At 35.0% G+C, this 72,089-nt stretch overlaps 1 protein-coding gene across 1 annotated transcript; it reads right to left on the reverse strand.

Annotated features, from left to right (window-relative positions):
• Positions 1 to 18,719: 18,719 nt before the first annotated feature.
• On the reverse strand, positions 18,720 to 38,257 carry LOC148951672 (uncharacterized). The gene is made up of 5 exons (XM_089090420.1): positions 38,166 to 38,257; positions 30,427 to 30,492; positions 26,332 to 26,643; positions 22,593 to 22,661; positions 18,720 to 19,030 (listed from the first exon to the last, which is right to left on the reverse strand). The coding sequence occupies exons 1-5, from the start codon at positions 38,203 to 38,205 to the stop codon at positions 18,807 to 18,809; spliced, it is 711 nt and encodes a 236-aa protein (XP_088946546.1). The 5' UTR covers positions 38,206 to 38,257; the 3' UTR covers positions 18,720 to 18,806.
• Between the last annotated feature and the right edge of the window lie 33,832 nt (positions 38,258 to 72,089).

The raw sequence follows: 72,089 nt of genomic DNA on the forward strand, positions 1-72,089 counted from the left end.
TCGTGGTTTATCATACCAGTGCTAACTCTGTTGTTGTTTCAAAGTGCATTCTGAAAGTTTTTCATTTGAAACTTATAACTTCAAATAGTTTTGTAGAGTTGTGTGGTGGATTATCTTGTCTGTGCTACCTCTTTTGATGTTTCAAAATGCATTCTCAAAGTTTTTCGTTTGAAACGTATGACTGAGGATATTTTTGTAGTTTTGTGTTGTGGTTTATCATATCTGTGCTACCTCTGTTGATATTTCAAAGGACATTCTGAAAGTTTTTCATTGAAATATATTACTTAAAATATTTTTGTAGTATTGCGTCGTGGTTTATCTTGTCTCTGCTACCTCTGTTAATGTTTCAAAGTGTATTTTCGAACTTTTTCGTTGGAAACGTATGACTGAGGATACTTTTTAGTGTTGTGTCATGTTTTATCTTGCCAGTGCTACGGTCTCATGTTTGATTCATACACTAGACATAAATGACATAAAATCAATGAAAAACAGCTTAGAAGCTAAAAATGTTGTTGGCTCATTTGTTATCTCAAAGAACTAGATGTAAGGGTTGCCAAAGAAAGTATTATATTGTTTAACTGACAACATGAATGATTACGCTACAAAAGATAACACATCATTTTTTAAAGTCGCAGAAACATGCCAATGAGTTTTCGGAAATTAAAATATAGACCCTCTTGTATTCTTTGTATTGTTTCACCGAGAACATGAATAATTACGCAATACCAGATAACATATTATTCTTGAAATTATCGGAGATATGCTACGAAATTCTCGGAAATCATGATATAGGCCCGCTTGTGTTCCTTGTATTGTTTGTAAACATGAACGATTACATAGTACCGGATAACATATCATTCTTGAAATTCTCGAAATTCTCGGAAACCGGTTTGCTTATTGTTGGTATGATTCCAAAAATATGTGCCCGGAGACAAATCATTGGTATCATTTACCAATAATACAACTCCAATTGAGAAAATCGATTGTACAATTATATTTGACGGTATTGTGAAGCTTAAAATCAGTTGGCCAACGTCCCTGAAACAATACATTGATTGCCTTAGAATGCGTTTCTAATATATTTAATGTGATTTTAAGATATAGAAAAAAATTAAATTAAACGTTTCAAAAAACAGTTTGGGGGGGGGGGGGGTCAAATATTTGGAAGGGGTCATTGGGGCCCTGTTCGGGAATGTGGGTAAACTCCTGCGCAACACCGGTAATGAAAAACTGATGTGCTCTGAATCATAACATTAAAAAAAGGATACCTCAGAGGTTGTACTCATTACAATTTTTGGAGATCGAAACAAGTTCTATTGGTCATCAAAAGAATATGTCTGTCCAGCGAGCATCTCAAATCACGCTGGCGTGCATATTCTCCGAGTGATACCTAAAAAGGTGGCTGGAAAAAAAATTAATGATATTATTTACTGTATATCAAATTGCGAAATTGACTGCACAAACAAACTCTTACGATGTCCTGACGCTTACCAAAAGTTGGACCACATCCAGGAAATAATAAATTGATTACCTTAGAATAAATTTCTAAGAACATAAAATCATCAATGACTTACTGGCTCAGTCGAGTAACGTGTCATTCTTTCACCAAAGATTTTCATGGGTCTCACGTTTTATTTGCACATCAGACATACATTTCATAAAATCAATGGAAAACTGCTTAGAAGTTAAAAAATGTATCGTTGGAAAAGAAAAATTGTCGCCATCTATATCTATAGTTAATAATAACAACATCTATGACTTTGGTTAGGTAAACGGTAGCATTGGTGGAATCACCATTAAACCTTTTTCGTGATCTTAAGCCACTATAGAAGAAAAGAGTAGGGGGTAGGGCTCTGCTTAAACTCACAGAGGGGATACTACTGTTAAGTACTATTACAAACGGTGATTGAACCCAAGAAGCTTGTTTTGTTGTGGGCCACCAATCACAATTGTAAAATGCCAAAAAACCATAAACAACAGGCTAAAGCAGGCTTACACACAAAAAAAGAAAAGGGAGAACACATACTAGAATACAGTAAAAACATTTAAAAGAAAATAGTAATAATATTGTTATCATTATTTCCTAATAGACCATAAGGATAGTATATCAATTTCACATACATCTACAAGAGATAAATGTAAGTAATTTGCCTTTTTAAAAGTATTAGAAATATGGAATTTAAAACTGGGCTAGTCAAATATTCAAAATTATAAGTCTGTTTGTGGATGTGATTGTGTTTATAAATATTCGAAAAACGCTAACGTTGATACGATATGTGTATAACACTAGAAGAATTGTTCTGACATATAAAACACTGCTTAAAACACAATATTATTCATTGAAGCACAAATGACGCTCCGGTCTTTAAAGGATTCCAGCCCCTCTCTTTTTTTGTTAAAATCTATTTGCTTTAAGTTGGTGTAGTTTCTCAGAGTATTTGTATTTGTTTTTGTATTTGTATTTGTTGATATATCTATTGGTTTCTGGCTTATTATGAATTGACTTATTATGCTGAATTTGGCAAAAAATGCAAAATTCCACATTTTTGAATATAGGAGCTTCAAAGCACTACAATAGGGTTTTCTGATGCGTTGAATTTGATGGTGTGATTTTCATTAATATTCTAATAGTTTCAGGAGGTGTTTGCCTCTTTTTTCAAAAATCAGGCAAATTTTCTCAGGCTCGTAGCCTTTTACTCGACTGAACCAATAAGTCATTGATGAAATTATGTTCTTAGAAATATATTTTGAGGCAATCAATGTATTGTTTCCGGGATGTTGTCCAACTGGTATTAGCTGTCACTACATCGTAAGAAGTTGTTTATGCAGTAAATTTCTCAATTGGATATATGGTAAATGCAATCAGTGATTTGTTTCCGGGCACCTTTTTTGGCAGCATTCCGAGAATATACAGGTCACGGTGATTTGAGATACTCGCTGGACAGACATATTCTTTTGATGATCAATGGAACGTTTCGATCTCCAAAAATTGCATTGGGTACAACCTGTGAGGTATCATTTTTTTAATGTTATGGTTCTGAGTGCATCCGTTTTCAATTACTGGTGTTGTGCATGAGTTTGGATCCACACATTCCCGACCAGGGCCCCAATGACCCCCCTCCAACTTTTTGACACCCCAAACTTTTGACCCCCATAACTGTTTTTTGAAACTTTTTATTCAAATTTATTTACATGTCTTAAAATCACATTAAAGATCTTAGAAATGCATTCTAAGGAAATCAATGTATTGTTTCAGGAACGTTGGTCAACTAATGTTAAGCGGCACAATACCATAGAAAGTGAATTGTGCAATCGATTTTTACTCAATTGGAGTTGTATTTTTGGTAAATACTACCAGTGACTTGTTTCCGGGCACCTATTTTTGGCATCATACCAATAATACGCTATCTGGTTTCCAAGAATTTCGAGAATTTCAAAAATGATGTGTTGCCTAGTACTATATAATCATTCATGTTTACAAACAATACAACGAATACAAGCGGGCCCATATCCTGATATCCGAGAATTTCTTCGCACGTTTCCGAGAATTTCAAGAATGATACGTTATCTGGTATTGCGTAATCATTCATGTTTTCGGTGAAACAATACAAAGAATACAAGCGGGTTTATATCCTGACTTCCGAAAATTCCTTGGCATGTCTCTGAGACTTTCAAAAATGATGTGTTATCTGCTATAGCGTAATCATTCATGTTGTCGGTTAAACAATAAAATACTTTCTTTGACAACCCTTACATCTGGTTCTTTGAGATAACAAATGAGCCAAAAACAATTTTAGCTTCTAAGCTGTTTTCCATTGATTTTATGAAATTTAAGTCTAGTCTATGAATGGAACATAAGATCCATTATTTCCTATGGTAAAAGAATGAAACGTTACTTGACTGAACTAACAAGTCATTGATTAAATTATGGTCTTAGACATACATTCTAGGCAATCAAAGTATTCTTTCCGGGACGCTGGCCAACTGGTGTAAAACGTCGCTACATCCTAAAAAGTCGTTTGTACAATCGATTTCTCTTTGGATATATGGTAAATGCAATCAGTGATTTGTTTCCGGGCACCTTTTTTGGCAGCATTCCGAGAATATGCATAAAAAGGTGATTTGAGATGCTTTCGGAACACACATATTCTTTTGATAGTTAGTGAACCTTGTTTCGATATCCAAAAAATGTAATGACTACAAATGGGCAGGTATCATTTTTGTAATGTAATGCTCGTGAGCAATCATTATTCATTATTGATTATTGACTATTGATTATCGATTATTGATTATAATAATCGATTAATCAATAATTAATCATTATTATCGATTATTAATTTTTTTTATATTTTTTGGAACCTAGAATTTTCAGGGACTTAAAATGTCATGTCTTGGAATTACTTTGGGACTTAGAATTTTCTTAAATTTGGATTTTTTTTAGCCTTTTTTTGTGAATTTTTTTGAGAATTATTTTTGGTCTTAGAATATTTTGAACTTAGATGATGTTACATGATAGAAAGAAGCTTGAATCAAGGAATTTACCCTCAGTATAAAAAATGAATAAAAAAGCACTTTTTCAAAGAACAAACTCAGCTACTTGGTCAATTTCAATTCCTTTAATTGGTGACTGAGTATCAAGAATTATTAAAAAACCCTTTTGCATAAAATAAACTCAGCTACTTGGTAAACCAAATCTTTAGTTGGTGACAAACTATCAAAAATCAATAAAAAAGTCATTTTTGCATTGAATAAACTCAGCTAGTTTGTGAATTTCAAGTCTTTTAATTGGTGACTGAGTATCGAAAATTAATAAAGAAGCAATTTTACATATAACAAACTCAGCTACCTAGCATATTCGAAGTCTTTTAACTGGTGACTGAGTATAAAAAATTACAAGAAACGCTTTTGCATAAAACAAACTCAGCTACTTGGTAAATATAACTATTTCAATTAGTGAATGAATATAAAAAACAAATAAAAATTTTTTTGCATAGAACAAAGTCAGACACTTGGAAATTCCAAATATTTTAATTGGTGACTGAGCATAAAGAATAATTAAAAAAGTACTTTTCACGAATAAACTCAGCTACTTGGTATTTTCCAAGTCTTTTAATTGGCTACTGAGTGTAAAAAAAAACTAACCAAAGCACTTTTGAATAGAACAAACTAAGCTACTTGGTAAATTCCAAGTCTTTTATTTGGTGACTGGGCCTAAAAAATTCATAAAAATCAACTTCTGCATTGAATAACCTCAGCTACTTGGTAAATTCCAAGTCTTTTAATTGGCTACTGAGTATCAAAATTAATAAAAAAGAACTTTTGCATAGAACAAACTCAGATACTTGGTAAATTCCAAGTCTTTTAATTGGTGACTAAGCATCAAAAACTAATAAAAAAGCACTTTTTCATTGAATAAACTCAGCTACTTGGTCAATTCCAAGTCCTTTAATTGGTGACTGAGTATCAAGAATTATTAAAAAAGCACTTTTGCATAAAATAACTCAGCTACTGTTAAACTCCAAATCTTTAGTTGGTGACTGACTATCAAAAATTAATAAAAAAAAGTATTTTGGATTGAACAGACTCAGCTAGTTTGTGTATTCCAAGTCTTTCAATAGGTGACTGAGTATGAAAAATTAATAAAGAAGCTATTTTACATAGAAAAAACCTCAGCTACCTGGCAAATTCCAAGTCTTTTAATAGTGACTGAGTATCAAAAATTACAAAAAAACGCTTTTGCATAGAACAAATTCAGCTACTTGGTAAATCCAAGTATTTCAATTGGTGACTGAGTATAAAAAATAATAAAAACGAATTTACGTACAACAAACTCAGCTAGTTGGAAATTCCAAATCTTTTAGTTGGTGATTGAGCATCAAGAATAATTAAAAAAGTACTTTTGCACAGAAAAAATCCAAGGTATTTTCCAAGTCTTTTAATTGGTGATTGAGTGTAAAAAAAATAAACAAAGCACTTTCGGATAGTACAAACTAAACTACTTGGTGAATTCCAAGTCTTTTAATTGGTGACTGAGCCTCAAAAATTAATAATAAAGAACTTTTGCTTTAAATAACCTCAGCTACTTGGTAAATTTTAAGTCTTTTAATTGGCTACTGAGTATAAAAATTAATAAAAAAGCACTTTTGCATAGAACAAACTCAGATACTTGGTAAATTCCAAGTCTTTTAATTGGTGACTAAGCATCAAAAGCACTTTTTCATAGAACAAACTCAGCTAATTGATCAATTCCAAATCTTTTAATTAATCTTTTAATTTAACTGAGTATCAGAAATTAAAAAAAAAGCACTTTTTATAGAATAAACTAGATTTTCTGAAGCTAGATGATATTACATGCTAGAAAGAAGCTTGAATCAAGCAACGTACCCTGACTATCAAAAACTAACCAATGAGCACTTTTTCAAGGAACAAACTAAGCTACTTGGTAAATTCCAAGTCTTTTAAATAGTGAGAGTATAAAAAATTAATGAAATCGCACTTTTCCAAAAAACAAATATCTTTTGTATAGATTAACCTCAGCTACTCAGCTAATTGGTGACTTAGCATTAAAAATAAATAAAAAAACCCTTTTGCATAGAACAAACTAAACTACTATGTAAATTCCATGTTATTTTAATCAGTGACTGATTATCAAAAATTAATGAAAAAACACTTTTGCATATAACTAACTCAGCAACCTGGTTACTTCCAAATCAATTAATTGGTCACAGAGTATCAAAAATTAATGAAAAAACACTTTTGCATAGAAAAAATCAGCTACTTGGTAAAATCTAAATATTTTAATTGATCACTGAATGTCAAGAATTAATTTACAAGTACTTTTGGATAGAAAAAACTCAGCTACTTGGTAAATTCCAAATCTTTAAGTTGCCGACTGAGTATCAAAAATAAATAAAAACAGTTTTGCACAGAACAAACTCATTTACATGGAAAAATCCAAATCTTTTAATTGATTACTGAGTATCCAGAATTGATTAACAAGTAATTTTGCATAGAAAAAACTAAGCTACTTGGTAACTTACAAGTCTTTCAATTGGTGACTGAGTATCAAAAATCAATAAAAAGATCTGCTTTATAGAAAAAACTCAGCTACATGGTAAGTTCTAAGTCGTTTCATTGGTAATTGAGTATCAAAAATCTATAAAAGCACTTTGTTATAGAACAAACTCAGCTACTTGGTAAATTTCATGTCTTTTAATTGGTTACAGAGTGTCAAAAATTAATGAAAAATCCATTTTGCACAGAACAAACTCAGCTACTTTGTAAATTCCATGTCTTTTAATTGGCCGATGTGTATAAAAAATTAATAAAAAAAGAACTTTTGTGTAGAAAAAACTCAGCTACTACAAACTAAGCTACTATGCAAATTCCATTTCAGTTTAATCAATGACTGAGTATCAAAATCAATAAAAACTACTTTTGCATATAACTAACGCAGATACCTCATAACTTCCATGTAAATTAATTGGTGACTGAGTATAAAAAATAAATAAGTAAGTACTTCTTCATAGAACTCACTTAGCTACTTTGTAAATTCCAAGTCTTTCATTTGGTGACTGAGTATCAAAAATTAATAAATGAGATCTTTTTGTAAGAAAAACTCAGCTACATGGTAAGTTCCAAGTCTTTTCATTGGTGATTGAGTATGAAAAATCTATAAAAAAAAGCACTGTCGCATAGAACAACCTCAACTACTTGGTAAATTCCATGTCTTTTAGTTTGTGACAGAGTATAAAAAATTAATGAAAGAGCCATTTTTCATGGAACAAACTCAGCTACTTTTTAAATTCCATGTTATTTTAATTGGTGACTGAGTATAAGAAATTAATAAAAAAGAACTTTTACATAGAACAAATTCAGCTACTTTGTAAATTCCAAGTGTTTTAAGTGGTGACTGAGTATCGAAAATTGATAAAAAGCACTTTAACATAGGAAAAACTCAACCGCCTGGTAAATTCCAAGTAATTTTAATTTGTAACTGAGTATCAAATACTAATAAGCAATTACATTTTTATAGAACACACTCAGCTACTTGGTAGATTCCAAGTTTTTTAATTGGTGATTTATCATCAAAGACTAAAATCTATAAAAAAGAAATTTTGCCTAAAAAAACTCATCTACTTGGTAAATTCTAAGTCATTTAATTGGTGACTGAGTATAAAAATTAACAAAAAAGCACTTTTGCATAGAACAAACTCAGCTACTTAGTAAATTCTGAATCTTTTAATTGGTAACTGAGTATCAAGAACTAATAAAAAAAAGCCCTTTTACATAGAAAATTCTCAGCTACTTGGTAAATTCTAAGCTTTTAATTGATGACTGAGCAGCAAACACTAATATAAGCATCACCTTTGCATAGAACAAACTCAGCTACTTAGTAAATTCCAAGTCCTTTAATTGGTGACTGACATTACTAAAAAAGCTTTTGATTAGAACAAACTGAGCTACATGGTACATTCCAAATATTTTAATTGGTGACTGAGTATCAAAAACTGATAAAAAAAGAGCCCTTTTGTATAGTACAAACCATATTTTTTATAACGTAGATGATGTTATATGCTAGAGAGAAATTTGAATCAAGGAATGTATCCTGAGTAATAAAAACTGATAAAACAGCACTTTTCCACAGAAGAAAATGTTCTACTTGGTAAATTTCAAGTCTTTTAATTGGTGAGAGTATCAAAAATTAATAAAAATGCAATTTTGCATAGAACAAACTACTTTTGCTTAAAACAAACTCAGGTACTTGGTAAATTGCAAGTTTTTTAATAGTTGACTGAGTATCAAAAATTAATAAAAAAACATTTTGATAGAACAAACTCAGCCACTTGGTAAATTCCAAGTCCTTTAATTTGTGACAGAGTATCAAGAATTAAGAAAAAACACTTTTGAATAAAATAAACTCCGCTGCTTGGTAAGTTCCTAGTCTTTTAATTGGTCACTGAGTATCAAAAATTAATTAAAAAAGCACTTTTGCATAGAATAAACTAGATTTTTTTGAAATTAGATGATATTACATGCTAGAAAGAAGCTTGAATCAAAGAATGTACCGTGACTACCAAAAACTAATAAGAGAGCACTTTTTCACAGGACAAACTTAGCTACTTGGTAAATTCCATGTCTTTTAATTAGTGAGAGTATAAAAAATTAATAAGAACGCACTTTTCCAGAAAACAAATTACTTTTGTGTAGATTAAACTCAGGTACTTAGTAAATTACTAGTCTCTTAATTGGTGACTGATTATCAAATATTAACAAAAAAGCACTTTTGCATAGAACAAACTCATCTACTTAGTAAAACCCAAATATTTTAATTGATTACTGAGTATCAAGAATTAATTAACAAGTAATTTTCCATAGAACAAACTCAGCTACTTGGTAACTTACAAGTCTTTTAATTGACGACTGAGTATTAAATATTAATAAGAAATCCTTTTTCATAGAATAAACTAAACTAATATGTAAATTCAATGTCATCTTAATCAGTGACTGATTATCAAAAATTAATGAAAAAAAAGATTTTTGCATATAACTAATTTAGCTACCTTGTAACTTCCATGTCAATTAATTGGTCCCAGAGTATCAAAAATTAACAAAAACACTTTTGCACAGAACAAACTCAGCTACTTGGTAAAATCCAAATCTTTTAATTGATCACTGAGTATCAAGAATTAATAAACAAGTAATTTTGCATAGAACAAACTCAGTTACTTGGTAAATTCCAAGTCTTTCAATTGATGACTGAGTATCAAAAATAAATAAACAAGATCTTTTTTATAGAAAAAACTCAGCTACAAGGTAAGTTCCAAGTCTTTTCATTGGTAATTGAGCATCAAAAATCAATAAAAAGCACTTTTGTATAGAACAAACTCAGCTACTTAGTAAATTCCAATATTTAAGTTGGTTACCGATTATCAAAGATTAATGAAAAATACTTTTTGCAGAGAACAAATTCAGCTACTTTTTTAAATTCCATGTCTTTTAATTGGCGACTGAGCATAAAAAATTAATCAAAAAGAACTTTTGCGTAGGACCAACTCTGCTAGTTGGTACATTCCAAGCCTTTTGAGTGGTGACTGAGTATCGACAATTGATAAAAAGCACTTTAGCATAGAACAAACTCAACTGCGTGGTAAATTCCAAGTCATTTAAATTGGTAACTCAAAAATTAACGAAAAAGCTCTTATAGAACAGCCCCAGCTACTTGGTATATTCCAAGTTTTTGAATTGGTGATTGAGCATCAAAGTATAAAATCTATTGGTACATTCCTGAGTATCAAAAATTAATAAAAAAAAGCACTTTTGCATAGAATAAACTAGATGTTTTTGAACTTAGATGATATTACATTTTAGAAAGAAGCTTGAATCAAGGAATTTACCGTGACTATCAAAAACTAATAAGAAAACCCTTTTTCATAGAAAAAAATCAGCTACTTGGTAAACCCCATGTCTTTTAATTAGTGAGACTATCAAAAATTAATAAAAACGCACTTTTCCGCAAAACAAATTACTTTTGTATAGATTAAACTCAGCTACTTAGTAAATTACAAGTCTCTTAATTGGTGACTGATTGTCAAAAATTAATAAAAATGCACTTTTGCATAGAACAATCTCATCTACTTGGTAAAATCCAAATCTTTTAGTTGATTACTGAGTATCAAGAATGAATTAACAAATAATTTTGCATAGAACAAACTCAGCTACTTGGTAACTTACAGGTCTCTTAAGTGGTGACTAAGTATCGAAAATTGATAAAAAAAACACTTTTGCACTGAACAAACTCAATTGCTTGGTAAATTCAAAGTCATTTTAAATGGTGACTGAGCATATAAAATTAATAAAAAAAAATATTTCATAGAACAAATTGAGCTACTTGGTAAATTTCAAATATTTCAATTGGTGATTGAACATCAAAAATTAACAATTAATAAAAATACACTTTTGCACAGAACAAACTCAGCTACTTGGTACATTCCAAATCTTTTAATTGGTGACTGAGTATCAAAAATTGATAAAAAGGTACTTTTGTATAGAACAAACAAGATTTTTTTTACTCAGATGATATTACGAGCTTGAAATAAGTTTGAATCAAGGAATGTATCCTGAGGATCAAAAACTAATAAAAAGTTTTTTTGCAAAGAAAAAAAAAGTGACTTGGTATATTTGCAAGTATTTTAATAGGTGACTGAGTGTCAAAAATTAATAAAAAAGCACTTTGTATAGAACAAACTCAACTACATGGTAAATTCCAAGTCATTTTAATTGATGACTGAGTATAAAAAATTAATGAAAAAGCACTTTTGCATAGAACAGTCTCAGCTACTTGGAAATTTCAAATCTTTTATTGGTGAGGGAGCATCAACAATTAAAAAGAATACTTTTGCATAGAACAAACTGAGCTACTTGGTAAATTCCAAGTCTTTTAATTGGTGACTGAGTATCAAAAATTAACAAAAAAGCACTTTTGCATAGAAAAAACTCAGCAACCTGGAAAAATACCGAATTTTTTAGTTGGTAACTGAGTATCAAGAACGAATAAAAAGGCACTTTTGAATAGAATAAACTAGATGTTTTTGAACTTAGATAATATTACATTTTAGAAAGAAGCTTGAATCAAGGAATTTATGACTATCAAAAACTAATAAGAAAACACTTTTTCATAGAAAAAAATCAGCCACTTGGTAAACCCCGTGTTTTTTAATTAGTGAGACTATCAAAAATTAATAAAAACGCACTTTTCCGCAAAACAAATTACTTTTGTATAGATTAAACTCAGCTACTTAGTAAATTACAAGTCTCTTAATTGGTGACTGATTGTCAAAAATTAATAAAAATGCACTTTTGCATAGAACAATCTCATCTACTTGGTAAAATCCAAATCTTTTAGTTGATTACTGAGTATCAAGAATGAATTAACAAATAATTTTGCATAGAACAAACTCAGCTACTTGGTAACTTACAGGTCTCTTAAGTAGTGACTAAGTATCGAAAATTGATAAAAAACGCATTTTTGTATTGAACAAACTCAATTGCTTGATAAATTCAAAGTCATTTTAAATGGTGACTGAGTATATAAAATTAATAAAAAAAATATTTCATAGAACAAACTGAGCTACTTGGTAAATTTCAAATATTTTAATTGGTGATTGAACATCAAAAATTAACAATTAATAAAAATACACTTTTGCATAGAACAAACTACTTTTGCATTGAACAAACTCAGATACTTGGTAAATTCCAAGTCCTTTACTTGGTGACTGAGTATCAAAAATCAATAAAAAAGCGCTTTTGCACAGAACAAGCTTAGCTACTTGGTACATTCCTAATCTTCCTAACTCAACTACTTGGTAAAATCCAACATCATAGGCAGCGCCCTAGCGCTGCCTAAGTAAAGAACGATGTGGGTACAATGTGTTGTTTTTTGTTTGTTTGTTCCTCCATACCCGGGCACTGTGTATCGAAGGAGTTGTCGTAGAAACTTCCAAAAGGGCTCATTCGATTGCAAATTGGAGTGGCTAGTACCCTTTCTAACAGTCGAAAGTGACTGGAGGGCAACTAGCCCCCCACACCCGTCATTCCCCCAAACATATCCAATCAAAATTTTTAGATAGCCATTTTGTTCTGCGCAGTTGATTTCCACACAGAAAATATCTTTTTGAGTAGGACACTCCCCCACAACCCTCGGGGCAAGGGTTTTAAGTTCTGCCCCGGGGGCATATAAGGTTTTATGGAAGGTGTTGTCGTAGAAACTTCAAAAAAGGCTCATTCGCTTAGAAATTCAAAGGACCAGTTCCCTTTTTAATTGTCAAAAGTGATTGGAAGGAAACTAACCCCCCCCACGTCCATGATTTCCCCAAACACATATAATCAAAATTTTGAGATAGCCATTTTGTTCAGCGTAGTTGATTTCCACACACAAAATATTTTTTTGAGGAGGACACTCCCCCCCCCCACCCTCGGGTCAAGGGTTTTAAGTTATGCCCTGGGGGCATATAAATTTTTTATAGAAGGCGTTGTCGTAGAAACTTCAAAAAAGGCTCATTCGATTGGAAATTCAAAGAGCTAGTGCCCTCTTTAATAGTCGAAAGTGATTGGAGGGCAACTAGCCCCCCCCCCCCCACTCATCATTCCCCCAAATACATCCAATCAAAATTTTTAGATAGCCCTTTTGTTCAGCGTAGTTAATTTCCAGATAGAAAATATGTTTTTGAGGAGGACACTCCCCACAACCCTCAGGGAAATGTTTTTAAGTTATGTTTGCTTACTTGCTTACTTGCTTGCTTAAAGCTCTTGCTCGGCAGCGTCGCCAGCGTAGAGGGAACCAGTCGTCAGCGCCGTCAGTCTTCTCAAGAGTGGTTGGTTCAGGGCGAGGGTTGTCACTTCAGCCGGGTTGATGTTTCTGGAGGCGAGCCGATCACGGATGAAGTCCGCCCATCTGGTGCGTGGTCTTCCCCTAGGACGCCTCCAGCCGTTTGCAGCTGGGTCGAAATCGAAGATGAGCCGGGCGGGTGTTTGGGCAGGCAGACGGAGCAGATGACCACACCAACGCAGCGAGCGAGACTCAAGCTACTCGGACAGGGGTGGGAGTTTGAAGGACCTGAGGATTTCCGAATTTCGTACCCTGTCGGGCCATCGGGAGCGTTCGATTTTTCGGAGATGTTTCGTCTGAATTGCATCTACCTTCAGCGTCTGTGTCTGAGTCAGCGACCAAGTCCCAGCAGAATAGAGCATAACGCTGGCAACCGAATCAGAATATATTCGTGCTTTTGTGAGACGGCTGATCTGGGGTTTATGGAAGACTGTTTTTAGAAGGCGACCGAAGACAGAGTTTGCTTTTGCCGCTCTTGCTGATATTTCGGCATCTAGGCTTCCGTTTGAGCAGACAATTGAACCAAGGTAGGTAAACTTTTTGACTACCTCTACAGTCTGGCCACAAATTTCCACAGATGACAGGGGGTTGGACGGCGTTTTCTCAACGGGCATTATCTTGGTCTTCGACCAATTTATTTTCAGACCGAATTTCTCAGCGGCAGAGGCCAGTGTTTCAAGTGTAGTTTTGAGGTCACTAATGTTTTCGCATATTAGCGCCACGTCATCGGCAAAGTCGACGTCTGAAAGAACTCTTCCAGCAAAGCCTATGCCAAACGGCTGCACCTGCTGTGTTTTATTCAGGATGTGGTCTATTACACAGTTAAGGAGCTCAGGTGCAGCGGCACATCCTTGCCGGACACCATTTTTAATTTTGAAATATCCAGAAGGCCGTCCATTTACGATCTCCACACTTTCAGTGTTATTATACAGCTCTTTGAGAAGACGGACGATTTTCGTGGGTACGCCAGCAGACTGGAGGATTAGCCATAGTGACTGCCTATCAACATTGTCGAAGGCAGATCGAAAATTGACAAAGGCAATGTACGCCTTCCTCTTATATTCATGAGTTTTCTCTACTAGCTGTCTAGTCGTATGGATTTGCTCGGTGGTGGACCTGCCTGGCATGAAGCCAGCTTGCTGGGGGCGACGCAGGGCATGAAGGTATCTTTTTGCCCGTTTGAGAAGCAGCATAGCGAAGAGCTTTCCAGGAACTGAGAGTAAAGTTATGCCACGATAATTGCTACATTCTTCTTTGCTCCCTTTCCTCTTGTAGATTGGCACAAGTAGGCCCTTCTTCCAGTCTGAGGGGATTTTTTCAGAGTGCCACACAAGGTTAAACAGCATTTGTAGCCAGAGGATCATGGCTGGAACCCCATTTTTAAGTAATTCCGATGTTAGGCCACATATTCCTGGCGCTTTGTTATTCTTTAGCTTGCGGGTGGCAGCTTTTATCTCCTCCGCTGTAAATTCAGGACCATCAGGAGCAGGTATGGTATTAGCCGCAGCAGCTGCTAGCTCATGGTCCGTCTGGTCTGGTGGATCTGAGTTGAGCAGATTCTCAAAGTGGTCCTCCCACTGGCGGAGGCATTTTGATTGGTCGTAGATATTCTCACCGCTAACGCTTCGAAGGTAACTTCAAAACAAGCTCATTCGATTGGAAAATCAAAGGGCTAGTTCCAGTCGAAAGTGATTAGCAATATTTGTTGTTGATGTTTTTGTTTAGACCAGGGCACTTCGTACCGAAGGAGTTGTCGTGGGAACTTTGAAAGGGGCTCATTCGATTGAAAATAGAAAGGGCTTGATACCCTTTTTAATAGTCGAAAGTGATTGGAGGGCAACTAATCCTCCTTCCACTCCCACCCTCCCATTTAAAGTGATTGAAGGGCAAGTAACTCCCCTTTCACGCCCACAATTTCCCCAAACACATCCAACCAGAATTTTGAGATATCCTTTTTGTTCAACGTAGCCGAAAGTTCTGGAAATTAGTTCTTTAAGGATGATAACCCCCTCAGAGCCCTCAGTGTAAGGGTTGTAAGTTATGCCCTGGGGGCATACAAGGTTTATATAGAAAGTTGTTGTAGAAATTTCAAAAAGGACTGATTTGATTGGAAATTGAAATTGCCCTTTTTAATAGCCGAAAGTTAATGAAAAGTAATTAACCCCCCTCTCACGCCCACCATTTCTCCAAACAAATTCAATCAAAGTTTAGAGATATCCATTTTGTTCAACGTAGTTGAAAGTTCTGGAAATTATGTATTTATGGATGTATTTATGGCCAAACTATAAAGTCTTAAAAAAGAAAAGATTTAAAGTATTATTGTATTTTTCCTTGAAAAGACTATATCAATATAAAACGAACAGAAATTAATTAAAAGAACTTTCTCCACAAAATAAGTTTTTCAAAGAAAATCCACAAACCACAAATCAGCATCGATAAATAAATGAAACCCAAAACGAACATAAATCACAATAAAGAACCGAGTCAAACTCAAAACGAGCAGAAATTAACATAAGTTGGGCTCAAAACTCCTATGCCTTCCCAAGGCCAGAATATAATTTGCACTTTACTGAAAAAAATACAAATGAATGTGTAAAGTCAGTTTAATTTACATTTACTGATTTTGGTAATCAAAATGTTAATATTATTTGATTTATCGAAGTTATAAAAGTAAAAACATTTATATTTAATTCTGGTTTTTGAAGTGTCTGTTACTATTGAGCCAAATCACTCCATGCTTACATTTCGTTACCACAAACTGATTGATTTCCACAGAAAAAGGAATATTTCGACATCAAAAGGGGGAGAGTAACTTTCTTTTTCTCTCTTCCCCCTCGATTTGAGTGCTGTGAGTATCATAGGATATATTTTCAAAGGATACACGCCCTGATCTTGTATAGAGACTACCATCTTCAATTATTTTGCATATTTTACGAAATTCTATTGTTTTTGTTTTTTTATAGGTTTGGGTCGATCGGTTGCAACAAGTTCAACTTCCTTGACGCACACGTCTGTTTCAAAACCTGGTAAGTTTGAATCAGCAAAGCAGTCATTTATTTGCCAATCAAAACGTGCTTAAGAGCTACTACAAATAAGAACGGGTATCACCCCCTCAAATCTCCTGAAAAACTAGAGTCTGAACTGAAATTTACGGAAAATGACATGCATTACAAAAAGGTTGTTTTTATTTGTCCAAAAATCATCAACAAGAATGAAAGTAAACCTATATACTAGCCAAGATTATAGGAAAGAAAAAAGTACTTCTTAGTCTATATATGTTGGTGACTTTCAATAGAATTCTGTTATGTTAAAATGATTCTTTTCTCCTCAAAACTTTTGAATTTCCAATACAATCATTGTAGAAAAAAAAACTGTTTGCAATGTATTTCTGTTAAATGCGAATGATGTTCATTTAGGAGGTCTAAGGGGGTGGTAACTATAACGTTTTTGCAGTAGCTTGTATTTGTTTTAAGCTCAACTGATCATTCATCTTAATTTTTATTTCTTTATTCTTTATTCAGAGTATATTTTGTTCGTCTTAATTTTGCTTATGACATAATTCTATTCCTGCTTCCTTTCAGCTTTAACGTCGTTATTTCATCTGCGCGGTGTTAAGAAGGGGACATCCCCTTTAATTTATTTACGAACGTTTTTATTAGTAATAAATACATGTAACTTACGAATTAACTTACGTAACGAACTTCTATATTCATATGTTTTTAATATGTATATTAGGGAGTTTGCCCCATAGTCAATACCTCGCTCTTTATGCTAAAGTTCGAATTTTGTTCCATTTCTTTAAAAATGACCCCTTAATCACAAAGGCCGTTAATTAGAATAAATAGCTCCTATGATAGTACTAAAAAACTTTGGCGTAAAGAGCGAGGTATTGACTTGGAGGTGAACCCAATCAAATACATAATAATTTCTGTTATTTTTAAGTTTTGATGTTGCTCCTTACTTTCAGTTAAACACTTGTTTTCTTTATTTAATTTCTGATCATTCTTTTAAATAATGCTGGGAAATCCGACGCCGCCTTCATAGCAGTGTCCCTTCCCCCATGAAAACTTCCTCCATGGAAAGATGCTCCCATATAACCCCGACCCCCCCCCACCCCCCACTAACAGAAAAAATCCCCCCCGAAAACGTCTGTATAATTCCCAATAACCATAAACATTGGGTGAAGTTCATAAGTTTCAGCCCTCCCCCCGGGGACTTAGGGGGATTAATCATCCTAAGAGAAAAAATTATTAAAATTTCGACCACGCTGAACAAAATGGCGATCTCAAAATTTTAATCGGGTGACTTTGGGAAAAAATGAGCGTGGGAGGCGGCCTAGTTGCCCTCCATTTTTTTGGTTACTTAAAAAGGGCACTATAACTTTAAATTTACTTTTGAATGAGCCCTCCCGCGATATTCTAGGACCACTGAGTCGATACGATCACCCCTGGGAAAAAAAAAACAAAAAAACAAACAAATAAAGACGCATCCATGATCGTTCTTCTGGCAAAAAAACAAAATTCCACATTTCTCCTTATAGGAGCTTGAAACCACTACTGTAGGGTTATCTGATACGTTCAATCTGACGGTGTGATAGTCATTAAAGTTCTACAACTTTTAGGGTTTGTTTCCCCTTTTTTCGAAAATCAGGCAAATTTTCTCGCACGTAACTTTTGATGGATAGGACAAAACTTCATGAAACTTATATATTTGAAATCAGCATGCAAATCTGATTCTTTGGATGTATCTATTGGTATCAATAATCCGTTTTTTAGAGTTTTGGTTAGTATTGAGCCAGGTATTAAAATAATTAGCGACCCGGCTAAATAGTAACCGAAACTCTAAAAATGGATTTTTGTTGTCAGTCTCTTTCACATACGGAATAATACCTGTTCGTTTTAAGTTTTAATGTCGCTCCTTACTTTCATTAAAAAAAAACTTGTTTTTTTTTATTTGATCTATATCTAGAAGCCTGCCGCGTGCCGAGCACTGGGACTCGGTGGCGAAGCACATATATATCATATATATATAAATATTAGGTGGGGAGGCTATATATTTTTTATGTAGGGGGTGTATTTATTATTTTTTGAATAATCACCATAAAAGATATTTTTCAAAATTTTGGCGTATACATACCCTCCCCCCTACTTTTTTCCATTTTACACCACTAATCTGTGTATTTTAAGATATACTCCCCAGAATTGCGCTGTAATGGCTGCCAGAGAAAAATTAAAAAGATAAGGACGCCAGAACAGCAGAATATATTTAGAAATGAATGGTGACTTGCTGGATTCACTAGGTGCCTTTTGATTGCCTAGGAAGAACTAAAGTAAAAGGTATGCAATATATGTTATTCAAAATAAGATTTATAAAATATTAGAATATTTGTAAGGAATTGACTGGTCATGTAGTATCTGATTTATCCTTGTTTTTGTTTCTTTCGAATATCTACACTGAGTCCTGGTGCTTGATAGTTTAGAGCAGGGCGGCCATTAGGGCCAACGTTTGTGAAAGCAACATTAGCTCCATTGTAGCCAGATCCTGGTTGGTAGCCTAGATGCTGATTAAACCCATTGTTAAAGCCAGGACGATTGTAGCCATAGCCATTGAGGCCCGAATTGAAACCACCGCCAAGACCATACCCTGAAAAATTGATAATTTTATTATAGTGAAACATAACATAATATTCTTAACCCTTTTTGTCTTTCTAACTATGCAAACACATTGTCACTAACTGTCACTAACAATGCAAACAGATAAAAACAACAAACAATTTTTTTAAAACTGAAATATGACTTTATAATTGGAAGTACTCTACGTAAGTTTGTAGGGATTATGCACTTGTTCTTAGACTCTCAAAATGAGAATTATGTTTCGATGTCTATATCTGACATATAATACAAAAAAAAGTATTACCTGGCTTTGTAGCCTTTCGTTTCATTTCATCTTAATTTGTGCACCGCTTAAGTAAAGATTGCCGAGTTTCATTTCCCTTATCCTTCACATCTTCCTTTCATAAAGACATTTTCAATGAGGCTTCTTTCAACAACATAAAGTTCAATCAGAAGAACATATCTTCATAAGAAACAGTATCCAATTGGAATACAAAGGAGGATCTAAGACACTTAGAAAGGTTCTGACTAAGAGAGGTTAATAAAATGGCTCTGAAATTGAAGACAGATTTTATCATTGAAGATTGTACATTTTTAGAGGAAACAAAATTGTATCCTTGAATAATAAGTTTTGGTGTGATGAAGGGCCTAAAGTACTTTCAAACGCTGTAGAACATTAGATATTCAGCATATTCAGATATTCAGTAGTAATTTGAAGACATTATTGAGGAAACAGAAATAAGAAATATAATAAAAAAAACGAACTTGGTAAACCGGCAAAACCCAGCCAAAAGTAAATCGGTAACTTTATTGGTGGCATAAGTCTTGTCCACACAAATAGACTTTTTTAAGACCATTATTTTCTTGTGTTTGAGAACACTTGCATAATTGCATAACAGGAGCAGTTCCAGGGGTAGCAGGAATTAGGTATGATAGAAGTTACTTGGCTTGTTGTGAAATATTTCGCGAAAGTGGTGACTCTACGCCAGATTAGGATCTAAAAAGACTTGCAAAGCACCAGACCTACATCGCGAACAGAAGGAAAAATATTTGGCCTGGAAAATATTTTTTCTTCAATCTGCTTCAACAAATTACGTGGGAAAAGAAGAGAACTAGTGGAAGAGGATAGAAACTTTGGCCTAAATGAAAGAATCCCTGACCTGGATTCTGAAGCATTTTAAGCTACTAAAACAGACTTTTTGCACCTTTACAGAAAACAGAAGTCTATCGAAGAGGCTGCAAAGCTACAGGGCAATAGCAATAATAATATCTGAATGGAGCATCGCAAAAATTGAATTACCTTATTAGTAGCTAGTGCAATCTGTAACCGGAGCGAAAAGAGCTTTGCTCCTATTTTTGGCAGCTACTTTATTCAAAATGTCACCAGGCAAAGACAACAAATTATACACAGATGCTCAAGCCCGTGGTTAATGCAGCTTTTGAGCGGGATATGGGTTGCAAAGTAAACTCTTCTGGATCCCTTATCCAAAGAGAGTACTCATTTCTTGGAGCCAGTCCAGGCGGAGCATTCATAGTCAGGTGAGAAGGGAATCATGGAGGTAAAATGGCCTTTGCCAACAAAAGCACTAACTATGACAAAATAGATTGAACTTCAAAAACCTATCTGTCTCGAATAGAAAAGTAGCAGTGAAAGTATCCTCACAAGACCGCAATACCACTATTCTCAAGTTCAAATCCAATTACTGCATAGTGTTTTGACATGAAACCTACTTATTTTTTAGACTTTTTGGGGAGAAGGGGAAATACATATTTAACAGATTGTCTAGGACTGACACGTGTGTGAAATGTAAATGCTGGCAAAGTTGCCAAAAATTTTCAAATTTATTTCAAAGTTTTGCTGCTGGAAATAGTTGACGAAGGGTACTAAGAAGTTTTGAAATACGTGAACCTTTTTAGTTATTTTAAATTAGTTTTTGTATTTATGCATATATAAATATAACCTTATTTTATGAGGGCAAATGCATAAGGATATCTAAAAAAAATATCTTCTTTGACCTCAGGCTTATTATCTTTTGATTTTCTTTGAAGAGTGTCTGCTCACGAATATTTCAGGGGGGGGGGTTGTATTTTCCAAATCTAGGTGGTGTCAATTCTGTTGGTTTTTTATTTTATTCAATAAAAATATCAGAGCTTTTTCGATGAAAATACCAAAATCAAGGTAGTTGCAAATTCGAGGAGAGGGAGGGGAGAGACACTTAGAGCGGAGTAAATTTCCCCATTCCCTCCTCCCTCCCTTTCCCCTCCCTCCAACTGACAAGCCTGTTTCTATGTTAATTTTGCTTTTCTGTAATGTTTACTTTACTATACTAACTACAAGTGCACATTTAGAAAGATTGAAAAAATTCTGACGCATTAATTTAGGGACGAGGAACCTTTTTGTCATAAAAGTTAATTTTTAGATTTAAATATAGTGAAGAGACTGCGCACTGCGCACGCTGTGCTCTTGAAATTCCAAAGAATAGCCTAATATAAAACAAAAATTTGATTTTGTTACTGTAGCCCATAATATGTATTAATGATTCCCCTGTTTTGCTCTTGGAGTACTAATCAAATTACTTTTATGATTTAAGCGTATTGAACCTCTGAAAATAACATGCACCAAGTTTATCAGATAAGCCGTTCGAAATCTTCCATCCTTTGGGGTCAAAAATGATGCTTAGGAGTTCGAGTTTTCTATCTAGCCTTCGTGCAACAAAAGAGCACAAGATCTTAATTTCCTATGCGGCATATTTGGCCTGAAATGTGGAGTGACTTTTCAACATGGATTTAAGTCAAATAGTCAATAGAGAAAATAAGGGTGTTTTGTGCCTCGTTGACTTGGGGATCTTCAGATAATTACTGAGGGTGAGACAATAAGGGAATGGGTGTTTCTGAGGTGTTTTAATTTTGAATGATTTTTTGACTGAAGAAATTTTAAAGTTTTTTTGGTTATAGCAGTGATCTCTTGATACCATTAGCCTTTTTATTCGTTGAAAGGCTGGGGTTGGTTTAAAAAAATTAAAAGAGCAGTAATTTAATTTTTTGGTTTTTATTGTATTTGTATTTGATAAAAAACAAAATTTGTGTGGTACACATTTCTGTATGTCGTATACACATTTCGAATAGAAAAATAAAATAAAAATCAATTTACAATAAAATTAACCAAAATTGCCTATATATCATGTTGGGGTCTAAATATTCCTATCCTAACAGTCATAGATGTCAATTCAATAAAAGAAAGTGGGGGAATTGTTTTCAAATTTTTATAGAAAAATAGGTACTTATCAAAATGAAAGGAAGGGGGTAATTTTGTTTTATATCAATTTTTATAGAAGTAGTTAAACGGTAGCTTCCAAATTGTGGGAGCAGAGGTTTAATGAGACATATGTTCAATTACCCCCTCCCATCGAATTGGTGTCTTGGGGAGCAGCTAGGTATCTTACCAAATTACCTATCTAACACTTGTCGGTATAGAAATTTTTTTCCAAATTAACGAGTAAGTTAAGTTTTTATATTTTGTGATAAAAATAGACCTTGCGCAATTAATATTGCTTTACTCTATAAAAAAGGCCTATAACTGTTATAAAACTTACCTGGTCTTTTGGAAATAGATGTATGTGTCAAAGTGGTTGAAGTTGTTGCAACTGGTCGTCTAAATCCACCTGAAAAATAGATAGGCTCTAATGATCTTTTTTACCATAACTTTTGGCTCCTGTAACTATAAGCTGGCTTAGGTGTTTTCAAAGAACTGGGTCTCCAATATATATTTCTAATTTCCTAAACTACGCCTGATAGGCATGGGCGCCCATAAGGGGAGGAGGCAAGGGGGGGGGGTGCCCCCAGCCTCCCCTCTGGCTGAATGACAGTGTCATATATTTGTATTAACTTGAAAGACTTACCACAGAATAAGTTTTCAAAGAAATGTAAAGAGCTCTATTAAGCCAAAAATGGGCAGAAATAAAGTCAAATAATCTTCCAAGCGTAAAACTACCGCAAATAACTTTCAACAATTAAGTAAAACTCAAACCGAACAGAAATTATAATAGATAGCCAAACTCATTTATTAATTTAGAAATTATAATAAATAGTCAAACTCAAAACGAGCAAAAATTAACAAGAGCAGGGCTGATAACCCCCATGACTTCTCAAGACCAGAACATAACTTTGGTTTTACTGAATAAAAAAAGACCATAGATTGTCAGTTTAATATACCTAAAATTTTAAAATAAAAAATGGGTAAAAAAAGTGATTAAAAAATAAGCTTTTTACTTATTTAACCAAAAAAAGTGAAAACATTTAAACATATTGTGTTTTCAGTAAAGTGCAAATTATGTTCTGGTCTTGAAAAGGCATGGTTAGAGGGTAAGCATCCTTTGCTTGCCCTTTGCTATCAGAAGTGCACACAACACAAGAATATTTCTGATAGCCACTTTGCTGTCCAAAGTGAAAGTCGGCCATTTTCAAACAGTTCGTGGTAACGAACTGTAAGTAAAGAGTGACCCGGCTCAACAGTGACCGAAGCTCTAAAAAACAAAGTTTTGATACCAGTAGATACATCAAAAGAATTACGGTTTTATACATGTTTCATACATATAAGTTTCAATAAGTATAATCTTACCCATTAATGATTATGAGCCTGAGAAAATTTGCCTTATTTTTGAAAAAAGGTGGAAACATCCCTCAAAAGTCATAGAATCTTAAGGAAAATCATGCCATCAGATTTAGCGTATCAGATAACCTTAATGTATAAGTTTCAAGTGCCTATCTGAAAAAATATGAAATTTTTTAAAGAACACGCATGCACGTTTATTTGTTTGTTTATTATTGCATTTCTTTTTCCAGGGATGATCATATCAACCCAGTGGTCCTAGAATATCATGAGAGGGCTCACTCGAACGGAAATTAAAAGTTCTAGTGCCCTTTTCAAGAGACCCTAAAAGGTCAACTAGGCCATTTCCCACACCTTTTTTCTGAAAATCGTCCGATCAAAATTTTTAGATAGCCATTTTGTTCAGCATAGTTGAAAGGCCGATAAACTATGCCTTTGGGGATATCATGACCCTCCCACTGCCCCTGGGGATAGGTCTTTAAGTTACAAAATTTGCCTATTGTTAACGTTTAGCATTTGTTATTGGGAAGTATGCAATTTTTTTTTGGGAGGGGGGGGGAGGATTTTCCGTTGGTGGTATTTTTCTGGGGAATAATTTTCCATGGGGAGGGAAGTTTCTATGGGGCGATTTTTTAAGGGGAAATTTTACACTGAAGGATTTTGTCAGGATTTCTATACGAAATTCTTCTTATGTCTTGCTTTCTCTTTTCGTCTCAATTTTACGCGTGGAGAGATCAAGAGTAATTGTCCGGGGTGAACTCTCACCAGGATTGAATTGTCTAGGGAATAAATCCTTGGAGAGGAAGGATTTTTCAGTGAATGAGTAGCCAGATTTCCTGACATTGTTTAAAAAACCATAAGAAATTAAAATAAAAAAACAAGTTTTTTCAACTGAAAGAAAGGTGCAACATTAAAACTTAAAACAAACAGAAATTATTACGTATACGAGGGGATTAAACCTCCACAGCACCTCGCTCTTTACGCTAAAATTGGAGTTCTGTCCCAATCCTTAAGAATGACTCCTGAAACATTATGGTCGTTGAATTGGAACAATAAAGAGGCTTTTTTTTAAGTACCACAAATCTTTAGCGTAAAGAGCGAGGTGTTGTGGAGGAGTAATCCTCTCATATACGTCATAATTTCTGTTAGTTTTGAGTTTTGATGTTGCTCTTTACTTTCAGTTGAAACACCTAGTTTTTTTTATTTAATTGTTGCAAAAAAAGATAAATTTATGTTCTTGTGTGTGGTATCTTTCATTGTTTCTCCAGATTAGAGAAAATCGTTTTTTTTTCTTGGTTGAAGCATCTTTGAAAGGTTAATATTTCTGATGGAATCTTTCAGTTCATTTTGCTCAAAACGTTGAGGACTACGTTTGTTCATGTTTAAAACATGGGGACACTGTTGTTCCCACGAAGAGTTAGAAGGTCTAAACCATAGTCTCTCATGGCTCTTTAATTTCTTTTTCTTTAGCAAGTTTTCAGCCTAATAGAAGTGGGAATGCTTCTCTGTGAACTAGCTTTCCATACAGGGTCCTGGTATGGACAACAAAAAGAAATCTAAAATGAGTTACTCAAGCAAATATCCCGATTTCATGGTCTTGGAACAAACATATACATAAACATATACGTAGGAAGGACAAAGATGCTGATTCGCGCCATATTATTCCGGCTGTTTTGTTATTTTGGCTGAGTAGAAAAGGAATAAACCTTTCCTCGCATTTTTCCATACAAATGGCAGTGAAGTCACAGCCGACCGACTGAAGAGTCTTCACAAGGAATGTGTCAAGAGGAAAAGTTATTTTGTTACAAGGAGACATGTCAAAACTATGATTGGTTCTTGGTGTCGAACAACTGAGACGCTTTTCAAATGTTAATACATTACTATTCTCATCAGGGGCTTCAAAATATCTTAGAGTGGACAGACACAGCCCAAGAAAACGTATCTATACGGGCACTCCTCTCTTTTTTGCTTCTACTCCGCTTCTGCTTCGCTTCTGCATCGCTTCCGCTCAGCAGTCCAGTTAAATTGCTGTTTTCATCAGGCAGTCCACTTGAATAATGTTCTTTGATGTTTTGATTGAGATTTCCGAGGCGCAAAGAACCGATTCAATTGGGGACTTGCGATAGAGTTTTAAAAATATGCTTAAAAGGTGAATTGACACAAATGTAAAGAAGGGTCTCAGTGCGCTGCACTTTACGTAAACATCCTTCAGGTACTGTTTGTGTTTAACAGCCTGAACACCTATGACACGATAGTTCAGTGCTATTGCTCGATCATACAGCGCGATAGTGGGCAAATAGTGCTACTGTTTGGTTTGTATATCTATGATTTTTAACTTCCGAATATATATATATATATATATATATATATATATATATATATATATATATATATATATATATATATATATATATATATATATATATATATATATATATATATAGTATATTGTAAATCATATTTGCCAGAGCTACTATCGGTCCTTACATTTTTTTCAGAGTTGTAGCTTTTAAAAACTTATTTTTACAGAAATTACTAACTCATTTTTAATTTTTTGGTCATACTATCATTGTTGACTTTCATGATTAGTTTTTGCTTGGATCATTTTTGTTTATTTTTTTCTCTGCAAATGAATATTAGTTGGTCTACTTTAAGTAGTTTCATATTCAGTTTGTTAGCATTAAGTATTCCGTGACTTATTTTTTTAGGTAAAGAATACTTACCAAAAAATTTTTCTTTTGGCTCTTCCTTTTCAGCTGGATCTGTCTCAGGCTCAGCTTCTGCAATAGCTCCGCGTTTGGTTTTCTTCTCTTTCTCTCTAAGATTAATGCTTAGCCCTGGTGCCTGGTAGCTCAGGGCAGGTCTTCCCAAGGGACCAGTGTTGGTAAATGCAACATCAGCACCACCAAACCCAGACCCGGGCTGGTAACCGTATGGCTGGTAGCCAAAGCCATTCCCATATGAACCACCATATCCACTGCCAAATCCTTGATTGTATCCTTGGTTGTACCCCACGCCTCCAAAACCTCCCTGAGCTAAAATAGTTGAAATTAAAATCTATAAATAAATTTAAGTACAATTTTTGCTTGAAATAAAAGTTTAAGTTAAAAAATCTATGGGTAAATTAAATTTATGTTCAAATGGGTGTAAGAACAATAAAGCGGTTCTATCAAAACACCAGTTTCGCAATGAAAATTTAAATAATTTATTCGCATCATTTGTTCCGAGACGGATAGTTTTACTAGTCGTACCATTAATGATGAATGAATGAATGCATTTAATACCCATCAATTAAAACCAGATGGGGCACAAAAAAGAAATTCAAAAAGCACATGACTCTAATTCATCTGACACAAACAAAACAAAAACGAAACATTCAGAAACAGATGCTGACTACTGCTGTAAAACACTGGCACACGGATGGGAAAGAAAACAACCTTGTTTTAAAATTATATTTTTAATCTACATGTTCTTTTTTTCCAAAAAGAAGGGGGTGTTTTAGCACGAATATTTATTTTATTTCAAAAATATTTCATTGAATACCTTTTTTCATTTTCATTGTAAAAAATTAGAGAAATCAAAAATGCCTTTTCCTCCTCTTCTTTGACTTAAAAAAAAACATTCTTCATGTCTTCATTTTCAAAATTGAAAAAATCCTTGCCCATCCCTGTATTTTCGTGATTTGGCAAAACTATTTTACTTAGCTTAGAATTGGGGGTAGTCTATGACTTTATTTTGACAAATTTGGTAGTACGACATTGAAAATACTTTTAAGCTGTAGTTGGGGACGTAGATTCCCTTTTAAATTTTCACTGACTCGTGGCAGCTGGAGTGCATCTTGTCAAGACTACTTTTCCTTGAAAAAAAAAGAAGTCTTTTCAACTGAAATAACGGAGCAACATTGAAATTACACCTTGTATGAGATATTGTTCCCTCCCCAATACCTCACTCTTTACGCTAAAGTTTTTTTGAACTTTTAAAAATTCTTATTATTCATATTGAACGGTCCTTGTGTTTCAAATGTCGTTTTGTTTCAATTGGGACAAATAAATAAACTTTAGCCTAAAGAGCGATGTATTGAGGAGGGGGCAAGCCCCTAATATGCGGAATTATTTCTGTTTATTTTAAGTTTCAATGTTGCACCCTACTTTCAGTTGAAAAATCTGTTTTTTCATTTAATTTTTGATTATTTTTAACCAATGTCGAGAAATCCATCTTCCTTACACGGAAAATTCCCCCTGGAAAATTCTATCCTCGCTGAAAATCCCCAGGGAACATTTCTTGAGGATGATTTCACCTAAAAAAAACTCCTTCGCATATTTCCATTTGAAAAAGAATTTTAATATCTGACCCGTTTTCAAATTATGTCGGAATCCTCCCTCTGCATCTCCCTTTGCATAATTCTCCTTTCTTTAATCAGATTCTAAATATATAAGATTTATTAAGTTTATTTTCACTCCTCAAAGTATCTGAGCCTGAGAATATCTGCTTGATTTTCGAAAAAAGGGGGAAACAAACCTTAAAGACATATCACATCGTCATATTCAGCATATCAGAGAACCCTACTGTAGATGTTTCAAGCTCCCATCTTCAAAAATGAGGAATTTTGCATTTTTGCCAAAAGAAAGATCACGGATGCGTGTTTTTTTTTTCCCAGGGGTGATCGTATAAAACCAATTGTCCTAGAATATCGAGAGAGGGATCATTCGAATGAAAATTAAAAGTTTGAATGCCCTTTTTAAGTGAAGGTAAAGATTTGAGGGCAGCTAGCTCCTTCCCCACACTCTTTTTTCCCCAAGGTCGTTCGACCAACTTTTAATTAAATAGTAATATTGTTCAACTTAATTGAAAAGTAAAATATTTATACTTTTGGAGATAACATGAACCCTCACAGTCCTTTGGGGAAAGGTCTTTAAGTTATGAAATTTGTCAATTGTTTACGTATAGTATTTATTATTCGGAAGTATGAATACATTTTTGGGTGAGGGGAGGGTGAACTTTCTTGCTGAGAGGGTTTTCCATGGGGAGGTAAGTTTTCGGGGGGGGGGGGGGTGAGCTTTTAGAGGGAAATTTAACACTGGGGGAATAAGCCAGAATTTCTATACGAAATCCTTTTTATCTGTCTTACTTTCTCTTTGCCGACTCGATTTTACATGTGGAGATGTTAAGGAAAGTTGTCCGGGGTAAATTTTCACCGGGATTGAATTGTCTAGATAATCTTTCAATAGAGCAATAGAGCAAATAGTTTCCCAGAACTATTTAAAAAAAAGATAAGAAACTGAGTAGAAAAAAAGTTTTTTTCAACTGAGAGTAAGGGACAAATTTAAAACTTAAAACCAACAGAAATTACTATATATACCAGGGGGGTTCCTCCTCCTCAATACCTCACTCTTTACGCTCAAGTTTGACCTTTTATCCCAATTTTTCAGGAATGAATCCTGAAATGCGAGGGTCGTTCAATTAGAACAATTAGAGGCTGTTTTAAAAAGCTAAAGAGCTTTAGCGTGAAGAGTGGGGTACTGAGGAGGGTGGAACCCCTTTATATACCTAATAATTTTTGTTGCTTTTAAGTTTTCATGTTCTCCTTACTTTCAGCTAGAAAAAAAATGTTCTTTTATTAAATTTCGTAAGAGAATTTTGGGAAATTCACTCAGTGTTAAATTTCCCCCGAAAGATTACCCCCGGAAACTTACCAACAAATGGAAAAGTTTCACCACAGTCAATATCTACAAGCGGAAAATCCCCTCCTCCCGCTAAAAACGATGTTTGTATACTTTCCAATAACGTATACTATACGTAAGCAATGTTCAAATTTTTTAACTTGGAGCCCTTTTCCTAGGGCCTTTGGGGGATCATGACATCCCCAAAGACATAATTTTTGGACCTTTCAACTATGCTAAATAAAATGACAATATCAAAATTTTTATCAAACTGTTTTGGAGAAAACATTGGCCTGGGAGAGGGGGGGGGCTAGCTGCTAACCAATCTTTTTGGCTACTCAAAAAGGGCACTAGAACTTTTGTTTTCTTAATAAATGAGCCCTCTTCCGACTTTACAGGATCACTTCTTTGGTACGATCATCCTTGAAAAAAAAGCAAAGAAATAAACACGTCTCTCGGATTTTTCTTCTGCAAACATTCCACACTTTTGTACATAGGAGCTTGAATCATCTACAATAGGGTTCTCTGAAATGCCATATCTGACTTTTTGTGACTGTCTGATGTGCCAAATCTGACTGATGTGATTTTCGTGAGGATCACTTGACGTGTTTTAGGTGTCTCCCACCTTTTTTCAAAAATTAGGAAAATTTTCAGATCCAAAAAATTTCAGGGCAAATTTTCTCAGGTCCGTAGCTTTTGATGAGCAGTAACAAACTTAATAAAGTTTATTTAATTTGAACCATCATAACAAATCAATTATTTTGATGTATCTACTTTTATCAAAACTCAGTTTTAGTAGAGTTTGGGCTACTATTGAGCCATGTCTCTCCTTACTTACAGTTATTTTACCACGAACTATTTAAAAACTTGTTGTGTGAGGACCTTTCATCCAATTTTATTTAAATTTTTATTATACAGCAACAGAAAAAAATTGAAGCAATGGATAAAACAAATATTTGGGTGTCAGAATAAGTAATCTCAGGATCAGGTGCCAAACAAAATTCACTTCTATGGGTCATGCTATCCAATAAACGCGCTTCATATTTGACACTTTAGCCTGTTGTCACTGCAACAATTTAAAAAGACAAAAAAAGTTGGAAAGCCAATGAAATATATCAGAAACTTTGATATAAGTCGCTACTAAAAAGGGCTACTTACGTCTGAAGAACCTTTCACTCAGCTCCTTCTCATCAGAATCTGCAGCTTCAGGGTATGGCTGAGCAACTGCAATAAAAAAAAACAATTATACTTTTTTCTTAGAAATGATAATATCTTAGAACAGGGAGATGAAATTTCAGGTTTTGAGCTAAAATATTTTTACGGGGAGGACAAATAAAAATTAAAGGGAGATGCACAATTAAAAGTAAAAAAAGGACAGATACATGGAACATACAAGGTGTCTTAGATATAGATAATATTTTAAGAGCAAACTCTGCAAACGAGCTTCAGGGCTGTGAAGTTTTCCTTCTCTTATTATTTTTCTGTTTAACGCTAGTGTTTCTGCAGCTGCTTTTTCTCTTATTATCAGCGGTCTGCAGCTTCAAAGTGTTAAAAGATACGAACTCAAAATTTTTCCTGGATTTTGGGAATCATGAAACGGGACAGAAAAGTTCTTGTGAAGTTTGTAAAATTTCCAGTTATTTTCCAGAAAAAAAAGTTTTTCTTCATATTATACATGGTTTCAAAACATTATGCTAATAGGGAAGTAATGTTTTTCTTAGAACAATTTTATGTCTAACTCCTACAGAACATTAAATTTTCACTCTGAGAACTCGAGAACAAAATTTTGCAACTCTTCTAGATTTCTTCGAAAGAACTCGGGAAAGTCGATCCCGAATGCCGAATTGTGGTTTTGAGGTTGTTTTCTGAAATCTATGATCTTGTCTCTCCTGTAATTTTATAGTGTAGTAATGTCAAAAGTTTGCAAGACGACATGAAATTTCATAAATATGAAATTACTTTATACACATAGAAATATTTTCCTAAGTTATCCTGATGTATTGTATTTATTTTTAAAGGTAGCTTTTTCAAACGGTTCGTGGTAACGAAGTCTCAGGAGAGAAGGAGAAAGGGAGAGAGAGAGAGATAAATAGAAAACGAGTAGCTAAAAAAGGATAAATATAAAGTTAACGAAAAATTCCATATTTAAACTGGGTAGGAATGTGTAACTGATGTCTCCATTAGATGCAAATTTAACATATTTGATTCTTCATTGACAAGAGATATTTCATACCCCAAAATGGGCAACCAAGATACAAATGTGGCTGCACACACATAGATAAAACAAAGATTCTTCTTCTTCCTGGGACATACTCTTGGCATGCCCAAATTATTTGCTTCGTGGAAAACTTCCAAATAAAAGTTTGAGACCCATCGATGCTTCAAAACATACGAAACCTGATATACTACTCAGAAAACTTCAGATAAGTAACCGCATATTAAGCAATATACCGTACGAAAAACGTTGTTTGATCCCACTTTCATGAGCTCTAAATAAAGTTAAGATGACCACATTCTACGGATGACTTTCAAACATTGTGCTTTTTGGGCATTCATCTACCAAATGAAAATTATGTCTTCTCGAATGATGCGGGGGGACATCACAGTTAAGAATTAAAAGAAAATTGGCTCTTCATGGGAGGGTAAAGAGTTAAATTTTAAATAGATTGGGGGCAGCAGAGGTGAGTGCACAGCTACGAGCAGCTTAGTGCTGCAGAGATTTGTTGGTAAAACTAGTTCTTCATTTACACTGCAGGGCTTGATAATTGGTTTGGCTGACTCTCTAAATAACGAAACTTTGATATGAATAGTTATATCAAAATAATTATATTTTTACGCTGATTTTAAATATAAAAGTTGTATTAAGTTTAATCTTACCCATCAAAGGTTACGTGCCTGAGAAAATTTGTCTGATTTTCAAAAAAGGGGGTAACACCCCCTAATAGTCATATAATCTGAACAAAAATCAAGTCATCAGGTTTAGTGAATCAGAGAACCCTATCTGCAAAATTGTGGAATTTGTATTTTTTGCCAGAAGAAAGATCACAAATGCGTGTTTATTTTATTTTTTTTATTTTTTTTTTTATTTCTTTTTTTCGGGGGTGATAGTATCAACCCAATGAGCCTAGAACATCAAGAGATGGTTCATTCTAACAGAAATTAAAAGTCCTAGTGCCAGTATCAACCCAGTTCGTCTAGAACATGGAGAGATGGTTCATTCTAACAAAAATTAAAAGTCCTAGTGCCCTTTTTATGTGAGCAAAAAAATGGAAGGCAACTACGACCCCTCCAACACTCATTTTTTTCCCATAGTCCCTCGATAAAAATTTTTAGATAGTGATTTTGTTAAGCATAGTCGAAAAATCTAATAACTATGTGTTTGAGTATGACTTAATTTTCCACAGTCCCCGGGGGAAGGGCTGAAAGTCATTAACTTTGCCCACTGTTTACGTGCAAAACTGTATGAAAATTACAGAAAAACTGTATGCATGCAAGTTTTCAAAGGGCATCTGAGGAATATCATAGGCAGCACCACTCTATAATAGCTAGAAATATCATTGGAACTTTTAAAGGAGCTAATTCAATTTAAAATTAAGAGTTCTGGCGCCCTTTTTAAGAGTAACAAGAGATTGGATAGCAAGCAGCCCTTCTATCAAGCTCATTCATTTTTCCAAACCGATCAAGTCAAAATTTTCAGACAGCCATTTTGTTCAGCTTAGTAGAACTATCCAACAACCAAGTCCCTAGGGATATTAAGCGTTTCAACCCCCACAATTATGCAATTAGCCCACTATTCTTTAAAACTAAATGTTGTTTTAAAATACATCATGTGGCATTGTGCTTATGGTTGCCAATAAGACACTTCAGGAATATATCGAGAACGACTGAGGGTATTAAGTTGACACATTTAGCGATACTACTATTTCTACTTGTGCTCTTACAATTTAAATAAACAAAAACAATGTAAGTGTGTCGAGGTTGTCAAAGAGCATAGATAGAATTATTTGGAGTATTTTTTTGAATTATTAGAATTATTGGTAAGTATTATTTTCAGGTCATCTTCAAAATTGAACTACAAAATACTACTTGTGCCAGGATTCAAAATTGTTGAAGAAGTTTCTCCAACCTACAAATAGCAGCCCATACTATGGATTCTTATAGAAAATTAAATAGAAAAAACAAGTCTTTTAACTGAAAGTAAGGAACAACGTTAAAACTTAAAACGAACAGAAATTATTCCGTTTAAGAAAGGGGCTGTCTCCTCCTCAACGCCTCGCTCTTTACGCTAAAGTTTTAATTGTTTAAAAAAAATCAGAGTTGTGAGAAAGTCAAACTTTAGCGTAAAAAGCGAGGTGTTGAGGAGGGGACAGCCCCTTTCATATACTTTTTAATTTCTGTTCGTTTTAAGTTTTAACGTCGTTCCTTACTTTCAGTTAAAAAAAACTTGTTTTTTTTATTTAATTTTCGAACTTTTTGAATTAATGCGGGTTTTGATTTTGGCTCACCGTACATGAATAATTAAAAGAACATTTGCACATTAATTTTGCTTTTATTTGGTTAAATGGCTTTCTCGAAACTTGTTTAATTTTATTTACAAACGTTTTTATTAGTAATATATATACGTAACTTACGAATTAACTTACGTAACGAACTTCAATATTCATATATTTTTAATACGTATATTAGGGGGCTCGCTCCCTAGCCAATACCTCGCTCTTTAATCTAAAGTTCGAATTTTGTTCAATTCTTTAAAAATGACCCCTTAACCACAACGGCTGTTATTTAGAATAAATAGATCTTATGAAAGTACTAAAAAATCTTTGGCTTAAAGAGCGAGGTACTGACTAGGGGGTGAACCCAATCATACACGTAATACTTTGTGTTCGTTTTAAGTTTTGATGTTACTCCTTATTTTCAGTTGGAAAACTTGTTTTTTTTATATTTAATTTCTGATCTTTTTTTTAAATAATGCTGGAAAATCCGGCGCCCCCTTCATAGCAATGTCCCTTCCCCCATGAAAACTTCCTTCATGGAAAGATCTTCCCAAATAACCCCCGACCCACCCACCCCCCTACAGCCAGAAAAAATTCCCCCTGAAAACGTCTGTATACTTCCTAATAACCAATACTATATGTTAACATTGGGTAAAGTTCATAACTTTCAGCCCTCCTCCCGGGGATTTCGGGGGATTAGGTCATCATAAAGCACATAGTTATCATATTTTCAACCATGCTGAACAAAATGGCTATCTAAAAAATTTTATCAGGTGACTTTGGGAAAAAAATGAGCGTGGGAGGGGGCCTAGTTGCCCTCCATTTATTTTGATCACCTAAAAAGGGCACTAGAACTTTTAATTTCCGTTCCAACGAAAGCTCCCATGATATTCTAGGACCACTGGGTCGATACGATCACCCCTGGAAAAAAAACAAAAAACAAAAAAAACAAAAAAACAAATAAACACGCATCCGTGATCTTTCTTCTGGCAAAAAAATGCAAAATTCCACATTTTTGTAGATAGGAGCTTGAAACCTCTACTGTAGAGTTTCTGATACGCTGAATATGATGGTGTGATTTTCATTAAAGTTCTATGGCTTTTAGGGAGTCTTTCCCCCTTTTTTTGAAAATCAGCCAAATTTTCTCAGGTGCGTAACTTTTGATGGGTAGGACTAAATGAAAGTTATATATTTGAAATCACAAAACTTGATGAACGTTATATATTTGAAATCAGAATTAAAATATGATTCTATTGATGTATCTATTGGTATCAAAATTCCGTTTTTTAGAGTTTCGGTTACTATTGAGCTGGGTCGCTCCTTACTTACAGTTTGTTACCACAAACTGTTTGAAAAACTGAAAAGAAAAAAATATTGTTTTTTTTCACGAAAAAGACTATGTCAATAAGAAACTAACAAAAAATGATTTTCTTTTTTTGGGCACAAAACAAGTTCATCAAAAGTAAAAGGCTCCATTAAGCCAAGAATGAACAAAAATAAATTTAAATAATCTCCCAATCGTAGAATTACGAGAAATCACTACCAATTAATAGATGAAACTCAAAAAGAGCAGAATTTACAATAAATAGCCGAGTCAAACTCAAAACGGGGAAAAATTAATATGAGTAGGGCCCCGTGACTTCTCAAGACCAGAACACAATTTGCTCTTTACTGAAAACAAAATTCATTTAAAATGTTTTCACTTTTCTTACTTTTATGAATAAAATATCATCAAAACTTTAAGCAATAAATGTTAGTATATGTCAATTAAAGCAACAATCAATGATATATTTTTTTTTCAAACAGTTCGTGGTACCGAACTTTAAGTAAGGAACGGTCCGGCTCAATAGTAGCCGAAACTATAAAATCGGAATTTTGATACCAGTAGCTACATCAAAACACTTAGATTTTTATGCTGATTTCAAATATATAATTTTCATCAGGTCTAGTTTTACCCATCAAAAGTGACGGGCCTGAAAAAATTTGTCTTATTTTCCAAAAAAAGGAGGAAACATGCCCTAAGAGTCATAGACCCTTAATGAAAATCACAGCATCAGATTCAGCGTATTAGAAAACCCTACTGTAGAGGTTTCAAGCTCCTATCTTGAAAAACGAGGAATTTTGTACTTTTTGTCAGAAGAAAGCTCACGGATGCATGTTTTTTTCCCCCAGGGGCGATCGTATCGACCCAGTGGTCCTAGAATGTCGATGGAGGACTCATTCGAACGAAAATTAAAAGTTCTAGTGGTCTTTTTAAGTTACCGAAAAAATTGGAGGGCAACTGGAACCCCTCCCTTGCTCAATTTTTCCCAAAGTCACCTGATCAAAATTCTGAGACAATCATTTTGTTCAACATGGTTGAAAAATATAATAATTACGTCTTTGAGGATGACTTAATCCCCCACAGTCCCCGAGAGAAGGGATGCAAGTTATGAACTTTGCCCAATGTTTACATATAGTATTGGTTATTGGGAAGTATACAGAAATTTTCATGGGGGAAGGGACATTGCTATGAAGTGGATGCCAGATTTCTCAGCATTATTTAAAAAAACTATCAGAAATTAAATTAAAACAAAAGTTTTTAAACTGAAATTAAGGAGCAAAATCAAAACTTAAAACGAACAGAAATTATTATGTATGACAGGGGGTTTTCCCCCTAGTCAATACCTCTCTCTTTGCGCTAAGGTTTTCTTAGTTCTTTCATAAGAGCTATTTATTCTAATTAAACGGCCTTTTTGATTAAAGGGTCATTCTCGAAGAATCGGAACAAAATTTGTATTATAGCGTAAAGAGCGAGGTGTTAACAAGAGGGCAAACCCCCTAATATACGTAATAAACATACGAATTTTGAAGTTTGTTACGTAAGTTGATTCGTAAGTTACGTATATTTATTACTAATAAAAATGTTCGTAAATAAAATTAAAAGTCTTAGTACCCTTTTAAGTAGCCAAAAAAATTGGAGGGCAAATAGGCTACCTCCTCCACCCGCTTTTTCTCAAAATCATCCGAACAAAATTTTGAGAAGGCCATTTAGCCAAAAAAATTAAATTAACATGAAAATTTCACTTTAATTATTCATGTAAGGTAAGCCAAAATCAAAACCTGCTTTAATTCAAAAACGTTCAGACATTAAATGAAAAACCAGTTTTTTCAGTTGAGAGTAAGGAGTGAGATTAAAACTTAAAACGAACAGAAATTATTCCGTATATGAAAGGGGCTGTCCCCTCCGCAACGCCTCGTTCTTTACGCCAAAGTTCTACTCTTTCTCGCACTCTATTTTTAGAACGATAAAAAAAAACTTTAGCGTAAAGAGTGAGACGTTGAGGAAGGGACAGCCCCTTTCATATACGGAATAATTTCTGTTCGTTTTAAGTTTTAATGTCGCTCCGTACTTTCAGTTAAAAAAAACTTGTTTTTATTTTATTCCACTAAAGCACAAACTTTGTTCTAGTCACGTGAAGGCATTGGTGTTGTCAGCCCTGCTCATGTTAATTTCCGCTCGTTTTGAGTTTGATTCGGCTATTTATTGTAAATCCTGTTCGTTTTGAGTTTCATTTATTTATTGATAGTGACTTGTAGTAGTTTTAGGCTTTGAAGATTATTTGACTTTTTTTTTTCTTATTCTTGGCTTAATGGAGCTCTTTACTTTTCTTTCAAAACTTGTTTTTGGGGAAAAGTTTTTTTTTAATTAAATGCACAATAACGACAAGCATACACAGTGTATAAAGTTTGAGTCCCGCATAAAATCACTATTTCAGCTTATAGGTGACGGAAACTTTTTCTCCATAGCTTCCATAAGTTGTATAAAATACAACCCGTTTAAAATTATGAATAAACAAAAATCGATGGTAAACATTACATTGTAAATTCAATTTAGGAGGACAATAAAAATGAAGTAACAATAAATTGTAAAAACTGAAATTAAGAATCAGAATTACGCTCTTTCATAGTTTATCAGCTTTTAAAAAACTGAATATGTTGACAGAGTTTTAAATATCATAATACATTTGAAAGAATCCTTTAATTCGTTTTCTGGTAAGAGTATTCCCAAGTTGATATCTCTTCTTGAAAATAAAATTTTAAACAAGGACTGTTAAAAAATATTTTACATTTAGAAAATAATATTTATAAGATGTTCCTCATATTTAAACATTTCAAGCTATAGGTTAAAAGTGTTTTCGAAATGTTTGAAAGGTGTATACTATGAAATTGAAAACCAAACTGTTGAGTTAAATGTGTAAGAATGTAGGAATTTAGAACGGAATAAAAAAAATCAGAGAGTGTATAATTGGTTTTATCTTTGGTTAAAAAAGGATCCACTTTAGACACTTTTTTTTAACAATAAAGACCGAAAAATACTAACGATTTAGCTTTAAGTTTTGATTATATAGAGAAGGAGCTTACCAATAGCCGTGGCCAGGATAGTAACATAAACTGCCTTCATTCTGATAAATACCGTATTACTAACTACACAAGGATACTCATTAGCTTATATATGTTTTGTCACTTATTTTTCATATTATTATTAGAAATCAGATAAAACATGTGGTAAAATTTCCAAAGCTAAGACCAGATATTTTGCAACCAACCACAAACTTCGATACCAGGTTTCCTATTCTTACCTTACATTTTCCTTATCAAACAGAAAATTTCCGTGTCTTTGAGGTTGAAAATTTATTTGTGTTCCAAGTTCTTGCACAAGTATCCTTATACAAATTACCTAATATCGTAGTTGGGGCAACTTAAGATGGTTGTATTTTGTATTGTTCCCCAAAAGTTTAAAAAGGCTCTCAGTAAAATCAGGTACTTGGTACCCTGGCCGTTACTCATTGGGAAATAAAGTTAGGGTAGTACATTATTAATTTAAAGTTTCCAAAGTCAGGATAGCAGCTTACTAATTTCGGTACCCTACAAGATAAAACAAATTTGATTTCAGTTTTGATTTTTTGTTGTTTATTTTTAAGTTAGGTTCTGAGGCATGCGAACTCTAAGAAATCTGTTCCTGCATTTTTCCTTGGTTAGACCAACCATGTATACTTCGAAATAAACATAAATGTTTAGTTTTGACGGCTTCATATGTTTTACTCTTGGGAGGAAGTAGAAGGGTGAAGTAGTAAATCAAAGAATCAAAACTTGTGCAAATTTTTGCAAAATGTCAAGTTTGGTGAAAACAAATAACAACTGTTGGTGAAGAAAATAATCTGGACTCCTCCCTATTTGGCTACTAGTTATCCTGATAAGGATAAATTGAAGGACCCCTCAGAGATTAAAGGAGGGGTGTAAAGTTATGGAAATAAGACAATTCCCAAATATGTACCATTGTATTCATAGCAATGAAACAATAAGATTACACTGAACGATTTTTTTCATTGTAAAATATCAAACTGCTTGAATGTAAATTGTTTAAACAAAATTTTAATGAAAAAAGACTAAATAAATAGAATAAAAAAAGTAAGGAATATGGCATTGGACTTTAAAGTCCCTTTTGACGGTGCTGATCTCCGTTTCGTGGCCCTTCAGCCAGGAAGTGCAGTGGGGTGGGGGGGGTCAACCATCCAGTGATTTCGCAAACCCTTCCTGTTTACCTTCCATAGATATCTCCAGGTACCCATTTAAAGCTGGGTCAAATCTGGCTTAGCTTACAGAGTCACGCTACTGACCCCCGTCCCAAACGAAATAATTGAGTACACTAGGATTCGAACCCTCGTCCTCTCGGACAAAGGATCCTAAATCCAGAGCACCAATCCACTTCGCTAGGAATAGAAACAAAGAAGAAATAAGAGACATCTTGAAACAAAACAAACAGTAATTGCCATGACAAGAAAGGATTTGTCCTACTCCTACTAACTCCCTTTCCAAGCACTTGTACAATCAATGCGCAGAATATGATGAATTCTGAACAACTTATCAAAGGTTTCGCGAAAAGGAAAAGCGTTAGGGTTTGTCTATTGAGAAAGTTTTCTTTCTTCGTGAAGGTTAAATAAATAGAGACTAAAAAAAAAAGTTTTGTGATGCATCTTGACATTAAGATAAGCGAAACTATCGACCATTGACCCTGCTCCCTCTTAATACTTTCCTTAATATCCCATTAGAACCCTATACAGACTTAAGCTTCATATGACTTCACTGAAGACAAAAACTCCCGTCAGTTTTTGGAATATGTGCAGAGGTCAAAACACTGCTTCCAATAGCAATACTTCCATAAATACTTCCAATAGCGTGTTTTATTCTAATATTAAATGAAAAAAAGAAGTGATTAAAACGAAATTTGCATATTAATTTTACTTTTTTTTGGTTAAATGGCTTTCTCAAAAGTTGTTTAGTTTTATTTACGAACGTTTTTATTAGTAAAAAATATAGGTAACTTACGAATTAACTTACGTAACGAACCTCTATATTCGTATATTTTTATTACGTATATTAGGGGGTTCGCCCCCCAGTCAATACCACGCTCTTTTACGCTAAAGATCAGATTTTTTCCAATTCTTTAAAAATGACCCATTAATTACAAAGGTCGTTATTTAGAATAAATAGTTCTTATGAAAGTACTAAAAAAACTTTAGCGTAAAGAGCGAGGTATTGACTAGGGGACGAACCCAATCATATACGTAATAATTTCTGTTCGTTTTAAGTTTTGATGTTGCTCCTTACTTTCAGTTGAAACACTTTTTTTAATAATTTATGGTCTTTTTTTAAATAATGCTGGAAAATCCAGTGCCCCCTTCATAGTAATTGTCGTAAATAATTTCTGAGACCACACTGGCTAATCATGATAAACAAAAAATCGCGAAGAAAGGAAACGAGGACAATTAACAGCCAGTGAAAAAATTGAAAAATTATGCAAATATTTCGGTCAAGACCTCCGCTTGACCGTCCTCAGTGCAGAATAAAACTGATAAAAATATAAAAACCAAACCTTAAAATAAAAACACCAAACTAAAATTGGACGACCCTTTCCTAGTAACGGTGAAAGGGTAACCTTTCACCGTTACTAGGAAAGGGTCGTTCAATTTTAGTTTCGTGTTTTTATTTAAGGTTTGGTTTTTATATTTTTATCAGTTTTATTCTGCACTGAGGACGGTCAAGCGGAGGTCTTGACCGAAATATTTGCATAATTTTTCAATTTTTTCACTGGCTGTTAATTGTCCTCGTTTCCTTTCTTCGCGATTTTTTGTTTATACTAATTTTCCTTCCCCCCATGAAAAATTCCTCCATGGAACGATCCTCCCATGTAACCCTTGATCCTTCCCACTACCAGAAAAAATTCCCCCAGAAAAAGTCTGTATACTTCCCAATAACCAATAATATATGTAAACATTGGGCAAAGTTCATAACTTGCAGCCCTTCACCTGGGGACTGCGGGGGACTAATCATCCTCAAAGACATAGTTATTATATTTTTCGACCATGCCGTACAAAATGGTTATCTTAAAATTTTAATCAGTGACTTTGGAAAAAAATGAGCGTGGGAGGGGGCGTAGTTGCAATCGATTTTTGTGTCACCTAAAAAGAGCACTAGAACTTTTAATTTCCTTTCGAATGAGCCCTCCTGCGATATTCTAGGACCACTGGGTCGATACGATTACCCCTGGAAAACAAAACAAACATATAAACACTTATCCGTGATCTTTCTTCTGGCAAAAAATACAAAATTCCACATTCTTGCAGATAGAAGCTTGAAATTTCTACTGTAGGGTTTTTTGATATGCTGAAGCTGATGGTGTGATTTTCATTAATTTTCTTTGACTTTTATGAGGTGTTTCCCCCTTTTTTCGAAAATAAGGCAAATTTTTCAGGCATGTAACTTAGAAACTAACTGTAAGTAAGGGTTGACTCGGCTCAATAGTAACTGAAGCTGTAAAAAATGCAATTCTGAGTTCTATAGATACACCAAAGAAATAGCTTATTATGCTGATTCCAAATATATGTAACTCATTAAGTTTAGTTTTACCTATCAAAAGTTACGAGCCTTAGAAAATTTGCTTGATTTTTGAAATAGGGGGGAAACCCCCCTAATATTAAAGGAATTATGATGAAAATTACACCATCAGATTCAGCATACCCGAGAATTCTATTGTAAAAATTTCAAGCTCGCGTATACAAAAATGCGTAATTTTGCTATTTTTGCAAAAAGACAGATCACGGATGCGTGTTCATTTTTTTTGTTTATTTGTTTTTTTTCCCTTCAGGGATGATCGTATCGAACTAATAGTCCTAGAAGATAGGGAGAGGGCGCATTCAAATGAGAATTAAAAGTTCTAGTGCTCTTTTTAAGTGACAAAAAAGTTTGGAGGGCAACTGACCCCCCTCTTACGCCCATTTATTTCCCAAAGCTATCTGATCACAATTTTGAGATTGCCATTTTGTACAGTAATTGTCATGACAAGAAAGCGCTTGTCCTACTCCTACTAACTCCCTTTCCAAGAACTTGTACAATCAATGCGCAGAATATGATGAATTCTGAACAACTTATCAAAAGTTTCACGAAAAGGAAAAGCGTTAGGGTTTGTCTATTGAGAAAGTTTTCTTTCTTCGTGAAGGTTAATTAAATAGATACTAAAAAAAAAGTTTTGTGATGCATCTTGACATTAAGATAAGCGAAACTATCGACAATTGACCCTGCTCCCTTTTAATACTTTCCTTAATATCCCATTAGAACCCTATACAGACTTAAGCTTCATATGACTTCACTGAAGACAAAAACTCCCGTCAGTTTTTGGAATCTGTGCAGAGGTCAAAATACTGCTTCCAATAGCAATACTTCCATAAATACTTCCAATTGCGTGTTTTATTCTAATATTAAATAAAAAAAGAAGTAATTAAAACGAAATTTGCATATTAATTTTACTTTTTTTTGGTTAAATGGCTTTCTCGAAAGTTTTTTAGTTTTATTTACGAACATTTTTATTAGTAAAAAATATACGTAACTTACGAATTAACTTAAGTAACGAATTTCTATATTCGTATATTTTTATTACGTATATTAGGGGGTTCGCCCCCCAGTCAATACCTCACTCTTTGCGCTAAAGATCAGATTTTTTTCCAATACTTTAAGAATTACCCCTTAATTACAAAGGCCGTTAATTAGAATAAATAGTTCTTATGAAAGTACTAAAAAAACTTTAGCGTAAAGAGTGAGGTATTGACTAGGGGACGAACCCAATCATATACGTAATAATTTCTGTTCGTTTTAAGTTTTGATGTTGCTCCTTACTTTCAGTTGAAACACTTTTTTTAATAATTTATGGTCTTTTTTTTAATAATGCTGGAAAATCCAGTGCCCCCATCATAGTAATTTTCCTTCCCCATGAAAAATTCCTCCATGGAATGATCCTCCCATGTAACCCCTGATCCTTCCCACTACCAGAAATAATTCCCCCAGAAAAAGTTCGTATACTTTCCAATAACCAATAATATATGTAAACATTGGGCCAAGTTCATAACTTGCAGCCCTTCACCTGGGGACTGTGGGGGATTAATCATCCTCAAAGACATAGTTATTATATTTTTCGACCATGCCGTACAAAATGGTTATCTTAAAATTTTAATCAGTGACTTCGGGAAAAAATGAGCGTGGGAGGGGGCCTAGTTGCAATCCATTTTTTTGTCACCTAAAAAGATCACTAGAACTTTTAATTTCCATTCGAATGAGCCCTCCTGCGATATTGTAGGACCACTGGGTTGATACGATTACCCCTGGGGGAAAAAACAAATAAACACGCATCCGTGATCTTTCTTCCGGCAAAAAATACAAAATTCCACATTCTTGCAGATAGAAGCTTGAAATTTCTACTGTAGGGATTTTCGATACGCTGAATCTGATCGTGTGATTTTCATTAATGTTCTTTGACTTTTATGAGGTGTTTCCCCCTTTTTTTCGAAAATAAGGCAAATTTTTCAGGCATGTAACTTAGAAACTAACTGTAAGTAAGGAGTGACTCGGCTCAATAGTAACCGAAGCTGTAAAAACCGCAATTCTGAGTTCTATAGATACACCAGAGAAATAGCTTATTATGCTGATTCCAAATATATGTAACTCATTAAGTTTAGTGTTACCTATCAAAAGTTACGAGCCTAAGAAAATTTGCTTGATTTTTGAAATAGGGGGGAAACCCCCTTAAAATTCAAGGAATTATGATGAAAATTACACCATCAGATTCAGCACACCCGAGAATTCTATTTTTAAAATGTCAAGCTCGTTTATACAAAAATGCATAATTTTGCTATTTTTGCAAAAAGACAGATCACGGATGCGTGTTAATTTATTTTTGTTTATTTGTTTTTTTTCCCCCTTCAGGGATGATCGTATCGAATTATTTTTTCCCTTCAGGGATGATCGTATCGAACTAATAGTCCGAGAAGATCGAAAGAGGGCGCATTCGAATGAGAATTAAAAGTTTTAGGGCTCTTTTTAAGTGACAAAAAAGTTTGGAGGGCAACTGGCCCCCCTCTTACGCCCATTTATTTCCCAAAGCTATCTGATAAAAATTTGGAGATTGCCATTTTGTTCAGTATAGTTAAAAGATCAAAGAATTATGTCTTTTGGGGTAAATGACCCCCAGAGTCCTTGGGGAAAGCCCTGTAAGTTATTACATTTGCCCATTGTTCACGTACAGTATTTCATATCGAGAATTATACAGACATTTTTAGGAGGGGAGGGGGGGTTGCTTAAAGTGGATTTCCATTTGGAGAATTTTTCCTTTGGGAGGAAAATTTCTGGGGTGGATAAATTTTTCAGGGAAAATTTTACACTGGGGGGATTTGAAAGAATTCCTATACGAAATTTTTTTTGATTGTTTTACATTATCTACTCCAACTCAATTTTCCATGTTGATATTCTGGAAATAAATTTCTACGGAGATAATTTCTTCTGGTTTTGATTTTTGGAAATAAATTTCTACGGAAGGGGGTATTTCCGGAGTGAACAAGAAAACAATTAGAGGTTAAAGTATTTTTCAAAAGAAAATATGCTAAGGATAATTTTCAGGCTGAATCGTCAGTAGTGTCGTGTGAATCTGTTTAAGCGGTGTCCTAGCCCACCATAAAAGCCGTGCCCTATTCCAAGCGGTGCCCTATGACACCATTCCTACGACAGCCATATTGGAGTTGCTAGTCCCTCTACGAGATATTTTCTTGAAAAAACAATTATTCTTTCTGAAAAATCACTATTCCTATGACGCACATACAAAACATTTCCAAGCAGACATTCTTATCTCCAATTCTTCGATGTGGTTTCATGGAATTTTTTCACTAACAATGTCAAGATTGCAGCTAGCCCTATAGCGTTATCTCAAGCAAATGTTTTCATATAAAAGAATGGTGTCCTCGCTTATTATTTATTAGATCAAGAGCACTTATTCTAACAAGATGGAATCTACAAAAAGAGAATTGGGATGAGGAATCCTCTAAACAAGAGGTTTGTGATAGGTTTTTCATTGTATGCTTTGTGGCCAATGGGAGTGTTTTTAATACAGTTTCGGTTTATCAAATGACGTTTACAGTCCTATCTAGTTAATGAACTGTATAGTTTTAAAGTCACCTTATCCTAATAATGAGCTATTGAATTCAGTCCGTGGAATATTTTGAACCTGGACTATTCAGGGGGCAGTTAAAAAAGAGTATTTACTAAATATTATGTGCTTAGATATCATTTATAATCATTAGTTTTTTTAAAATAAACATATCTCCCTCCTAGTTATTCTTGAACTTTAGTATTCGGTCCATGGGTTCTTATTGTACCCAAGTATTAATATGAATAAAAGTAGAATATGTATTTTTTGACAGGGTCCACACCCCAATTTAAAAATAGTTATTCTGGTTGTGAAGGAGAAAAGGACATAGTATTGTAATGAACATGATAGGGCTCCATACCCCTCAGAAGAGAGGGAGGAGTTTTTTTTTATCTTTTTCCCAATATCTTAAAATCACAAGAAAATATAGTTTTAAAAAAACTTTGCCTTGGATATTTTAAATGTACAAAATGAGGATGATATCAATATGTCAGTCGTGAGTTTTCTATTAGAAAAATTATGTTTCTTGTGACGTTTATCTACGTCAACAGCTTGAAGGTGGGTAGCTCGCCCGGACAGCGCTTCAACTTGACTAGGGGCAGAGGGCTGGTGTAGGACGGGCCTAGAAGAGCCAGCATACGAAAAAGTTCTGTAAAAGAAACTAAGTTAAAAAAAATGAACTTTGTTTTTTATTCAACAAACGGGAAAAAATCAATTCAATAATGACTTTCTTATTTCCAGAGAAAGATTGCTAAAAAAGTTTTCGAAATTATCAACAAATAATGCGGTAATACCTTCGTCATTTCTTGGACCAGGTGTGGTTAACTTATCATCAAAAACTTTAACGATACAAGAACAATCATTGCTTGAAAAGGGTCCGAAATTTTGTTTTAAACCGGATAAAGTCCCCGTGGAAGACATTATCTCTTAATAGAAACATCTTTGCATAAAAACGCAAATCTAATAAAATATGTTAGCTTAGTAAGAGCTTCTACTGAAAAAATCCTGTCTAATTTTGTGTTGAAACCGGAATATCCTAGTACGACCATCAAAGACATAAGAATTCTTAAAAACTTGAAAAGGTGTGGTTCAATTACCATTACAAAAGCAGATAAGAGTACCACTTGAGTTGTCATGAATACTGAGGACTTCAAATCAAAATTATGAAGTTTACTGAGTCATAAAAAAACATACAAGAAGGTATTATATAATCCAACTGACTCTTTTACAAATAAGTTTAAGAACGAATTAAAGTGTTCAAAGGATGATAGAAAAATAACACCCCAACTTTATTACAAATGCCTGCCACGCAGTTCCTTGCGCCCTAAATTATATGGACTTCCCAAAATTCATAAGCTTAACCTACCATTACGACCAATTGTGTCAAGTACAAGGTCACCAACAAGCGTTTTGAGCAAGTGGTTAGTGTCAATCTGTAAACCACGTTTGTCTACACAAATTTCTTGTATTAAGAATTCTTCAAATTTGGTTGAAAAACTGAAAAAAGTAAAAATTTCTTCAATTTCTTTGCTTTCAAGCTTCGACATTATACCAATGTACACAAATATTGATGTAAAAGCAGCCGAAACTCTCTTAGTAAGAAAGCTGTTAAGAAATTTGGACTTGATTAGCGGCAAAACAGATTTGGAAGTTTCTGTAATTATGTATTTAGTAAGGTTGTGCAATAAATTGTCTTATTTTTTTCAATTCAGAGGGGAATATTTCGAACACATAAATAGTTTACCTATGGGGGCCTCTTTATCCCCTTTATTAGCTAATATTTTTGTAAAGAATATTGAAACAATTGCGTTGAATTCATGTTTTCTTAAACATATTGTTTGGGGCTGATATATGAATGACATAATTTCAGTATAGGATTATGGCGAGGAGGAATTAAAGGAATTTTTGGAACATCTTCATTGTTTGGGGGGGGATTTAAAGTTTACTGTTGAATTTGAAGAGAATGGGAAAATTCCTTTTCTTGATGTTCTTCTTTTGAAAAAAAAATAGTGTGGATTTTAAAACTTACAGAAAACCGACAAATAACTATAAATTTTTGTCTTATAGTTCCTTTGACGCTCGCCAAGTAGAAATTGGTTTGATCATTTCTTTAACTGACCGGATCCAAAATTTGTTGAGGATGAGTTGTCTTTTCTAAGGAAAATACTAATAAGCAACATGTATCCAGAGTGGTTAATTAACCAGACTTTTTCAAAAAGAAGGAGAAGATTTCTAGAGATTTCTAAGTGAGTCTTGGAGACAACTCGGGAGAAGGATGTTTTTTATTCCATACCATATGTACCCGGGCTAAGTGAAAAACTTAAAAGAATTTTACAGTCTAATGATCTAAGGGTAGCTTTAAAGAGTAATAATACTTCGGGTAGTTTTCTAAATTCTGGGAAGGATCTATCTTCATTGGGGTAACAAAGTGGGGTTTATCATACCCCATGTACTTGCGGAAGCTCATATGTGGGACGTACAAACCAGAGTTTGGAAATGAGATTATTACAGCATAAACATTTTATTTCTTCGGCTTTTGGACCTTTGTCCAAATGTTATATCATTGAACGCTAATGAACCGAATCCAAGAAGTTCAAAGAGGCTGGCTTCCGCCTTTGCTTTAAAAACAATTAGAGAATTAAACAATATGTAGTTTTATTTGATTTTGTATATAAACTTTTGTTTTAAATTGTTTGAGTTTAGTTTTACTAGTGATGACAGTCAGGGTATATAAGACCGAAAATTGGTATTTTTTGTGAATTTGTATACACTGTTTATTAAAAAGGATTTTATCCCTATTTTGAGCTTTTATTTTATTAAGGTGTTGACCCTTCCACGCTCCTTATGCAAGCTAGCCACCATCAAGTTGTTTACCCTGCCACGCCCACCATAAAAACAGCCACCTGTCAAGCCGTTGATCCCTTGAAATTGACCAACTCTCTCAACGAGAACGTAACAAAAATTGGATATGTGTGGGTGTGTGTGTGTTTTTAAAAAGGGAAAAAAGAGTTATGTGTTTGAACAATGTTTTAATGGCAAAAAACTTGACATTTCAATGTTAGGATCTAACGCAAGCTAAGAAATGGATAAAAAGTAGTAATTATGACGGATCCGGTAGACATAGTGCAATCCTATGTGGGCAAGATTCAAAACCTTCTTGAGAGAGTGATTCGGGAAGGGGATGGGGGGATTGGGATTAAGACATCCATTGCAAAAAACAATCATTTATTTAACTGAAAATGCAGATGAGGTGCATTCACGTGATTTGCATACTGAAATAATTCACCCGGACATGAAGAATTTTGAGGGTGTTTTATGCAATGGGATGATAGTGTTGTAACAAAATTGAGTAATTAGAGTCAGAGGGGTAGTAGGTCGGTTGTTTTATTTATTAAGGGTTTAGAGGTTAATGTGGGTAAACTTAAAACATAATGTAGATTTAAAGGGCATAAAGGTGTACAACGTTTCAATTTTGTCACTGGGCCTCAGTGTTTCAAATATGCTTTCCTCGTGACAGCTCACGAACCTCTGCAAAAGGAAGCTAGTAAGACAAAGTTGGATGATTTTGCAGTTAATGGGAGCCAAAAATTTCCTAAACTAGATTTTAATTGTTTAAATGGTCAATATCCAGTAACACTTAATGAGAAAATATTTTTAGTGGGATAATGAACATTTAAAAATTGGTTTTACTGTCTTACAATATAATACAGAATTTGAGGAGGATGAGCGCAAATAACAAAGACGGTAATATATCCAGTGAGGGCTCCGTCCATTTAATCGGTGAAACACTGGGTATGGCTTCCTTATGAACCTGCCAGTGAACCCAATTAAATTGAATGGTTTTTCCAATACTAAATATTTTTCGGGCTTTATTTGAGGGAAAACGGAGCCAAGGGGGGGCATGCTGCTATTGTTCAACATGTTTTTCAAGATTCTGCACAAAATTAAAGTTAAAACATCATATGAGGCACTGCAAGCGTCATGGATGCCAATTGGTGCAAACAGTTAGTGGTGACAGGGCCATCATGCGATTTAAGAACTGTAAGAATTCACTCCTACATAATGAGAAGGTGGTCTTAGGCTGCGAAGCTATACTCATAGATGTTTACTATCCATTGAATATAAATAATGTTAAAAAATGGGGTCATTGCAGTCTCTTATTCCCACGCACAAAGAGACATGTGTAATACAATGCAATTGATAGTGGTAGTTGAAAGATTTAGTGGGGAGGATTGTACGATCTCAACCAGGACATCACTTATAATAACAGCAAATAAGTGTCACGGCTTCGAAATCCATCATATCCAATGACCCTATCACCAGAGGATGAGTTTGTTTTAAAACTAAAAAAATGTGTTGGTTTTTTAAGGGGGAATTTGTTCAGGCTAAAGGGAAAGGGGGTACAGGAAAAGGGGTAAGGGCATGGCCCGTGACCACGTTCATTTGGGTAACTCGATTGTATCGGGATTAAGTTACTTTCGAGTAGTGGCTCATCAATTATGTAATTTTAATGTTTGTCAACAATATTTTCTACCTGTTTATATGCACCATTCCAGCTATGATTTTAAAATTCGTATAACCGGCGTTGGCACACTTGCAACGAGATGAAGTTATAGATGGCGCATGGGTAGATGGTTTTTTTCATATAATAGCATACCTAGATCATCTGAAAAGCTGCCGCTCTTAGAACCCAATGGATTATAATAGATAATGGTCAAATGAACTTGAATAAAATCCGTTTTTTATGCCCCTTAAGCTTCTTCCTCAAATGCCTAAGTCAATTAATTCAATTACAGAAAAGAAACGATGTATAATAGTTGCCACTTCATTAAATAGCTCCTCTTTAAACAGCACTTTAGAAACGATGAAATATATGATTTATTAACTTTTAAGAGCATATACCCGTATGAGTAATACAACTCCACCTCGAGGCATCGTGAGGATAAATTACTGTCAATTGATTTGTTTTATGATTCACTTTACGATCGTCAAAGCACCACAGCCGACTGTGAATTTGCCAAGAGGGTATGGGCTAAGAGATAGTGTAAAAATGAGGAGGATTATTGTAGCTTGTACCTGGCGACTAATGTTTTGACGTTGCAGGATTTAATTCTTAAAATCACTAAAGAGGAAATAGGCTGGATCACTGACTTGGATCAGCATCTATTCGTAGAAAGAACAATGAGGGGATGGTTGGTTTTCCATGGAGATTTTATTCTTAATACTGACCCGACTGGACAGGACGCCGATTTTAAGTCAGCTGCAGTTTTTTTTATATGTCGGCAATGCAGTTTTCATCCGTCGGCAATGTCTCCCTACTCTTTTCTGTGTGGTAATTACAGATAGTTTAATGATTCTTGTGCTTCAAATTTCCCCAACATTGCCAGTGTAGAGGAAAACAGACCACAAGGATGTTTTTTTTAAATTGATGGTGAAATACTAGTGGAGCATCATGACTCGGTACAGGATTTTGTTTTTTTAGTGCAAAAGTAGACCGGTGACTAGGGACTCTTTGAATCCATATAATATTCCTTTGGTAGAGGATGGGGGTGTTGACTAGAACCTTTCTAAACAAAAACTTATTGCCGAAATTCATCCGACAGAGAATATCGTTGCACATCATGTTCTTTTGCGGTGGATGGTAGCCAACGGTTTCAACGTTAATATAACGTATAAAGATATATATACCCCACGAATTTGACTAAAAACCCTATTTGAAAACGTTTATTGACACTTTTGTCAGTAAATGCTCAGAAGCACAAACGAAGGTTGAAAAAGAAATCTTTAACTTTATTTTGAATTCAACCTTCGGTAAAATGTGCGAGGGTGTACGCAATCGAAGTCGTTATGACGTTGTGACCTAGCCAGAGGAATGTGCTCGAATCATTGCCGATCTAAGGTCCACATCATTTACCATCATAGACTCCAATATGACCCTCTCGAACAGAAAAAAAAAGAAACGTTATATTAAATAAAATATTGCTGGTTGCAGCGCAAAAACACAAATTTCAATAAAACTCATGTTGTTATTCCTTTACGATATGTGCTGGTGCCAATGGCCGGGGGAGGTTCAATTTCAAGTATAATATGGGGATACCGTTTCCCTTTTGCTAAGAGTCAAAACCGCACGTTTATCAGAAAATTTTTGAAAAAGGTATACAGATTGGCTCTCGAATGGACTTTACCAATTGGGACGAGTCCATTTATCAGGAGCTAGTGAAGCACCAGCCCAAATCAATTATTATTGCTAAAATCCGAGACGGGAAACAATTTAATTTCCAATTTTATTCTTGCAGTTCTGAAGGTGTACTGTGCACAAACACGCAATGAGGTAATCAAAAAAGTCCGCAAGGGTCTGTATAGAATCTATGTAACCCAGAATTTCGACATAAGTTTTAATAGAAACTGTGCGGTAAGTAGTTTAGTTTTAAGAGCAAAAGTCTTGGCGATTTGCTCTTTAAAAGCGCCAAAGTTTTAGTGGAAAAGAATACCATGTCCCTCGTAAGGATAAGGTCTATGTATCTGTGGACAGAGTGAAGGTGCTAACCCATGGACATTATTTAACTTCTAACCGGGGTTTATATCAAGACTATAGACGTAACCTCTGACCGGAAAAAATTCAATAGTAGATGGTTATGGATGGGATCCTTATTTATTCAGATGGGAGGCTTTTTCCCAAACTCAGCAGTGTTTTATGTTCTTGAACAAGGCAGTCTTATATGAGTTTTCTTGCAAACAGAAATTATTTAAAAATTTGTTTGGCCCCACGCCCGAAGTCAGTCCCGGGAGGGGGGATCAGGTCTTTGGCCGGTCTCCGCCATCAGGTACTTCACCCTTCCTAGGGGATGGGGGGCCTTTCTAATTTTGGAAAGTGTTTTTGTAGTGCCTTTTATTATAAATAAAAAACATGAATTATTGTTTTGAATTTACTTTTGTAGTGCCTTTTATTTGTATATTAAAAGTTCCATTTAGATCATTTCTTTGCGGACCATCAATGTCTGGCTAAACGACACTTTTAACAAAAATAGTTCAAAATCGTGAGAAATATTTTTAGAAAATCCTAAAAATATTTACTATTGCTACAGTGTTTGGCAATAATCCTATGATAAAATAAAAACTATTGGCCCAGACACGAAATTCATAAAGGGAAATGACATTTTTAATAATATTGAACCAAACTCTCGGTTGATTATTGATGATTTAGCTGAATCCACTGAAGAATGGTCTAAGAATATTTTACAATTGTTTACTGTGTGATCTCATCATCAACGGAATTCCGTAACCCTAGTTCTACACAATCTCTTTCATCACAGCAAGTATATGAGAATAATTTCTTCGAATTATACGTAATATATCCTCTACGTGGCTGTTCGTTATTCCAGTTCCCTCACGACTTTAAACAAACTAGCTTATCCGGGTGAACCAAAATTTTTGCTCTCGGCATACAATTAGGCTACCAATAAACCCTTTGGCTATATTCTACTGGACCTGAATCTGAACACCCCCGAGGATTTACGTGTAGTCACTGATATTTTTGACAATTAAATTACTTTATGTCTCCCAGTGAAAAATAAAAAAGGTCGTTAGTTGCTCTCATGATACTGAAGAAACTATTGAACACCGGCATTTAGTCACCGTCCTAGGTAATTCAAAACCACGGCTTAGGAAGGGTATACTCAAACATGTTGTTGACAGAAAATTCATTATCTCGTATCAGAACTTTGCTTAAATGTAACTGAAGGCAAGGTTTAAATACCAGAAGATGTTTTGCAACAGACAAAGCAACAACTTTCATTTGTACTTGCACTAGCAGCAGCAAGCAAAAACAAACGAAAAAATTTAAAAAACGACTTTTTCAATTGAGTGGTAGCTTCTTTACACTTTTACTGCCTATCATTGCAGGACTTGTAAACAGTTTTCTCTACATGGGCAAACCCTACAAATTGACTCCAATTGAACTCGGTCTTTCGCCAAAGGAGCATTTTGAGGACAATTTCAATAAATTCATTAGCAATGATACAATTACGGAAGATTAAAAATTAGTTTTGCTTCACAATGCACATCGACGAGTTGACAAACATAAACCCTACCGCGAGAGACCAGTTAATGTAAACTTCATTGATCACAAAAAGGAAATGAAGCAAAATTCTGCACCATCACTAACACCACTACCAAATGAAGAAGATTTGTCTAAATTTTTGACAAATGGTGTCGATTTAATGCCACATTCCTATCGTGAGAACTGTAAAATAATCTTGACTTATCTCACTGAAAGTGAACAAGTTCAAATTGAAGCTAGTGGAAAACAAGTTATAATCCATGGTAAGACCTACATTCTACTTGATTTCTTATCATATTTGATCACAAATAGTAAAAGACTTGTATCATTTGACGGTCTTTTGCAAAAAATTTTAAACTCATCGAAATTCCCCAAAAGTCTAATTGGCAATAAACATGTTTTAAAACGATTAAAGAAATTTAGTCAAATATCAAATGATGTTTTTAAATCCATTTTGGAAAATACTAGCACGCCAAGTGGCAATTTGACGAGAGTAGGGGGACTCAGGAGAACGCGTCTTAATATCACGGCATCACCCTCACCATCACCAGTTAGTATGCAAAAGGGCACTGAACAATGCATTACATGTTTACGACCAAAATAGTTGAAGCTTTGAAAATGTTTACAAAAATATTGGTGAAGTGGGAAGTTTAAGTTCATCCACCACACTTGCTCCAGTCACTGGACATAAAAGAAGTTAACGGCAGAGTATATACAGAATAAATCAAGTTACACCCTACATCATAATCATAGAATTCCTTGCAGTCACTATCGAAAAACCAGAGCCTTTTTCCAATTTCAAATATTACAAGCAGATCTTTTGACTCTAGATAAGATTTAACGACGTGAAATTGATACATTCAAGTACATTCTGCTTGCAATCAGTGTTTTTAGTCGCTATGCTTATACCATTCTACTGCTGTAAAAGAGAGGTGATGACGTTACTAATGCTCTTTAAATCGTCCTTGACCGGGATTTTTTTTTAAGAAGAATCATATGGATCGGTGTAATGAATTTGTTAGTCCTCATGTAAAGAAGGTTCTTCTGAATTGTAATGCAATGCTCTATCATAGTCAGTGTCCAATAAAGGAAGCATTTGCTGAAGGATTGATAAGAACTATTCGACTTTTGATTTAAATATATTACACATTAAAAAACACTGCGAATTTTATTCATGATTTGGATAAAATCATGTTGACTTATAGTCAACATCCTCATCGATCCCTGTCCAGCTTCACCCCAATGGAATTTTATCGAGGCGGTGACAATAAACTTGAAAATTTTCTTAAACAATATTCGAATGGTGATGGTGGGAAGGAAGGGAAGAAAAAGAAATTCAATGTTTGTTATACTGTTCGAATCAGTCGAACAACTAACTTTTTTGAAAAGGGTGACTACTTATTGTCCACTGAATTTTTTAAAATCTTCAGAATCCTAGACAATACATCCATTACGTATCGTGTAGGTGACATGAAAGATGAGATTCTTGTTTTTTTTATTATGAATTACAAAATGTTTAGAACACTGGAATGTATCAGATTAAAAATATATTAAAGACTCGTACTCGCAGAAGCAAGCAACAGTTGCTTATTCATTGGCTAGGATACAACTCTGACTTTGATTCGTGAATATCCTCTGAGGACGTAAACCATTCCCAATGATCTCTATGTGATGTTTATCTTCAACGTCTCCGACCTCCTCTACAATGATTTGAATAAAACAAGTGATTTTTGACCAAAACTCTCCCCCACCATCATATTAGACGATGGAAAGTATGAAGTTACTCTTGTCGATTGTATTCTCAGAAATAAATATATTATCCTGAGAAAAGATCGTGCGTATGAGATAAAAGTTTTACCAGTCGGTTGGTTACTCTTTTTTAGTGTGAATGGGAAGAAGCACTTAAATATAGTGAATATTCTCATGTCACACTGAAATACAAAGAATTTGGTAGTATGACTGATTTCTTTCGTACAATCAATAAAAAAATCTCTGCTCGTAAGAAAAGTACATTCCAATTTATTTATTCAATGGAACAAGGCAAGATTTACATTATCTCAGACGTTGACAATGAACTGATTTATTTCAGTTATAATATGAGAGATATTCTTGGCTTTAAACAGAGTATAATCAATGGTAAAATGCTGGAACTGTCTGTGAGACGAATCGTGTTATTTTTCCAGACTATCCACCCGGTTTCGCTTCAGACTCTTGTATATTTCTTTATGATTCCTTTGTTGAAACATCAAGAGTTGGTAATTCAAATGCTACCCTCCTACGTGTTTTTCAACGAAAAACCACCCTTGAACATGTTCATCGTTATAATATAAAGCATCTTCAGTAAGTTCCTGTAAACACTTCGTATTATGAACTCAATCAGTTAACACTAAGAAGTGAATTAGGTGATCCTCTAGCAATTATAAAAGGTATGGCTGCTTCTACATGTCATTTTCAACCGATTAAACAACAACAACGAGGTGGGTAATAGATAAAATATATTTGTTCATCCTGATATGGTTGCTAACTTACTACTCTCTGACCACGACAATTGGGTCATGGGATGGACTATTAAAAAGGTCGCTCGTTGATGTCGGATTATGGTCTAGGCAGTTGCTTTGCTAAGCTGTTTCACTCTGCACTAACTCTCGCTAAAAAATTAAGTTGCTTCGGTTGCTGCGGATTTTGCATCCTCTACACTACACGTTTGCGGGGCTGACAAAAATTTTAAAGAAAGTGTATCATAAATCGCTTGGTGAGCAATTGAGATCACAACAAAGTGGAAAAGGTTTAAAAAGGTTGAGAAACACCTCATCACTCATCAGTCTCTACTCGGGTCAGAAAAAAAAGATATCACTCTTGTCAAAAAAGAACAAAAAGAAACCAAGAAGAAAAATTGTTAGATCGAAAAAGGAATTCTTTTCCTAGACTGAAGTGACATATCTACCTCACAAGGAATTTAATCCTACTGTTACCTGATCTCTAAATATTTTTAAAGCAGAAAGTGTAAATGTCAGTGTAAAACATGGATACTATGAACAATTCTATCCACAACAACCACTCTCTGAAAACATAAATTTTTTATTTATTCCAATGAAAACTGCTTATCGTCCTTCCAATCACTTTCGACTATTAAAAAGGGCACTAGACCTTTAAATTTTCAATCGAAAGAGCCCTTTCTAATCTTTTACATCAACGGTTTCAATAAACATCTGATATGCCCTCAGAGCATTAATTAAAACCCTTGCCCTGAGGACTGTGAGTGTGTTGTGATCCTCAAAGATCCAATTTCCAGAACTTTCAACAACGTTAAACAAAATTGCTATCTCAAAATTTTAATTGGATGTGTTTGGGGAAATGGTGGGCGTGAGAGGGGCGTTAGTTACTCTCCAATCACTTACAACTATTAAAAAATTCACTAGCCCTTTTACTTTCCAACCGAATGAGCCCTTTTGAAGTTTCTACGACAACGCTTTCAATATAAATCTTATTTGCCCCCAGGGCATAACTTACAACCCTTGTCTTGAGGGCTGGGGGGGGGGGTTGTTATCCTCAAAAACTTAATTTCCAGAACTTTCAACTACGTTGTACAAAATAGTTATCTCAAAATTTTGATTGGATGTGTTTCGGGAAATGCTGGGCGTGAGAGGGGGGTTAGTTGCCCTCAAATCACTTCCGATTATTAAAAGGGCACTAGCCCTTTCAATTTACAATCGTATAAGCCCTTTTTGAAGTTTTTACGAGAACACTTTCTATAAAACTTTATATGTCCCAGGTCATAACTTACAACCCTTGCCCTGAAGGCTCTGAGGGGGCTGTCATCCTCAAAGACATAATTTCCGTACCGCTCAACTATGTTGAAAAAATGGCTATCTCAAAATTTTGAGTGGATGAATTTGGGGAAATAATGGGCGTGAGAGGGGGGCTAGTTGCCCTCCATTCACTTTCGACTATTAAAAAGAGCACTAGCCCTTTGAATTTCCAATCGAATGAGCCCTTTTTGAAGTTTTTACGACAACGCTTTTTATAAGAAAAACCTTATGTGCCCCCAGGGCATAACTTACAACCCTTGCCCTGAGGGCTGTGGGAGGAGTGTCATCCTCAAAAACATAATTTACGGACTTTTTAACTACATCGAACAAAATGGCTATCTCATAATTTTTACTGGATGTGTTTGAGGAAATGGTGGGTGAGAGAGGGGTGTTACTTATCCTCCAATCCCTTTCGACTATTAAAAAGGGCATAAGCCTTTCTAATCTCCAATCGAATCAGCCCTTTTAGAAGTTCTACAACATCACTATCTATAAATACCTGATATGCCCCCAGGACATAACTTACAACCCTTGCCCCGGGAGCTCTGAGGGGGTTATCATTCTCAAATACCTAATTTATAAGACTTTTAACTGCGTTGAACAAAATAGCTATCTAAATAGTTTGATTGGATGTGTTTGGGGAAAAGGTGGGCGTGAGTAGTGGGTTATGTGCCCTCCACTTCCTGCTCACGATCAAAAAGGGCACCCTCTCTTTGAATGTCCAATTAAATAAACCCGCTTTGAAATTTCTACGAAAAGACTTCCAATAAGAACCATATACACTCTCAGGACATAGTTCATGGTCCTTGCCCTGAGGGCTGTGGGGGGATTATCATCCTCAATGATATAATTTCAAGGCCTTTCAAATACTTTGAACAAAATGGCTATCTCAAAATTTTAATTGGTTGTATTTGGATAAATGGTGGGCGTGGAAGGGCTGTTATTTGCCTTCCAATCACTTCCCACTATTAAAATGGGCACTAGCCATTTTAATTTCGAATCAAATGAGTCCTTTTTGAAGTTTCTATGACAACGCTTTCTATATGCCCCCAGGGCATAACTTACAACCCTTACCCTGATAAATGTGATGGGGGGGGGGTGTCTTCCTCAAAGACCTAAGTTCCAGAACTTTCGACTACGTTGAGCAAAATGGTTATCTCAAAATTTTGATTGAATGTGTTTGGGGAATAGGTGGGCGTGACAGGGGGGTTTGTTGCCCTCCATTCACTTTCGACTATTAAAAAGGGCACTAGCCCTTTGAATTTCCAATTGAATGATCCCTTTTTTAAGTTTCTACGACAAAGTTTTCTATAAAATCTTATATGCCCCCTGGGCCTAACTTACAATCCTTGTCCTGAGGGCTGTAGGGGAGTGTCCTCATCAAAAGCGTAATTTCTATCTGGAAATCAACTACACTGAACCAAATGACTATCTCAAATTTTGATTGAATGTGTTTGGGGAAATGGTGGGCGTGGAAGGGGTGTTAGTTGCCTTCCAATCACTTTCGACTATTAAAAAGGGCGCAAGCCACTCCAATTTTCAATCGAATGTGCCCCTTTCGAAGTTTCTATTACAACTCCTTCGATACGAAGTGCCCTGGTCTAAAAAAAAAATAAATAAATAATACATTATACCAACATCGTTCTTTACTTAGGCAGCGCGATTGCGCTGCCTATGATGAGGCAAATTTTCTCAGGCTCGTAACGTTTTATGGCTAAACTTGATGTAACTTGATATTTAAAATCAGCATAAAAATCCAATTTTTTTAATGTATCTATTGGTATCAAGATTCCGTTTATTAGAGTTTCGGTTACTTTTGAGACGATTCGCTCTTACTATACAGTTTGTTATCACAAACTGTTTGATAACATCACTGTCAAATCCTTCAAGCTGCAATAGTGTAAAACAACTCGTTTTTAAATATTTGAATGTTTTTTTTTCCAATTTGAAATCATGTAAACTAATCAAGTGTCTTTGTGGAACTGAGATTCAAACTAACTTAACATCAATATTTTATATCAATGATCACTTGATGTGTACATTGCGCATGGCCGCTTGTATCCAAAGGTACATTTTGCTGAAAAATAAAGGCATTTCCAAAAATCCTAATCAGCCTTGACGTTGAGGTTAGAGCCCGCTTGGATATGTGTGCTTTTAAACAGAATGAAGAGTTTTCGTTGAGAATATTTGTTCCCAGACACGTGTTAGATCTCGTAGAGGGACTAGCAACTCCATTAGGGCTGTCGTAGGAATGGTGTCACAGGAACGGCTTGCAATAGGACACCGCTTGTATGGTTGGGTAGGGCCCTGCTTAAACAGACTGACACAATACTATTATCGTCCGGAAGAAAGGTGACGGGGAGGGGGTATTTTCAGCAAATAATTAACTGTTTCGAGGGAACTTGATGGGGGAGGGGTGCACTTTACGTTGGATGGAATTTTCAAGGAGAATTTTCCTGCAAGGACGGGGGGTAAATGTCATGGAGGTTGAGCCAGATTTATCTGCATTATTTGAGAAACGGACAGAAATTAAATATAAAAGCACAATTTTTTTAATTGAAAGAAGGAGTAACATTAAAACTTAAAGCGAATAGAAATTATTCCGTATATGAAGGTTTTCCCCCTCCGAAATGAAGTTTGAATGTTTGTCCCAATTTTTTTTAGAACCGCTTTTTAAGAACAGGGAGATTCTATCTTAGAGACAGATGCCTGCGATATAGTACAGGCATTAGTGATTAAATATCTTCTTGGTCGACGCTACACTTGCTTAGTAACCTCGACCCACATCCACAGAGGGGAACAAACAAAACTGTTGTCTTCAAATACTCAGAGCTCAGTATGAACTGAAATTTCAGCCTGATTCCGGAGATATTTTCGTAGCCAAAGAATGACCTTCATACTAAAAATATGCGACTTCAGATCTTTTCTAAGGGTTCACCAGCAGAGTCAGTAATCAACAATAGAGCCAAGAAATTTGAAAGACTGGTCCAACTTAGTCTGACTTCATCCATCCTAGCTGTCCGTATCGGCTTCGTCTTGTCAAACTGTTTGGATTTATTTGAAGGCCAGTCAAGACTAACCTTTCTGGCACACTATTAATCTGCATCAGCTTTAGCACAATGATCACATCAGCTTCTGCAACAGAAACAACAGGCATTAGTTAGGTATATAAACGTCAGGTTTGTGCATTTTATGGTAAAAGCATGAAATTCGGCACACATGTGCAGAAAAATATTGAAAATCTGACTGGGGACAGAACAGGGGCGCCAATTAGGGGGGCAGGGGGGGCCATGGCCCCCCCTAGACTTTGAAAATTACTTGACTTTGAAAATTTTAGCTATGTGCTATATTAAACCAGCAACTGGTCCAATAAATACGACCAACAAACTGGTGCCCTAATTATATAATCTTGTTTTGAAATGTCTAAGAGCAAGCGCGTCTACACTATTTTATTTCCGAGTAGGGTTCAGTCAAAACTAAGCTTCATGTGGTCAGTACCTGTTTCGTTATTGTTCTTGTGAAGAATTTGTTGTAAACTATGAGTTTTGTATATTCCCTTTTTTAGTAGCTGGGGAAGGAAATATGTTCTAGGGTTTCAAGGGGGTTTGGTCAGCAGATTCTTGACGTTGTTGAATAGTTTATGGGATGACTAGTCCCAGTGGAGTGTACGGGACTGTCGTGAACAGGAAATGTAAGTGATTGGTTTATGGGGTTTCTAAGCGGGGTAGTTTCACCGTGGAGTATGGGAGTGATTTTCTAAGTGAGTTTCTAAGTGTTTCTTCAGTTCTTCTCTTGCCGTGTCTGAGTGAAGTCCTTGTCTACAATTCGTTTAAATATGAGTAAAAAGCGACAACACACTTTGGATTTTTTTTGGTGAAAATGCAGAAGAAAAATGAAGAAACTTTAGTGCAAGAAACTGGCAATAGTGTCAGCGCCCAAAGTCTTGGGTTAGTTGAGATAAATTCCCCCACTTGTGACAGAATTTTGGAAACAAGCGGAACAATAAATGGCTCAGATCAACATGAAAGTTCGGTCTGCATCGCTGAACCCCTTGCAGGTTCCAGTAGCAGTCAAGAAACTCTCTCAGATATCTCTAGGACTCGTCACGACAAACCAGCTCAACCTATTCTTGAGAGATATCCGGCTTCCACTTCTAACGGAAGGAAATTCAGTGCACATTATTATAAGACTTATGAATGGATTGAATACTCAAAATATTTGAATTCCCTGTTTTGTTTTGCTTGCCGCCATTTTTCTATGGGGACTCTAAGAGCTGGAGAAACTGCTGGAAAAAGGGCTTTCATTGAGTCAGGATTTTGCAAGTGGAAAGACGGTTCTGCTCTATTAAAGCGACATGATGGTTCTGAAAGACATAGGCATTGTATGTCAGCATGGACGGAATTTAAGATAATGAGTACTGATACTTCGAAATCTGTAGCGAATGCCTTAATTCAATCCAGATCTCAAGAGGTTCAGGAAAATAGAGATCATGTGAAGTACATTTTTCGCGCTATTTGCTTTCTTGGCCGCCAGGGTCTTGCGTTGAGGGGTCATGACGAATCAGAAACATCTGCGAACCGGGGTAATTCGGTTGAATTGATGGAGGAAATGTCTAAAGGCAACAAAAAGCTGAAGGCCCAGTTACAGCGCCGATATGGTCACTATTGCAGTCATCAGTACCAAAATGACGCAGTTACACTGATAGGAAATGCCTTGCGCCAAGATATTATTTCAGAAGTAAAATCAGCTAATTACTTTGCTATTCTTGTCGAAAAGACAAAAGACGTTTCTAGAAAAGAACAATTAACGATCCTACTCAGGTACATATCAAATGGAAAAGTAGTGGAGCGACCAATCGGCTGCTATCACATGCACAAATTAGACGCCGAGAGCTTATCCAGCTCGATTTGTGAAACTATAGAAAAGCTTGGTGTAGATTCAATGCTGTGTATTGCCCAATGTTATGATGGCGCATCCGTTATGAGTAGGGAATTTAACGGAGTTCAAGCAAAGTTTAGGGAGAAGGTGCCTCATGCAGTTTATGTACACTGTCACGCCCACAGATTAAACTTGGTTTTGACTGACTGCCTAAAAAATATCAGCGAACTTACAGAATTTTTCTCTGTGGTGCAGACATTACACATTTATATGATGCAGCAATACTCGACACGAGCTATTTGTGGAATCCCAGCGTATTAGCGCTTGGAGCTTGAGAGGACTGTCCAGACTCGCTGGTTTTACGCAGTCCGCTCTATTTCGAAGGTGAAGGCAAGATTTGATTGTATTGTTGCTGTACTTGCCCCAGTCTCTGATAGTTCCAACGGCAAGGCTGCGTGTGAGGCAAAAGGGCTACTGGACAAAATCAACTCTGCCTCTTTGGTCTCAACTTTGCACATAATGGAAAAAGTATTAGTCATTGTAAATTGTTTATCAGAGCAACTTCAATGTGGAAGTTTGTTGATTTATAAGGCACTTGCACTGATTTCTGGAACATATGAGACACTCCAAAAGCTGAGAAATGAAAACGAATGGAACAACTTGAGCAAAAACATATCTGAATTCTTGGCTTTAAACGATATCCAAGAATCGAAATCTCCACAATCTAAAACCAGTGCTCTAAGCAAGAGAAGTCAAGCCAATTCCATTCATCTCAAAGACTTTCTTTCAAACTCAACAACGGGTAAACGCAATATCAGTCAGCCAGTTGAATCAAACTGCAGTAAACTTCTGTACTTTGAGGTAATAGATCGTTTCACGAGTGAGATGGACCAACGTTTCATGCAGAATATGCCTCTGCTCGATGCTTTATCTGCCTTCGACCCCTCAAGTTCCAATTTTCTCGAATTTTCGAAAGAGTGGAAAGAGTTATGTGTCATTATCAAGAGATTCTCGGTGCCGATGACCCATGCCATAGAATACCAGCTTTCTCTTGCAAAGCTGCATCTGTTAAAAAGTGATATTTCAAAAATGGATCTTCTTCGAGCTATCGAAATCTTATCCGACCTCCCAGTTGCCTATTCTGCAGTGCTAAAACTAATGAAGCTAGTTGCTACTTTGCCTGTGACCACTTCCAGTAATGAACGATTCTTCTCAGCATTAGGGCGTGTGAGAGACTATCTGCGATCGACAATGGGAAACGACAGACTCAGTGATCTCATGATAATGGCCGTTGAAAAAGAAGAGGTAAAGAAACTGGATTTGGATAGATTAGTTGACAATTTTGCCAAGCAGCGACCTCACCGCTATCTTCTGTTTTAGGTTTGTTTTCTAAATGTTGTTCTTTTTTTTGCATCTTAATTAAAAAAAAATCGAAAAAAAATCCTTGCCCCCCCCCCCTACATTTTCGTGAATTGGCGCCACTGGGACAGAACCACATTTTCTGACGCGACTATCGCACTGTTTTGCGTTTTTCCGCGCGGGAAAAAATAGCTGACTTTCGGAGTGGGAAATTTTTCGATCAGAGTGTTGTTTTGACTAAGTTGTCTCTCTTGATCCCAAAAATGTGCTTACTTTTTTCGTCCGACTCCTGGTTACTTAGTTATCATTATTTTCGTCACTGCGCTCCATGCACTTCTGATTAATTTCCACTTTCTGACTTTGTATTTTTCATCATAATCGCATAGGAACTGGTGAACATTCTACGGAAAATGTGAAGGATCGACTAAGTCGGAAATTCAAATTTGTCTCCGCGGTTCTGTGCTACTTTGTGTTTTTCCCTGCAAAGAAAAAAAAACGCGAATTTTGATTATCAGCGATGACCAAGTTTAAGATCTCTTTTCTGACTAATTCAAGTCTCTCGATTCCGAAAATGTGTTTTTTTTTCAATCAAATTCTTGGTTCAGGATTTACCAGTTGCATAACAACGGTTTTATATGCCAAACTCTAACAAGAACTCATACCCTCCCTATAACATTCCGAAGGAGATCACACGTTTTTGACTGCAAGCAATTCATTACCGTTTCAGACCTCCTCAATAAGCTTTCAGTAAAAAAAAAAAAATCATTTATTCAACTCAAACCGCTTAACTTAAGGGACTTCGGACGTAAGAAGCGTGCTATTATGATGATAAAATGTAGAATGCGAAATTACTTCAGGTATTTCAAAATAGTTAAAGAATCACATTGATCATAGGAATAAAACAGCCGATTTCGACTTGTTTCATCATAAAGATTGCTAAAAATAAAATGAGGTTCTCACGGACAGGATACAGGTCGAAATCGGCTTCTGACAATTAAAGCTACAAAAAGTGCACTACTGATAGTACTGATTATCACAATCTTTAAACGAACAGAGATCTGTGTATTTAGGAGAAGCTTTTGCACATTTGCACCCGTTTTTGCACTTTGTTTTACAGCCACATTTGAGCTTGTATCTACGTACACAAATTGTGATGCTAAGAAATGTGAATTCATATTAAAAAATTAAAGACAAAAAAATTTTGAATTGATAAAAGATGTAAAGTTGGCAAGCCTGGACGTCGAAGTAATTATGAAATTGGTCTCGTTGGTAAACAAGTATTCCTTTTATTTCGGTTTTAGAGGAGAATTTTATCAACAGGTTGTCGGTTTAGCTATGGGCGCTCCTTTAAGTCTAATCCTTGATAATTTAGTTTTGGATTCAATAGAAATGTCAGCTATTCAGTGTTTTTGTATGTCTCCTTGTTTCTGGGGTAGGTTCATAAACGACATTTTATGTTTTTGTGAACATGAATTGGAGTCTTTAAACTTGTTTCTTGACCATTTAAACAGGTTCGACAAAAATAATAAATTTACTCTAGAGTTAGAAAAACAAGATAGGCTACCCTTTTTCTGGGAATGTAAGTATTGATCCTATTTATGATATTATGTTAAAAAATGAACCCATATTTAAAAATAAAAATAAAATATTGCAAACTGTCCTGGGGTTAGATCAAATAATAAACCTAAGCGAGTAGCAGCATCAAAAGCTTTACATACAATTATGTCGCAATAACTTATTCCTTGTTCATATGTTATTATAAAATGTTTAATCCAGTTACTTTTGTGAGGTGGTTTCACGAAGGTAGCTTCAGTAGTAAGGGCCCAATTACTTGAAAACCTACACGCACTTTCACAAGCCTGAGGCATGGATATGTGTGTGTACTTTCAAGTAATTGGGTTACCAGGGTCATTTGCCTATTACAATCCTGAAATATCATATGGAATTTGCTTGAAGCTATATACTTTGCGTACGCCCCCGTACCAAACAGGTTTTTCTGGTATGTATAGTATGCTACCGGTCCTATAGGTAAACATTTCTGAGGAACGAGTATAATACATGTTTATTTTTTTTTTTTTTAAACCGGTATTTTTTCAATGAAGTCCATAGCACTTTGCAGAAACCCGTGAATGTAGGACTGAAAGTCCAATTACTAATCAAGTTAGTGTGACCGCCATTTTTGATCTGGTTAAGTGGGTATAATCTGGTTTGGTTTGTTTTTGCGAGAGGATTACTCAATTTACATCTTAGTGTTAACTGGGCAATGAGTAAAGGAACATTTGAAGGTGGAGAAAAAAAGGGGTAATTAGCGATTGGATAATTTTAACAAGAAATGACCGAAAAGTGTTTTGGAGGAGATGGAATGAACGTGTATTGTATAATACACAAGTGATGATTTGCACAGTGTTGTCAATTTTAAATAGTTTAGAAATAAAAAATTAACAAGAAATGGGTGAAAAGTGTTTTGAGGGAGTTAAGTTGCACGAGGGTTGAGTTGCACGAGGGTTCAGTTACATACGGATTGAGTTACACAGGGATTAGTTAAATGGGATCGAGTAGCCCGGGGGTTCAGCTGTACAGGGTTTCGGTTATACAGGGGTTCAGTTACATGGGCTCGCTGCTCGCTATAAGACACAAGTTTTATTTGAAGAGTGTTTTGAGGTCCCCTACCACACCCCAAAGGGCTCCGATCCCCCCATCCCAACCCATGTATTAGCGAAGTTACTCTGTGGTCGTTATAATACATAAGCTTTAGTTTACGAGATTTGCGAATTTTTTTGCGAAAAGATACTTGCGTAAAGGTATTGCGATGGTTAAGAATGCCTCACGGGTAATTTAAGAATGGAGTGGTTGCATCAACTATACAAAGAATAAGCTCAGATACTTAATAGATTTGATGCTTACAAGAGAGATTGCTATGAAAGTTGGTCTTTTTAGTCGTCATGATTTTTTTTATTAACAAGGAGCTTAGTCAACGTTTAATACCCACAAGCATATGCAAGTCAAATTTCATCTTAAAGTGCCACTGTATCTGATAGAATAATTTAAGACTTAAGATCAATTTCATAAAACCTATAATTTTCACATTTTTCTTCATTAAGTATCAATTACTTCAAGAAATTAATTACACATTTTTGCAGATAGGAGCTTGAAACTTCCTAAGTAGGAATATTGGTTTTTAGAGTTTCGGTTACTATTGAGTCGTGTCGCTCAACGTCACCTATGAAAAGATTCTTTTAAAAGAAACACTTCAAATTGAAAAAAGAAACCATAAGCAAATAATCTTAACAAAGTTTAATCTCTTCCAAAAGAAACTTAAAAAGTAAACAAAGTCAACCCATTTCTCACTGGCAAATTCCTACGATATTTTTGAGTATATAAAAAATATAATTTCCCCATTCATGTTAAACTTTTATTGAACAAATATTAGACAAATCTACTTCACTTATACAAGTAGAATTAACTGGCAAGATTTCTGTTTCAAGAGGTTTATCAGATATTGGAATAGGGTTTTTTAGAATGTGCCATTGAAGATGTATCGCTTGTGGAACTTATTTTTAGCCTCAGGTTCTTTACAGGGCTTCTGTCTCCTTCATTATCACCTATCTTTCTTTTTTCAACCGACCACGTACTTTCTGTAGCCTCAGAGTTTCTAAGTTTTCTTTTCAGCTTTTGCTGGGTTTTCCGGGTTTTCTTTTCTACTTCTCCTATAATTGCTTCATCTTTCATATCAAGTTAAATTTTCTTCTTTGGTTCGCTTATTTCGCACTTGGAATGAAAGTCCAATTCGTCATAACGAGGATGTAAAGATCCTGATACCAGCAGAGCACAGGACTTTAGCTCACTTTCTGTTAGTTTGTTTATCACTACTGTAGAGGACTTCAATTGTCTCCGAATTCCAAGTATTTCAGCGAGGCTAATAAAACATCTTTCTGTAATTTTTTATTTCCTGAAATGGAAACAGAGATTATTGAAATATTGATCTTTTTCTGCATTGCCAAAAAATATTGCATTCAAAATTCTTTACGGTCTCATGAAATGTAATCAAACGAATATAAAATATTTTTCAACTAAAGTAAGGAGCAAGTTTAAAACTCATAACAAATTGAAGCTACTTTGTATATAAGGGAGGGACCCCCAATTTTCTTTTAAAAATTTGGAAAAAAAAGCCAACTTCACAATAAAGAGTAAGGAGTTAAGGATGAGACAGACTTTTGATCTTTTACATAATTAAATATATAAATAAATAAAAAAAAAACTTGCGAATATTTTCATTCTAACTTAACTTGTAGGAAATAATCGAAGCAAACTCAAAACGAGCAAATCCCCTATGTCTCCCCAATTTAATTTTCTTTCATATGAATACTTTTCATTTTAAACTTAAAATATGCTAAATTCTTGATTTTCATTCTAACTTAACTTGTAGGAAATAATCGAGTCAAACTCAAAACGAGCAGAAATTAACATAGGTTGGGTGCAAAATTCCCTTTTCAATTGCGTATTTTCTTTAAAAATTTGGAAAAAAACAATTAGCTGGGATGCCAAATGGACACTTTTAGTGGCTTTTGGACACTTTTTTACTTTGAAGGACACGGGGATACTATTGAGTCAAAAAAGGCAACTTTTTGAAAAAAAAAGGACACTTTTTGGACATTTTCCAAAATCAAAACCAAATGGCTTTATTTTCTTCTTTTTTTTGACTGCTTTTAATTTGTACTTTACTTTTAGGCTTTGGTAACGGCTTACACACACACACACACACACACACACACACACACACACACACACACACACACACACACACACACACACACACACACACACACACACACACACACACACACACACACACACACACACACACACACACACACACACACACACACACACACACACACACACACACACACACACACACACACACACACACACACACACACACACACACACACACACACACACACACACACACACACACACACACACACACACACACACACACACACACACACACACACACACACACACACACACACACACACACACACACACACACACACACACACACACACACACACACACACACACACACACACACACACACACACACACACACACACACACACACACACACACACACACACACACACACACACACACACACACACACACACACACACACACACACACACACACACACACACACACACACACACACACACACACACACACACACACACACACACACACACACACACACACACACACACACACACACACACACACACACACACACACACACACACACACACACACACACACACACACACACACACACACACACACACACACACACACACACACACACACACACACACACACACACACACACACACACACACACACACACACACACACACACACATACACACATACACATACACACAAACACACACAAAAATACACAAACAAACACACACATACACACACATACAAAAAGACATACACACACACACACAAATACAAACAGAAACACACAAACACACACATATACACATATACACACACACATATAGACAAACGAACACAAATAAAAACAAACACACACAAAAACAAACACCAAAAAAAAAAAAAAAACACACACACACAGAAAAAAAAAAAAAAACACACAAAGTCAAAAAAAAAAAAGACAAAAATATAAAAAACAAACACAAACAAACAAACACATCCCCACAGACACACACACAGAGATGTGTGTGTGTCACTTAGAGTCGCGCGCGACTCTAAGTGAACCTAGATCAACCCAAGAAAAATATTTTTTGTCACTCTAATAAGTTTATCGCTAGACATAGCTTAGTGCGCGACTCTAAGTGAACCTGGATCAACCCAAGAAAAATGTTTTTGTCACTCTAGTTTTACCAATCAAACTCCCCCTAGAAGTCATAGAACTTTAATTAAAATCATACCGTCCGATTCAGCGTATGAAAAAATCCTGCGTCGGAAGTTTCAAGCTCCTATCAGAAAAAATGTGGAAATAATTTCGTGAAGTAATTGATACTTAATGAAGAAAAAGGTGAAAATTAGAGGCTTTATTGACGTTACGTGCCTATTAATTGGAATTTAACACCTAAACGCACTTGCAAAAATCACTGTACTGGTGTTTTTTTTTTATGCTGATTTAAAATATATAAGTGATTTGAAATCATTAAATTTAGTTTTACCAATCAAACTCCCCCTAGAAGTCATAGAACTTTAATCAAAATCATACCGTCCGATTCAGCGTATGAGAAAACCCTACTTTGGAAGTTTCAAGCTCCTATCTGCATAAATGCGGAATTAAGTTCGCGATGTAATTGATACTTAATGAAGAAAAAGGAGAAATTTAGAGGTTTTATTGACGCTACGTGCCTATTAATTGGAATTTAACACCTAAACGCACTTGCAAAAATCACTGCACCGGTGTTTTGGATTTGCCAAGATTTAAATGTTAAGAGTGATGACATTTTTGTGCTCGTGGTAACGAACTGTATGTAAGGAGCGAAACGGCTCAATAGTAACCGAAACTCTAAAAACCAATTAATAGCTTGCTCGCATGCTGTTACATAACTCCTGGTTAATACAAAATCGCGAAGACTAAAAGCTGTAGTGGATTAAATAAAATAAAAAAAAACTAGTTTTTTTTTTCCAACTGAAAGTAAGGAACAACACTAATATATTTTCAATCAGTTCGTGGTAAGGAACTGTAAATAAGGAGTGACTAGTTTTTTTTTCAACTGAAAGTAAGGATCAAAACTAATATTTTTTAAATCCGTTCGTGGTAACGAACTGTAAGTAAGGAGTGACACGGTTCAATAGTAACCGAAACTCTAAAAATCGGAATTAGTGGGTATAATGCATGTTTTTTTTTTGCCTTTTTTGACTCAATAGTGTCCCTTTGTTCTTCAAAGTAAAAAAGTGTCCAAGGGGTTTTAACTCAACCCTCGTGCAACTAAATTCCTTTTGTATAAATTTCAAATATTTTATATTATTATAATGAACACATCGAATAGACATATTTTGCCTTTTTGCTTAAAAGGATCCTTTCTAAATATAATACTGCTAGGAACTTAGTTTTCAGCAATTTATAACGGTAATGGAATTGATCCTTAGCTTTAAATTAGATGATCAGATGTCTTTTGATCCTAAGCCTAAAATTATTTGAATAGATATCTTAGCGTTTTAAAGATGAAATTTGAGTTGCATATGCTTGAGTGGGTTGCATATGCCTGAGATATTAGGCGTTTTGAATCCGATAAGAATAAAAATTCTTGTTTTTTAGATGTTAATGTATTCAGTTTCTTTAGTATATAATGTAGTTTCAATTTGGATTTTTAAACAGTTTTGAATATCCATTCTATCAATATAAGTTCAAAAATGTATGGCGTTTTTGACTGTGAGTACATTGGGGTGAAAAAATCAGCGTGTGGTGTGATTTTTGAATGCTCATTTCTACTGATGACTACTGATCTTCAAGAGGTCTCTTGTTATCACTGGTTTATAAACTATAATATGTATGCATACAATGAAAAGAGCTGGCGGAGTACACTTTACTTTATAAACAAAATGGGTTTGTATAATAGAACGATTCATCCATCCTATAACAACGGGAAGGATTTATCCTATGTTCAGGATGAAGTTAGAGAGATATGTTGTTTTGTTTGCGTAACAACACTGTATGCATAAGGGAATGTACCCTCTGACAGACTTTTAATTGAGAAATGTAAGTCGAATATACCATTATTCAACCTGCACGATTTTGGCTGTGAGAAATTTCCGGGTAAGATACATAACCCTGAGGACAAAGTTCGATTTTTTAGTAAATGGGTACCAATACATATTCCTTCTCGGAATATGTGTGTCAGATATTCTAAGAAGAAGAAGAAGCAAGTCCCTAATATAGATTGTAAACATACTGAGTGGACGACAAACAATGATGATTTATTACAATAGTCATCATACTCATGACTAACCAACGGTCTTTTTAAAGACCATCAATTCTATAAGCACTTCGTAACTATGGTAATATAAATCTTTTGGGTTCAATGTTTGAAGCTACCTCCAGCTGAAGCTTAGGATAGTAGCAGACATCCTACTGTATGGTTCATTTGAATGACAGTTAAAAGTTCTAGTGCTCTGTTTAAGTGACCAAAAAAAAAACTGAAATGGCAAGTATGCTCCATTCAATGTTCAATTTCCCCAGAGTTACACAATCCAAATTTTTAGAAAGCCATTTTGTTCAGCATAGTTGAAATATCTAATAACTATGTCAGACATGTGTGTGTGTGTGTGTGTGTGTGTTTGTGTGTGTTTTTGTTTGTTTGTGTTTGTTTTTGTTGTTTTTTTTTTGTTTGTGTGTGTGGGTGTATTTGTTTGTCTGTGTTTATTTGTGTGTGTGTGTGTGGATGTATATGTTTGTATGTATGTTTGTATATGTATGTGTGTGTGTGTGTGTGTGTGTGTGTGTGTGTGTGTGTGTGTGTGTGTGTGTGTGTGTGTGTGTGTGTGTGTGTGTGTGTGTGTGTGTGTGTGTGTGTGTGTGTGTGTGTGTGTGTGTGTGTGTGTGTGTGTGTGTGTGTGTGTGTGTGTGTGTGTGTGTGTGTGTGTGTGTGTGTGTGTGTGTGTGTGTGTGTGTGTGTGTGTGTGTGTGTGTGTGTGTGTGTGTGTGTGTGTGTGTG

Source organism: Artemia sp. Qi Xiang Cuo, chromosome 6 (genome assembly GCF_049724085.1).
Source record: "Artemia sp. Qi Xiang Cuo chromosome 6, ASM4972408v1, whole genome shotgun sequence".
Lineage (NCBI taxonomy): Eukaryota > Metazoa > Arthropoda > Branchiopoda > Anostraca > Artemiidae > Artemia > Artemia sp. Qi Xiang Cuo.

Bases quoted from the DNA above. Each gene is read 5' to 3' on its own strand.
- LOC148951672 (XM_089090420.1), bottom strand. From the start codon at position 38,205: ATGAAGGCAGTTTATGTTACTATCCTGGCCACGGCTATTG. The intron at 26,644-30,426 runs GTAAGTAGCCCT...CAACTATTTTAG, and splicing joins GAGTGAAAGGTTCTTCAGAC to CTCAGGGAGGTTTTGGAGGC. The intron at 19,031-22,592 runs GTAAGTTTTATA...TCAATTTTTCAG, and splicing joins ATCTATTTCCAAAAGACCAG to GGTATGGTCTTGGCGGTGGT.